The sequence below is a fragment of the Vulpes lagopus genome, chromosome 21 (assembly GCF_018345385.1).
Source record: "Vulpes lagopus strain Blue_001 chromosome 21, ASM1834538v1, whole genome shotgun sequence".
NCBI classification, from domain to species: domain Eukaryota; kingdom Metazoa; phylum Chordata; class Mammalia; order Carnivora; family Canidae; genus Vulpes; species Vulpes lagopus.
The window spans coordinates 5,989,034-6,061,122 of NC_054844.1; the positions used below are offsets into that span (position 1 = coordinate 5,989,034).

Sequence of the window (72,089 nt, forward strand, 5' to 3'; positions counted from 1 at the left end):
GGCGGCGGCGGCGGCGGCGGCGGCGGGAGCGGCGACCTCGGCAGACGGAGCCCGCGGGGCGCGGAGGGCGGAGGCCGAGCCCCGCCAGGGGTGTCCGCCGCGCCCGAGGGAGGCGCGTCTGGCGCGCGGCTCGCGCCTGCGGCCGGGGCCGCTGGGGGCGGCTCGAGCGGCTGGAGAAGCGCCGCCCGGTCCGGAGGGCGGACCCCGCGGCCCCGAGCCCGGCCCAGGCGCCGCGGGGGGCGAAGCCGCGCGTCTCTTCGGGCGGCCCGGTTCTCGCGCGCCAGGGGGCCGTGCCAGGTGCCCGGGGGGCGGCGGCGCCCAGCCGCGGGCCCGGGGGTCCCCCGCCCGCCCCGCGGCTCCCGACCGCCGCTCGCGGGAGCGCGGCCCCGCCCTGCCCGGACGGCGCGGCGGAGAGCCGGGGACAGCCGCGCTCCCGAGCGCCCGAGGCCGCGGCGTGGGCGCCGTCCCGGCGGCGGGGGGCGCGCGGCGGAGGGGACATGAGGTCGGAGAGATCCCTGGCGCTGGCGGCGCCGGGGGAGGGCCGGGGCCCCGAGGGCGAGCCGCAGGGCGCGGGGCCCTTCCCGGAGGCCGCGGCGGGCGGGGGCTGCTGTAGTAGCGAGCGGCTGGTGATCAACATCTCGGGGCTGCGCTTCGAGACGCAGCTGCGCACCCTGGCGCTGTTCCCCGACACGCTGCTGGGGGACCCGGGTCGCAGAGTGCGCTTCTTCGACCCCCTGAGGAACGAGTACTTCTTCGACCGCAACCGGCCCAGCTTCGACGCCATCCTCTACTACTACCAGTCCGGGGGCCGCCTGCGCAGGCCGGTCAACGTGCCCCTGGACATCTTCCTGGAGGAGATCCGCTTCTACCAGCTGGGGGACGAGGCCCTGGCGGCCTTCCGGGAGGACGAGGGCTGCCTGCCTGAAGGGGGCGAGGACGAGAAGCCGCTGCCCTCCCAGCCCTTCCAGCGCCAGGTGTGGCTGCTCTTCGAGTACCCCGAGAGCTCAGGCCCCGCCAGGGGCATCGCCATCGTCTCCGTGTTGGTCATCCTCATCTCCATCGTCATCTTTTGCCTGGAGACCTTGCCCCAGTTCCGTGCAGATGGTCGAGGTGGGAGCAATGGTGTGAGCAGGGACTCCCCAGTTTCCAGGGGTAGTCAGGAGGAAGACGAGGATGAAGAGGATTCCTATACCTTTCATCCTGGCATCCCCCCGGGGGGCATGGTGGCAGGGAGCTCATCCTCACTAAGCACTCTTGGGGGCTCTTTCTTTACTGACCCCTTCTTTCTGGTGGAGACCCTGTGCATAGTTTGGTTCACCTTCGAGCTCCTGGTTCGCTTCTCTGCCTGCCCCAGCAAGCCAGCCTTCTTCCGCAACATCATGAACATCATTGACCTGGTGGCCATCTTCCCCTACTTCATCACCCTGGGCACCGAGCTGGTGCAGCAGCAGGAGCAGCAGTCAGCCAGTGGAGGGGGTGGCCAGAATGGGCAGCAGGCCATGTCCCTGGCCATCCTCAGAGTGATCCGCCTGGTCCGGGTGTTCCGCATCTTCAAGCTCTCCCGCCACTCCAAGGGGCTGCAGATCCTGGGCAAGACCTTGCAGGCCTCCATGAGGGAGCTGGGCCTGCTCATCTTCTTCCTCTTCATCGGAGTCATCCTCTTCTCCAGTGCCGTCTACTTCGCAGAGGCTGATGATGATGATTCACTCTTTCCCAGCATCCCGGACGCCTTCTGGTGGGCAGTAGTTACAATGACCACGGTAGGTTATGGAGACATGTACCCCATGACAGTGGGGGGCAAGATCGTGGGCTCGCTGTGTGCCATCGCCGGGGTCCTCACCATCGCCCTGCCTGTGCCCGTCATTGTCTCCAACTTCAACTACTTCTACCACCGGGAGACAGAGCAGGAGGAGCAAGGCCAGTATACCCATGTCACTTGTGGGCAGCCTGCGCCAGACCTGAAGGCAGCTGACAGTGGACTTGGCAAGCCTGAATTCTCCGAGACCGCTCGGGAACGGAGACCCAGCTACCTTCCCCCTCCACATCGGGCATATGCAGAGAAAAGGATGCTCACTGAGGTTTGACCGATGCAGGCAGGGAGTTGAATGAGAAGGGTGACATTGAGCAAACAGTCTCGGGCTTCCTTCTCACTCTCCACTCCCCTCATCTGAGCTCCAGCCAACTTCGTGACCCCCTCCCCTGCACCTGGTCCAGATACCTGGACTGTCAACCTTGTTGCTTGATCTGTGCAGCAGCATTCAAGGTTTATCCATCTAAATGACATTTCTGAGATTTTAACGGTGCCACCCATTCATGCCCATCTTCCATCACGTGGATGAGATTTTTGTCAGACCTTCCCTCTTGACTCTGAAGCTTTCATGTCTAGGGCCAGAGAGATCAACAGGATGGAAACCAGGCATACCTGAGTCCTATTTCTCTCCTTTGTCCTTTGCTTTGGGGCATGCACCTGGCCGCTTCTGGCTACGTGGTAGCTAGCAGAAGCTGGAGGACAGAAAACAGTACTCACCTTTCTGTCTTATTCCCCTGGCTTGTAACACCTGCTGGTCGTCCTGTAGAGGACCCCTGGTAAAGCCTTTAGCTGCACAGCCTTCAGATAAGTTACTCATCTCGAATCGTGGAAGGCATTAGAGAGACTACAATGAAACTTGGCCATTTGGAGAATATTTAGAGTCAGTCCCTCACCAAAGGGGCCAATGGATTTCTCCAGATGTGTCCTGGCACAGTGGACATCAGCCTTCGGTCTACATTCAGTCATTCCCTCCCGACTGTCTAGCTTCCAGGAAGGTTCCTCCTCCGAGCCAAATACTCTTTTTGTGCAAGTGCCTTCCTGTGTGGAGCAGCTGGAAAGAGGGAACCACAGAGCCAGGAGCAGTGGCTGGATAGAGCCAAGCAACTGGCTTGACTGCATATCTAAGGAGAGGTATCACGTAAGCACACATTGTCACCTGGGACGTGTGCAAAGAGGAACCTTGTTGCAGACGGGGAATCTCTCTCCTATACTTTGCCCCATCCCTCTCGAGCCCCCTCCACCCTTCTCCCTGGGAATTTGACTTAGGATTGCAGTTGAAGGTTTTCCAAAGCAAATTCCAGCTGAAGCCAGCAGACAGGTAAAAGCATACATTGGATGCTAGCGTGGGTTCTTCCCATTTTAGGAGCAATGAAATAGGTTTAGAGTGAGGAAGAAACATCATTCCTTTGTTGACAGCCTCACTGGTAGGGTTTGTTTTTTGTTTTTTGTTTTTTTGTTTTTGTTTTTGTTTTTTTGCTGAGTCAAGCAAACCTTCACCTGCTCTGCCCCTGGGAGCTGCAGCCGACCTGCTGTCACTGGTAAGGTAATGTGGCGGTATCACCACAGGATAGATCATCTTCTTCTGGCGTGAAACTGTTGCCTTCATCCCACCTGCCCATTCCCCCTCATTTCTCTCCTGGTAACACTGTCATATTTGTTTGTTGCCTTGAAAAAACTGTGATGTACTGTTCTGAGCTCTTCTGGGTGCAGTTCAGAAACCGAAAGGACTGTTAACATGTTCTTAATTTTATATCTATGCTTTAAGACTCCTCGATGAGAATTAAAAAAAATTTTTTTCTCAAAGAGCAACTTATGAGGGATGGCCTTTTGAGGGTTTTCTTGAGAGACACTGTGGCTCCTGTGGGTGCCAGATGTAAATCTGGATTTTGCCACAGCCTGACAGGGTAACCTGGGTGCCACAGTTCCTCTCTATGCCTCAGTTTCTCCACCCATTCAATGGGAACATTAATGTCCTCCCCTCCCTACCTCATGGGGAATGTCAATGAACTCATCTGGGAAGCTGGTGATGATGCTATGCAAATGTGTAAGGGACTTGAATTTTTAGTTCATTAGCCTATTTTCCTATCTCCCAGAGGCAAAACCTCCTTCCTCACAGAGTTCCTGCTTTGAATCCAAAGCCTAAGAGTAGACTACACTGGGTTATTAGCTCCTTACATCCCTGCTTAGCCTCTTGAGCCGGGCCTCAGTCTCTCTTCTTACCCTTCAACAAGGAGGATGCTCTTTAGACAGGTTCAGTGGGATCCTCTCAGGGCCAGAGGCTGCCGTGATTGGGAGCTTGGCTTCTCCAAACCTGAAATACAGATAAGAGGAGTTCATGATTTGGAAATCTGCTCCGAGGCCATAAAGTTCTGGTTTTCCAAAATTCCTTTAGTTACTTCTGGCTATTTCGGAGAAGGGAGAAGGGCCCACTACAGAGGCAATGGGGATGCTTCCAGTGAGGGTAAATGTTGGGACATGTATGCATGTATCTCTATATGTGTGTATGTGATCATCGCCATCACCATCCCTAATAAAACATTTCCTTTTCAAGTCAGAGCATGCCCAAAAGTAAAGGGTTTGTGGAGAGCTGGGCTCTCCAGGGACTCTGGTTGCCATAGCAACCTTCCAGACTGTTCTCTCTATCTTCTGATTTGGGCAGCAAGGGAGAACAGGAGACTACATACTCCCAGCTTCTGAAATGGGACCACCTCCTACATAGTGGTTTAGGGGCTCTTAATGACCGGCGAGATGTGTGACCTTTGGAAAATGAGGGGGGAAGCAGCTCCCCCAAACTTTCTCCCTGGACCTTTCTTCCTGGTTTCCCCACCTAGTCATTGAAGCTGCCTCATCTCATTCCTGATTCTTCAGAAATTTGAATGCTAAGCAACTGCCAGTTAAACCAATGTCAATATTATCTTTTTTTCAAAATGGCAAGGGAAGACTCGGAGGGGACACGCTCCTCAAGAGGCAGCCAGGCTGGGCCTCGCCAAGAGTCCTGACAGTGATAGTCTGTGATACTATGGAGCTGTCATCTCTTCAGAGAGAGGCTCCTCCCTGCTCTCAGGGAGACTGAGAGAAATGACACTTCCTCCTCCTGGGGAATTATCTAGCTCTGTTCCTAGCAATCTCATCGGTGGCTCTTCTCAAGACATCGAAGAAACACAGAGAGGCTGTGACCTGACCTGGTTTCTGCAAAGGATTTTGCCAAGCCATCCCTCTCTGACTTTGAGCTTCTTTGTGTGGATTTTGTGCCCCGAGCATCGAAAGAAGACGCACCCTGTGCTGCCGAGATAGCCGGGGTGACGATTTTGCAGCTGCCAGCAAAGGCAGGGGTCAGGCCTCTGTTACACCTGATTCTCCGGCATGAGCTCCCAAATGCCTCCCTGGATCTGTCAGACTCGGCTGAGACGTGGGGTAGTCCTCCTGCCTAATCATCCCCAAGGAGAGAGAGGGACAGCTGGCCACCTTTGCATTGGAGGTAGGTTCTGCTTTTGGGGGGAACTTTGCTCCTGGCTCAGCGCTCTGGGCCAGATTTGAACTCCGGGAGGGGAGCCCATACATCCCAGAGACATGGGGTTTTGATGTCCTGGTCTCAGCAGCCACCTCCTCTCCTTTTGTTTTGTGTGTGTGTGTATATGTGTGTGTATATGTGTGTGTGTGTGTGTGTGTGTGAGAGAGAGAGAGAGAGAGAGAGAGAGAGACTCCTTCCTCGGTTTCTGCTCTCTCATTGCTGCCTCCTCCACCCTTTCTAGTCACCTCCTTTTCTCTGCACTACCCCCCCCTTCTCCTAGGTATTCTCATTTTCACCACATTTTTTCCCCCTTGCATTTCTGGCTTTTGCCCTTCTGTTGTTTCCATCTCTTCCTCCTTCTCTATGTGTCTTTCTATCTTTCTTCCTCTCTCCACCTTTTTAGTGGCGGGGAGCAGCTGTAGCATTTTTGTTGAGATCACACCTTGAGCTCTAGGATAGTGGTGATCTCAAGTGTTTGCTGAGAAGGCTGTTCTCCAGCTGGGGGACTGACCTCCCTTCTCTGCCAGTTCAGTGTCCTGTCCTTTCTTGCCAAGCTCGCCCCTGTGGGCACAAGTTCTGAACTTACAGAGCAAGATGAGATTGGGCTGGGTTTAGAAAAACGTTTCTGCAGAAATTTCTTGAATCTTCAAAAATAAAAGAGAGAAAGAAAGAGAAGAGAGAGACAGAGAGAAAGGAAGAGAGAGGAGGAGAGAACCTCCAAGTCTCCCAACCTTAAGAAGCTTACAGAATGGTTCAAAACAAAACAAAAGAATGTAGAAACAGCCAAACACAAGAGCAAGGACTTAGGAGGAAGTGAAATTAAGTGTGGAATTAGCCTGGAAAAAGCCTTAGCTCAGGAGTGGCCCTCAAACTATCCTTAGTTCACTTGAAGGCCCTCCTAGCACCTAGCTATCTCTCTTGCTCACTGAAGGCAGGACAGAGGAAGGGCATACATCCCAGGGGCGTGAGGTGCAGGAAATGCTCCTTGACAAGATAGATTGAAATTCTCTACCCAGTTTCTAAGGGGAGCTGAGCACTCTCCTTGCTGGAGGTGGTAGGCTGTAGATAGTCCCATCTGCATCAGGACATGGGCGGGGGGTGAGGTGGGGGGTTTCCAAGGTAATGGACATTTTTTAAAACAGGATTTTGGTGATAGCTATATAACTCTATAAAATAACCCCCCAAAAGTCATTGGATTGTGGGGGTTGGGGAGAAGTGGCATGGGACTGATAACCTGGGAGTTTCACATCTTGCCTGGGAGAATGGTTTGGTTTTATACATGGTTTGGTTTTAGAAGGTTAGCGTCTCTAAAGATGGACCAATCTAAGTATCCAGGACGGAATGACAGTTTTTTCCTTCTGCCACTTGGGGACACTTGAGAGCTTTTATGCATTGCTCCTTGCTATTCATGTACAGTGCCAAGAACTGCCCCCCCCTTTTAAAAATTTTGACAATCAAAGCATTGTGGGATTTTTCTTTTTGCTCAAGCAAAAGAAAGGTCAAAGCCATTTTTGGTAAGTGCAGAGCATGATTAGCATGTATTAGACTGGGGTAAATATGTTGGACATTATTCATTAGGTAGGACTAAGTCAATGAACTGGCCCGAGGCGTTCATATTTTGCTGGCAAAACAAAAGCAAGCCTCAAAACTTCAAAGATATCCCCAAACAAACCAAGAATCTTCTTCTAGCCTCTCTGCACCTGTAAGCTCAGAATTCCTTTAGAAATTGTACAGATGTCAAGGTTTTCTTCTGCTGGCTTCTTTCCACCCCTTCTCCCTGTAGTAACCATTAAGTCTTTATAGCTTCCCTGGGGTCCTGAAGTCTTCGGTGCTTTGGGCACCCTTCTCCATGTTTGTCCAGCAGACATTACACTTCTACCGCTTTCACTTGCCTTTTGCTCACTGGGTCCCATCCTTCCCTCCCCTTCAGATTTCTCCTCACATGACGCTTTCCAGTCCTGCTGCTTATCATTCCTTTTCTCCACTGGCTGAGCCCTGGCTTTTGGCAGTATTTCTGTCACCCGGCATCTCCACACAAATGCCAGGATAGATTCCCAGAGAATATTGTCCTCCCGGGACAATCTGGCTGGAACTGCCCTGCCAGCTCTGATAGGTTTTGACTGGGTGTTATTGCCCTGGGAGACAAAGTATGGTCTGATTCTAGCTTGTCAAGGTCATTTAGGGAAGGAAAAGAAATCCTTTCATTCTCTAAACTGTAGGATTTCCTGTCTCCATTCTGCTTTATACCGGGGCTGCCTCAGGTTGTACAGAGTAGCTTCAAGCAGAACAAGGCCTAGAGCTTGGGGCTTTAGTGGGAGAGAGAACTTGCCAGACACAGGCTACTGGGAGTAAAAGACAGATGGGCCCTTAGTTCTCCTGTTACTGTGTCTCCCAGTGAAACACCTTCCTGTTCTGGACCTGAAGTCCCTGTGAGATCGGAGATTGTCATGTCATGTCCCTTTGCTCTTGACTACTTAGAGAAGGAGTTCAGCCTGCCTCTCTGTCCCTTCTTCATTCTCATCCTGTTGATACCCTAAAGAGAGGATGAAAATCTATTAGCAACCACTACTAAAAGACACACAGGGCGCTGACTCCCTCATTCCCAGAACAACAGAGCAAAATGGGCTGCAAGTATCATTAATACTGGTCTCATCTTGGCTATCACTTAACCTACTTAAGGCCTAGCCTGGGTGGGGTTTACAACAATTAAAAAAAATAAATAAAATAAAAAACATCTCTGACCTCATTGTCGTTACTATGAAGAGGCTTTTCCCTTAGTCTGCCATGGGCCTCAGCAGACACTCTTTGCCTGCCCCTGGAAAACATCCTGGATCCGTAAGCAGTCTCCGCTGCAGACTGCAGGGAGCACAGACAGACCTCCGCTCTTTGGTGAGCACAAAAACCAACATTTCAAAAGGAAATCGCAGCCACGCAGTCTGCTGGCGCTGCTATTTTTGACATGCTTGCTGTTCTCTCAGGGCTTGACAACCTCTGTCTCCAGGAGACAGACAAACCAGCTCTTGGCAGCAAAGACACTTTGCTTTGAAAAAAGAACATAGGAAGATAGGCCTGAGCCTGGGAGGGGCCAGGAAGAGAAGAAGCCATTCTTTCCCTCTCTTCCAAGAGGCTCAGCACCTGGCGGGCGGGGTCCACAGCTCTAAGGCTGGGGCATCATCTTTGCCTGGTGAATCCTTCCTCTGTTTTGGTCCTCCCCAATGGGAGTGGTCCTCCCCAATGGGAGTGGTCTTGGGTCCCCCAAGAATGAGGATGGCACCATTCATTTCAAAACCATTATAAATGCCTCCAATGGTTTCAAACATCATGTCATATAACAAAAAAAGGTTAGGAGAATGGACTATGGAGTTAAGTTTTCTGGGTTCAAATCCTACCTCTGCCCCTTGCCTGCTAGATGACCTGGAGCAAGTTCTGAAACTGCTCTGTGCCTCAGTTTCCCTTTCTGTAAAGGGAGGATGATAATAATGCCAATCTCGTGGAGCTGTTTTGAGGACTACATGAGCTAATATATGTACAGTGGTTATGTAATATGTAATAATATGTAGGTGGTATAATATGTAACAATATATAAGCACTATACAAAGACTGGCTGTTAAAAAAACACAAAGATTGGCTGTTATTACTATTGTTTTACAAAAGCCAAATGAAGTAGGCGGGCTAGGCATTGTTTTCCTTTGGCAGATGAGATGGTTGAGGCTCAGAGGGCATGTTCAAGGGCACACAACTAATGTGTGATCCATCATTCTCAGGGAAGACATATTCACAGAACTCAGTGAGCGTCTGATTAATACTACACAAGAAGAGAGAATGAATTTGTGTCTCCTAAATGTGTATACAGGCTTTTATTTACATGCCAGTTTGTCTCTTTGAAGGAAAACCAGCAGGTGTCCCCAGCCCCTATATATATATATACATATATATATATATATATATGTATATATTTCTCGTTCAGTTATGTATGTCACATAGCCATAATCTCACATAGCTATGTATATATACAGAATATACACACAGATTTATATATATAAATATATACTGTATATACACATATATATGCAGGTTTCCCCAGTTATAAAAAGTAGGACATTCCTGTGAAACCTTTCATAAGCCAAATGAAGTAGAGCAAGAAAGAAATTACCATTTCATAAAGGCGAAAATCCTCTTCGGATTTCTTTGAGTTAGTGAGATCAGGTACTAACACAGGTCTTCAGTAAAAGCAAAGTGGTATTTAAAAAACAGTGGAGGGGGGCACTTGGATGGCTCAGTCTGTGGAGCACCCAACTCTTGATATTGGCTCAGGTCATGATCTTGGAATTGTGGAATCGAGCCACAAGGGGCCATGCCCTCAGTGAACTTTCAGATAGCAAGGGAAACCTGTACACCTTTCTGTACACCGGTCTTTACTACCATCACTGTTATCTTCCCTCCACATTTTAACATTCCCAGGGGATGGCACTCTACTAGGGCCTTCCTCACATACTTCCTCCAATCTTCCTCCTTAGGACAGATGCAGGGTCCCACAGATAGCCCTAAGGATAGAACACATAAGTCAGACCCCAGCACAGTTTTCTTATACTGTTCCAGTGTTCTTCAAAATCCCACCTCCCCTGGTCCTTGTCCTCAGCATCCCCCACTGATCCCCGGCCATCTTCATGACCCACTCCCCCCACTTTGCAGGTGGTGACACCCTGTAACATTCCTAGGGTGTGTTCAGCTTTCCTTTCCTCCTTTCAAGGGGAGGAGATAGGAGTCCCTGGAGGTGGAAGAAGCTAGCCCCTCCTACTCTTGTGGTTTCCCATTTGCTTCCACTGCAGCTCTCCTGAAGGTCCCAAATCAGGCAGGAATGTTCTAGTCACCCTACACTCATTCCCATAGCCACTCCAGCTTGCCCAGAGGACCTGGCCCAGGGCAGGCCAACGGGACGGCCTCCCCATTCTGATTTCTTGGCTTGCTTGCCTTTGGAGGTAGAGAACTTGCATCTGAATTACCATTATTAGCTGCACCTCATTTAGCCTCTCCAGTTTTGTCATCTGCAAAATAAGGGAGCTAATTCCACTTGCCTCACACAGTTGTTGGGAGGCTCAAATGAGGGGCACGTTAAAGAGGGTAGCAGGAAATAAACTCCCAGCAGAGCAGGGCTGAGGTAGCCTCAGTGATATTGAACAACCACTGTGGAGTGGGGCTGGAACCACCTGTACTCTCAAAAAAAGGCAGGATCCCTGCTGACTTCAGTTCTGTTCTCTGAAACAAACATTTAAATGAAATATGATATAAAAAATAGACTCATGGTAGCTAGCTATTTTATCCAGAATGCTCTTTGCCTGAAGGATTCACAGCAGAATCTGTTTAAATAGTGGCACTTAAGATGTGATTTAACATATAGAAATGTAATCTGAATGCATCTTGTAAGAATAGAATGGATATACTGGTAATATTTTTTCAACCAAGGTAGAAAATCCTTCCCAGGAGCAGCAGATCATTGGGAAGGACATTACTGAGGGTCACAGGGGCTGGGAGGGGCCCTGAATGCTCTTCTTTATGAAGGAGGACACTGATGCAGACAAGTGGAAAGCTCAGCCCATGGTCACAGGTAATTCAGAGCGAATTCTAACTCTACCACTGATATATATATATTTTTTTAATGGAAAACAGAAACCCAAGGATTAAACTTAACCAATTTTATTCATTTCCTATCCAGCCAAACTCATTAGCACAGCTGTCCGTAGGAAGTGGAATCAAGTACTTTGTAATTTCATTTCCCTCTTCCCTGACTTTCCAAGGTACAGAGGGTAGCAGGCATCACTAGAGAAATTCTTCATCAGATAACCAGCTGCTGGATTGGCAAGGAATGACTAAAACTTGTGACTCTAGTGAGTACCAAAGGTATTTTCACACTGGGCAAAGATAGGCTCATGTACAGGCTCTGGCCTGGGCAGCCAAGGCCTGAGCTTTTCATCTTACCAAGTAAGAGGTTCTATAACCTTTTAGGGCTATACTTCTGTTAAATTTAGTGACTGGGCTGCAGGAAACTGTCACGAATTGGAAGTCAGAAAAGCAGGAGGTTATTTGAGACTTCTGTATTTTAAAAAGGAAAGAAGGGATGCAGAAAGAAAGAAGGGATGCATCTTACCCAAGAGTGCCAATTTCTGACGCCCTGGGAAGCAGAAATCAGCTTCTAGATTCTTCTCTGTACTCTGTTGTCCTGGGAGAGAAAGAGAAGTCACTGTTGGTTACAGATTCCTTTTATAAATCACAGGACTCATGTCAGAAGAACAAAGTTTCCAGAAGCCATGGTGGCTGAGCCATAAATCAGACAGGCACTCTCCAGCTGCTTTAAGGCAATTTGACGTTGCTGAAAAGAGAGAGAAAGCTGGCATGATGGGGAAAAGAGTTCGTGTCTCCCGTAGGACTGCTCTCTGTGCTTCAGGGGAGGGGTCACATTTACCCAGGAGCAGCACACATGTGTGTCCGTGGGGAGCCCACGTTCTCACTTACCCACGCCCAGCCACACTCCATGCCTGGTCATTATCCTCTGTTCCCCTGGAGGTGTGTTTGGTTCTTGTTTTATTTGCTTATTTTTTTTTCTGTACCTGCAATCCTCTGGCAGATGGTTTAATATCCCTGCAGAATTCCAAATAGCAATCTCAGAGTGCCTAAGCCAAGACTTTGCAGGCTTTCCTGATAATAGGTCCTGAATCAGGTACCTGTGGGTCAAATAGGATGCGGTGTTAAGAAATACTGGATATGAACATTTCATTTCAATAAAACTGCTAAAAGATACAAGAAATATTGGGAGATTTCCCATATAGACCTTGACTTTTTTGCTTTTGAAAAATGAGAGATCTGGCCTTGATCCTGCATTTCAACTTTCCATTGAGACTGGAGCCATCACAGCACTGTTTTCCTTCTAGGTGGGAAACATTTCCAATGTGTGCATTTCTGCCAAAGGCACTAAGCCCAGCCCACTTCATCTGGTGACCCCATGGACACATTGCATGTGGCCCCTCTCAAAGCCTTCCTTGTATGATCTCATTGAACTGAGTTGCAGTGGATGGTTAGATGAGATGGGGGTAGGTGTGGTTGTTAGGAAGAGGGTGAAAGCAGAAGCAAGGCTGGCAGCCTGTGGAGGAGGCAGTCACAACTCCAGGCGAGAGACAGAATTGGGTGGCTGCTTGGAGAGAAGGGACCTTGTAGGAATCAAGAACATGCTAAGTTATATTCTCTGTCCAATTAAGTAGGCAAGGAAATGTGTGATGCAATTGAGGGTTTCCATCTAAAAATTATTAAAATGCAAAAAAAGGCAACCTCAGTGTTTGGGTATTTCTGATTTGAGGCCAGCTGCCTACTTCTATGATGTCAGATGATGAGACATCACTCTGTTCGTGCTGGCTGGGACTGAGGGTTTTGAGTTGGGGCTCTTCAGTGGGATTTCATGGCTTTCCCGGGTAATGGTTGGCCATCAGCCATGGGCTCTGCATCCTTGCAACACTGTGAAGCCCGTGGTCATTCCCACGTGCTTTCTTCCCTCCCTTCCTAGATTCTTCTTTGTAGGCTCTCCTGTTTATGGAATTACTGGCTGTAGAGTTGGAACTGTGTCCAATATAATTGAGTTGGGAGAGAGATAAGGGCTTTAGATAAGGGCTTTTCCTTTTTAAGGAAAGCAAGGGCTTTCCTTGCTTTACCTGTTATCTCATCAAAATATTTTGGGGCCAGAATTTGGGCTAGAGGCAGCTCTAAATCCTTAGGGTCTTAAGAGAGGAGCAGATTTCATATTGGTCATTCCTTACTGAGGACAGCTTTCACTTCCGAAAACCCAAATTTAGAAGGAGTCTATGATTCTTCCCCTGCCCATCACCCCTGACCCTCATACTTGACCTTTCTAGGAGCAAATCAGGTAGAGTTAAAGGGAATCTGTCATGAGTCTTCCATTTTAATGCCTGTCTGCCTCACTTTTTCCCATAAATGTAGTTCTGAAAAGTTGTTTTTGATGTGTGTGTGTGTGTGTGTGTGTGTGTGTGTGTGTGTATAAAAGTAATATAATCACTTTCCTATCAGAGGTGATTTTAATAGGTAGGGGCCCTTTCTCATTTAAATGAAATCACAGAATATAATAACTAAGCTTAAAGGAAAATGTATGGTCTATAAAAAGATGAACTTAAATTAGTTTATGGCATACTTCATACAGCATAATTCCTTTGTCCAGTGGAAGGGAAAGGAACTATGGACAGGGTTGTGGGATTATGGGTCAGATTTGAGAAAGAGGCTTTTTATTCACTGGAGGAATTAGGGGGTATTTTTCAAAATGTATGTTCAGAAGTGGGAACTCTAACAAACTCGATTGCAATTGCCTCTTTTTCTTGCTGCATTCTGACTGTCTAGATGATGAATTTCCAAGTGTGCAGCATGGTATCTTCCACACTTATAGCCGAGTCAGGTGAGGCAGGATATGAGAAATGAGGTCGCGATCCTAAGGCCCTCCTGTCTCTCTGTTAACTGTATGGGAAGGGGTGATGTCAGCCAACCTCGGAGTCAGTGCCCGGCGCTGCTAGCCTGTCTGTGTAACTGTGTGGCCTTGAACACGGGGAACATCTCTGAGCCGTGGCTCTCTCCTCTGTAAAATCAGGCCATCGATAGAACACCCTCATGGTGGCCAGTGGGGTTAAAGGAGATAATGCTAAATAGGTAGCAATGCAGATCCCAGCACAGAGTAAGCATTCAATTAAAAAAAAAAAAGTTGTTTTTTCCATGGTCTCTTTCTTTTCGGCCCACTCTAGAAGGACACTTAGGCATAGGCAGGGCCTCTCAAAAGTGCCCAGCCTCTAGAAACAATTAGAACCATTCAAAGCTCATGTAAATCAAGGCCTTTAGGAAATATATGTGCAGTAGTTTCTCTCCCTTTGTAGATCTGGATTCCTGACCTAACACTGGTCTTGGTTCAGTTATGTAATTATCTGATACTTGGTTGTAACATAGGTGACTCATAGAAAGGGGCTTAATACCCTCTAAGATGAAAAAATGCCTCCCTGCTAAAACAAGGCAGCAGAAGGGAATATCCAGCAGTTTCCATAATCCATTTAGAAAAAACATAAGCACACACACAAAAAAAATCCTGGGAATCAGTGAGAATTTCCAACACACTTAGGAATTACCTGGGACATCAAACGACTGAGTGTGCACAGCCAGCCGTTTACTTGCCTGACTCCTGGGCTTGCCTTGAGTGAGAGAAGGAGCTATGAGGACACTGCATGAGGACCCACACAGTAAGTCTCCTTGAGTGCCGAACAGACTCAGAAACATGCCTTCGCAATGCATTTGGGGTCAACATTCTTCACAGTGTCGAATTATAACACAAGCCAGTGGAAAATAGGACTCAATTTACATGAGTGTATTTCTTTATATACATTTCAGAAATGTATTTAATTTGCAAGGGAGTCGGCCGAACTCAATGATGGGTAAGTAAGGAGAGAATAAGACAAAATGACATACAAAAATTGGCAGGCCACTGGCCTCCAAAAGACAAAGAATCCATTACTCTGCCCTGCATCGGGAAAAGTCCCTCATTATCCCAGGCCTGTTCTGAAATATCCTCATAACCAGGGGATGGGAGGGAGAGAAATTCCAAAACTCAGACTCCACGCTATTCGTGTTGGAGCTTCATAACTCTTGTTGTAGGGATGTTTTTCTCCTACCTCAGTTATACATTTCCTCCTATTTTGTACCAACTGAGATGGATATTCATCTGACCATATTACCTAGAATAACTCCTTATGCCAGAGCTCCTCAAATATGATCTGCAGGGTCCTAGTCCAACACAACATTTCCATGGAGATGTTCCCAGCCACTACGTTTCTGCTTCTGAGATATATACAATGCATGGGAACATAAGATTAAAGGTCTAGAGAAGTCATGCAGCAAATAATGTATTACACTTCTTAAACCCATGTGGTCCAAATTATTGGGGGGGCACGTCTAGTCACATCCCACAAAAACTATAACCCAAGGAATAAATTTTGAGAAACTCAAAGTCATCTGAAACTTCTTATGGTGAATTTGAGTCCACGGAATCTTAGCCCTCAATGGTTTTCTCCAATAGACCATTTTGCGGCCTCTTATCAACCTTCTGAGAGTTCTCCACACTTCTGTTGAGTTGTGCAGAGCCATTCAGAATCACTGTTCTGATAGGGCTCTGAATAATGTGAAATAAGATAGCCTCTGCCTCCCTGACATTCCAACCCTTCTGAAATAGAAGTCTTTGAGAAAAATAACTGTAAAACTGGGTCTTATTGGTTCAATCTAGAGTATCTATTCCTTTTGCTGCAAATGTCCACACTTGAGATGCACTTCTCCAGACTGATAGCCTCTTGATGGCATTGCCTTGTGGCATAACAGCCCGAGTTCTACACATCTCATTAACAAAGTCAAAGACAATCATATGTGTCTCTATTTAGTTTTCTAACTAAACTAGATCTTTTTTTTTTTTTTAAAGTAGGCTCCATACCCAGCATGGAGCCCAACATGGGGCTTGAACTCATGACCCTGAGATCAAGACCTGAGTCGAGATCTAGAGTCAGATGCCTAACTCAACTAGACCTTTTAATGAAAATATTCAAGTCCCTTTACTAAATATCATATTTTAAAATCTTATTCACAATCTGAACAAGACTTAAAGAAAACTAGCAGTGAGCTATAAGTAACCAGGCTTGTTAGTCTTATTTTCCATGCTCCTAAATATTGTTTTCAAGATATCCTCCCATGGTGCTTCAGATGATGGTACCTCCCAGTTGGATCTGGTTCCTCCCATGCTGGGACTTAAGTCCTCTGGGCAGCTCTTTCTGCTTCTACTCTGCTCACCCAGGAAAGGCCTGATGCTCATTGTCTACTCCTCCACCCCTTCCAGTCCAGGACTACATTCTCTCTTGCATCATTTACTTTCTGTGTTTACAGGTAAAAAGAGAGAGGATGTAGTTGCTCTTGACCTCTTATTGCCTTTGTACCTGTTGTTCCTTTTCTGGACATCTTGGTCTGTGAGGAGTTCCTGATAGCCAGTCCTTTCATCTTCAAATCAACTAAAAGTTTGGACAAGTGAACTGTGGAAAAGGTGGGCATCATACCTAATTCTGGGTCTGTCACTGACCTGCTGTGTGACCCTGAGCAAGTCGCCCAACTGGCACTCAGCAGATGGTAGCTATTGATATTATTCTTTGTCCCAGGGTCTCCATCTGTAACGTGAGATGGTTGGATTAGGCGATTTTTGAGTTTTTGCTTGAAAATTCTGTGGATGCTTAGCTTATTCATTGAATGTACAGCTGGTTCCCTCGATAACTTGGCAAACATTATTGCTTGGCTTTTGCCACCCAAATGATCTTTTGTAAAGAGAGCCAGAGTTACTAAATTTCAACTTTATATAGAATCATTGAATTTCAGGGCTTACCCACTCCAGTTTCTTTATTTTACAGACAAAGATCAGAGCTTACCACTTACAAATATATTGAGCAGGTTATAGCAAAATTTTGAAAGGGATATAATCATTTTTATGTAAAACCAAGGGGGATAAATCTCTTCCCTCAGCTTTTCTCTTGCTTTTCCTCCTTCCCTCCTTCCTTTCTTCCTGCCTTCCTATTTTTCTTAGATGAGGTCTTAGTTATTAAGTGCTTCCAGATCTTCTTTATTTCACAGTTGCAAAATAAACATTTCTCAGTTTTGGCTGTGTCAAGTACCTTGGCATTATGATTGGAAAAATGTTGGGCATGGAAAGGCACTTCTATATTAAGGAGGAGCAGGGGAATGCAGACCAGCAAGGGTGCTAACTAGTATTCTCTGAGTCTCTGGCTCCCCATTTGCAGAGGGAGCATGTAGACAGAGGAAAGAAAAGGTGGTACAATTCATTGGTATCCTCGGATCAAGTAGAAGCTGACTTTTTCCACTTCTGGGGAGGTGATAGTGACCTCAAGGGCAGATGTTGGATTGTATGCCAGCCCCAGTGTGCTATGCAATGACTCTGGTTAGAAAGGTCTTGGTTGGATAGAAAGTATCCAGCTCTGCCCTTCAAGCTCAGCCTTGAGAGGTAGAGCTACAAGTCCAGACCAGGGATCCCCCTGTGCTGGATCCCAGTCCTACATGGTTGTGCCGGATCCTAGTCCTGCATGGCTCCACTGGTCTTGGTGCTTTTTGGTGTCTGATCATTAGCCTTATTCCATTTGGCTTCCCTCCCTATTGCTAGTGTGCCTGATGAAGCAGCAGAACCCTGGACAGGGAAGGAAAGCTTATGTGGGCTCCTAATGCACTATTTGACCTTGAACAAATTGCTTGAAACACTTTATTATCTGACTTTTCTGCTCATTATGGAAAATTGTACAACTCAGAAAAATGTAAGGAAGAAAATAAAAGACCCCATCATCCCATAGCCAGAGACATTCAGTGTTGGCCTGTTTTGGGTTTTTCTTCTAGACTAGTTATGTCTCTGTCTCTGTATCTGTATCTGTATTTGTATCTGTATAGAGATCATATTGTATTTCATTTATAAAAACTTCATATATCTTTAATATCCTCATGCAATTATTACATAATCATTATTAGATACATCATTATTTGCTAACCTACCCCCTACTGTTGGACATTCAGGTTTCTGTTCTTCTAAATGATGCTACAGTGACTATTTTTAGTAAAGATATCTGTCCACATTTAAGAATATTTTCTTAGGCTTTATTCTTGCAAAAGTCAAGAAGGATGAACAAATGGAACAACTTATGTTCTAGACTCCAACTTCCTCACCTATCATAAAGCACAGCAGAAACCACAATAATGGCAGCAAACACTTCCCCAGCATACCCTGTCCTGGGCCTGTTTCTAGGAGTTTTACATGTCCCAATCCCAAGTCATTTAATCTCCCCAGTGGCCCTGTAGGTATCTCCCTGTCATAGAAGTAGCTTGTCCAAAGTGGCACAGTCTGTCAGGGTGGAGGTAGGATTCGACCCAGGTGGTCTGGCTCACAGTCCTTGCTCTGAACTGCTGTGATCATAGGGCCCACTAAACCCAGTGACCCCTAGGCTACCTTTCCTCCCAATGTTAGCTGCATTATCCTATCCTACACTAGCCATGTGCCCAGGTAACATGGCTGCCTGGTAGGAGTTCACCGGCTCCTTGAATCCTCTTCATCTTCCCATTTGAGTGCCTGATGAGGTTGGGGTCTCACATGTGAGTGGGTGTGAATGGGCACATATGTGTGTGTGCTTATAGAATCTTTGGAATGGGATGGAACACGCAGAGAGAGTGTGAAACAAGAAAGCCCAAGCAATCTATTGGCAAAACAATAAGATACGGGCCATCTCTGCTATTAGCTATAGATAACATCATGGTTTCCCTTTTATCTTAAGGTTCTCAGGCTCCTTGGCTGGGGAATTTGTCATTTGATAATTGGACTGTCACCTCCGCGCAGCAGGGCTGGGATTGGATGTGCTGTCTGGCATAACCCCATCCCAAAAGCACATGTCTGCACTTATTATCTGAAGGGCACCTCCCCTTCCCAAGCAACTACGCCCACATTGTCAAGAGCATTGCTGGGTATGATCATCCATCCTGTGGGGAAAGAGGTCATTGACAGACTCATCACTGCGACAACATGTCCATGCTGCTCTTACTGCTTGCTCAATAGTGAGATTGTGGGGCTCCTTGGGCTTCTGACTTAGTAAATCTGGGAGAAGCTGTGACATGTGCTCCAAACAGTTACCTTCAGGAGGTTTGTGAAATCTTAGGCAGTGGGTCTCAGCCTTCATAGGGCTTCAGAACCATGGAGACACTTTTTAAAAAAATACCACTTCCTTCTCCCTCTGCTGTCTTGTTCCCTCTCCATCTCCAACTTGAATAATTTATCTGGGATGGAGTCCTGGTGCAGCATTTTAAAAAAAGCTTCTCAAGAGACTTTCATGTGCAGCTGGAGTTGGGAACCACTAGTCTAAGAAATTCTGGCAAGAATAATTTTATGCCTTTACATTTAAGTGCACTTCACATTTTACAAACCTTTTCCACCATTGAACATCACAACAATCCACTAAGGACAGGAGAACAGGCATTTTTATGATTGATCCTGGTCCAGAGACGTTGACTAAGTTGCCCAAGGTTGCACAGCTTCTCCCTCATTCAGCAGCATCTGCCCAGCCCAGGCCAGTCCTGCCAGGCCCTCTGGGAGGGGGCAGCCTCCCCTTCCCTTAAGATCTTCTAGGATCAAGTCATCTTAGCTTCCATCAGCTGCCTTGTAGTATGGATGCTGGGGAGGCTCTTTCTGTTCATTCTCACCCACATCCTTTCTTTGCAGCCGCTCTTCCTTCCTAGAGAGCCTCCTTGTGAAATGTGTAGTTATGATTTCCTCCCCTCCCTGCTGAACAGTTAGATAATGGCTCTGAGAGACAGAAGCCTGGAGACCTGGACGGTGCCAGTCACCCACAGCACCCTGACCTCAGCCTCCATTCTGGCCCTTCACTGCTGGCCCTCTGCAGAAAGCACAGTGCATGGCAGGAGCAGGGAAGCCCCATCCACCAGCAGCTGCCTGGGGATACATTCCCTTCTCCCCAGCTGTCACCTCCCATCCTGAATTCTCACACTCACACCCCAAATTTCTCTCCTTTACACCTACCCACCCTTCCATTGGCCCCCCCACCTGCACCCCCACAGCCTTAAAGCCCACCTGAGTCCTTCCTGTGAGGCTGTTCTGAGGACTGGCGGCCCTTGCAGTGGTGAGTCCCCACTCTGGACATCTGGCTGATTGGAGCTCAGCAAGGTGGAGCAGGGAGAGAGGAACATAACCAGGTAACCGCACACGCTCCTCCAGGGTCCTCCACCCAGCAACCCACTATTGGCTCAAACTCTCCTGACACAAACCAAGGACTCTGGCTTCCCTTTACTCTTCTTGTTCAAACCTTTTCCCTCGCACAGGCTGTGTCCTGGAGCGGCTCCCAGTGACTGCAGGCTCTCGGTGTCAGGCTCCTGCAGCCTCAATCCCTGGGAGCGCTGCTGGGCGCGGGGGCGGGGAGGAGGTGGGGCTTTGCCTTCGCAGCAGTGCGGGCAGCAGAGCTGCGTGTAAATCTGCCCTGGGCCAGATTCCCTTCCCTTCCCTATTCAGCAGCCTTGTGACTGAGAGGCAGCTGCCACCCCGCAGATTCCTGCAGCAGTCTTGTCTTTCCCTCTGTTAGGGCCTGCCCACTGCGGTTGTTAGCTGATTTGAGGGGTTGGTGTGGAAGGTCAGTCAACATCCTCAATGACATTTGATCCCCCAGGACTGACTTTCAGAAAAGGCACATTCTCAGCTAGCAGGGATGACCCTCTCCTCTCCTCTCCTCTCCTCTCCTCTCCTCTCCTCTCCTCTCCTCTCCTCTCCTCTCCTCTCCTCTCCTCTCCTCCTCTCTTCTTCTCCTCACCTCTCCTTTCCTCTCTCTCTCTCTCTCTCTCTTTTTTTTTTTTTTAAGATTTTTATTTATTTATTCATGAGAGACACAGAAAGAGAGGCAGAGACATAGGCAGAGGGAGAAGCAGGCTCCCTGCAGGAAGCCGGATGGGGGACTCAATCCCCACGGCCCCAGGGTCCCGACCTGAACTGAAAGCAGATGCTCAACTGCTGAGCTACCCAGGTGTCCCTGGCCCCTTCTCTTATGTACAACAACCGTATGTGGCTTTTCTGCCGCATCAGAGGATCTGGAAGGAGGGGAAAGGGGTGGATGGACAAGCTCTCCTTTCTCAAAGCAAGGGAAGCAGTGGTGAAGTTTCCCATGGTCAAGAGAGACTGGCTTGGTGTATCTTCACTGTTCTGGTTGGATGTTGTGGCATAGATGGTTGTTAAGCGCGTCCAAGGGTCGTTTACAGTTGCCCTTTAACTGCCCTGTCATCCACAAGACTGAGCCTCCAACAGCTAAATCAATACTTTTGAAGTCCTGATTTTGGTGGATTGGAGGAAGGTTGACTTTGAACCAGTCTGAACCTCTTTCCTAGAAACTCTCAGTTGGGTCCGATCAGTCTGGGCTAGCCTCTCTATGGAAGAGATGGAAAACCTCCTAGCCATAGGAGCTAGAGGGTCTCATCTATTATCCAGACTCACTTTTTCACTGTATAATGAAAAAAAAATTGAGGCCCTGAGAAATCAGGTGATTGGGCCAAGGCCACATGGCTGTTATGGCTACTTTATTACAGAACTGGTTTGAAGTCCAAAGTGTTAACTCACTTACTCTCTTGACTAAGTGATGCCTCTACAACTAACCCCCTGTGAAAGCTTGTGTTCCACTCAGACTTTGAAAAAATCTAGTAGCCAGGCCTGGCATGGGGACTTCGTGGGGAGCCCACAGACTTCAGCATCTACTGACCTAGGTCTGAATCCTGCCTTTCCCACTCAAAAGCTTTGGCTTTGACTGTGGGCACATTTCTCACTCTCTTGAGGCTGATATCTTAACTGTAAAATGGGAATCATTATACTTATTTCAGAGAAATATTGCAGATAAGATCTGCTTAGCACATAATCATTGCTTGATAAAAGAAAGAAGGCTTCTTGGCCAAAATACTATTATGTATTTTGTATTTGGCCTTAACTTACAAGCCTCTTTCCCTGTGCTCTAATTCTGTAGCTGGTTTGTTTTCAGAATTATTTAACACCGTCATGCTTGCAGTTGGGAGAACAGGGGGCTTTCCTTAGCCTTTTCTTCAGACCCCAAGGGGGATGGCCCTGACAGAGCCTGGGGCCCTGATCATTCCTCTCAGGCTTGGGGCAACTCAGATGTAGAGAGAGAGGTGGTAAACCTGGCGATTTGAAAGAAACAGGTACCTCACTGTTACTCTTTTTTAGGCTTGTGAAATCCGTTCAGCTGTGATCTAATCTTTATTAAAGGACTGCTCTATGACCCCCTCCCCCACCTCCCAGGCTGGCAGGGGGCTCACTGAGTCAGAGCATGTGAAGAGTATAGGAGCACAGCTCGTAGAAAGAGACTCCTCAGGCCTGGTCATTTCTGAGACCATGGGCATCGGCCTGTTGACCCCTGAGACAATGTGCCTTTTGAAACACTTTTGAGAATGGCTAGGGAGTACACTGGCTTATACCTCCTGACAGCTATGCCTTGTGACCTCACAGAAAGAACTTTTGCTGGGCTTGCAAGAGAAAGCTGCTCTTTTCTTGTTGTGTCCTTTATACCTTAAACCACCATTTCTGAGCTTGACTCCTGGTCATTCACCTCTTCCCAGAACAAATACCTATGGAATGTCCAACTCACCAGGGCCAGAGAAGAGCCTCTCTCCACCTCCCCATGAATTCTCATCTCTCTCAATCCTAAACCTCCTTCAAAGACTACCCAGTTCATATCCAGCTTCCTTCATGAAGTCTTCATATGGACTGGTCTGCTCATATTGCATTTAGTGGAGGTTACCTTGTATTGATATGTACATTTTCAGATTCTAGTCCTCTCTACAGATACATATAGTATGAGTTCTTTACCTCAAAGGGTTGGCAGCCTACTTAAAAAAACAGATGCCTTGGGGGTGCCTGGGTGGCTCAGTCAGTTACACATCCAACTTTTGATTTTGGCTCAGATTATGATCTCAGGGGCCTGGGATTGAGCCCTACATTGAGCTCCATGCTCAGTGGAGACTGCTTGAGGATTTTTTTCTCTCCCTCTCCTTCTGTCCCTCCCCCTGCTCACTTTATCTTTCTCTCTAAAATAAATAAATCTTTAAAAAAATGTGTCTTGGGTTGCCTGGGTGGCTCAGTTGTTTAAGCATCTGACCCATGATTTTGGCTCAGGTCATGATCTCAGGGTTGTGAGATTGGGCTCTGTGCTGGACATGGGACCTGCTTAAGATTCTCTCTCTCTCATACTGTTGGCTAAAACAATTCACTAGGCCAGTCCAGACCTAAGTAATGGGGAAATAGACTTTGCCTTCTGGTGGTGGAAGGAGCTTCAAAGTCATATTGCAAAGGGCAGAATGGAGAATTTGAACCATTTTAGCAATCAGACTGCCATTGCCATGTTAGGGCTCAGAGGATTCCATTCCCTGAGACTTGCTTGTCTCCCCTCTCTTTCTTACAGATGGCTGAAGCAACATTTCCAAGCACCATGCCCTCATACCACAGAGTCCAAAGGCAGGAAAGGACAAACCTTTCTAAGAATAAGGAAACCTCCAGGTGTCTCCCACCAACCTCTCTTAGGCCACACTTAGGACACATGCTCATCCTAATCAATTTTGTTAAAAATGGGTAAGATTATTGTTCAACATAGGGCTGGGGAGGGCCCCAACTTCTTTGAAGTGCTTGACTTCTAGAAATCTGAACAAAATTGGGGTTCTGAGAGCAAAGAATCAGGGGTGAGGGATGACAGCTGGGCCAGGAATCAGCAGGGAGTGGAGGAGGCAACTTACAGAGTATCTTGTGCCATATACGTCTTTCTTTTCTTTCTTTCTTTCTTTCTTTCTTTCTTTCTTTCTTTCTTTCTTTCTTTCTTCTTTCTTTTTTTTTCTTTCTTCTTTCTTTCTTTCTTTCTTTCTTTCTTTCTTTCTTTCTTTCGTATTTTGGATTTAGTTTCTTTTAACACACAGACCAAAACACACCCAGTTTTTGCTTTGTTTTATTTTGTTTTGCTTCTTGTTGGTTTTTTTCCTTTTTCTTTCTTCCTTTCTTTTCTGGGCAAAAATAATAAGATGGAGAAACTCACCCCCAAAACAAAGAACAGGAGGTAGTACTCACTGCCAGGGATTTCATCAACATGTATATAAGTAAGATGTCTGAACTAGAATTTAAAACAATGATTAGGGACACCTGGTTGAGTGCCTGCCTTCAGCCCAGGGCATGATCCTGGAGTCCCGAGATCTAGTCCCACATTGGGCTCCCTGCATGGAGCCTACTTCTCCTGCCTGTGTTTCTGCCTCTCTCTCTCTCTCTGTGCGTCTCTCATGAATAAGTAAATAAAATCTTTCAAAAAAAAATAAATAAAACAATGATTATGAAGATAGTAGTTGGGCTTGAAACAAAGCATAGAAGACACTAGAGAATCCTTTGTTATACAGATAAAAGAACTAAAATCCAGTTGGGCTGAAATAAAAATGCTATTACTGAGATGCAGTCCCAAGTGGAAGCCATAAAATGAAGATCAAGGAATCAGAAGAGTGAATTAGTGCTATAGAGGATAAAGTGATGGGAAACAAGGATGCTGAAAAGAAGAGTGAAAGAAAATAAATAGATCACGACAATAAACTTAAGGAACTCAGTGATTTCACAAAGTAAAATAATATTCATATTATAAGAGTCCCAGGAGATGAAGAGTGGGGAAAAAAAGATGGAAGGTTTATTTGAAGAAATTATAGCTGAGAACTACCCTAATCTGGGAGAGGAAACAGGCATTCAAGTTCGTAAGGCACAGTGAATTCCCCTCAAAATCAACAAAAATAGGTCAACACCTCAACATATTATAGTGAAACTTGCACATTATAAAGAGAAAATCCTGAGAGCAGCTCAGGACAAGAGGTCCTTAACTTACAAGGGTAGACACAAAACGGCTGGTAACAGACCTGTCCACAGCGACCTGGCAGGCTAGAAATGATTGGCATGATATATTCAACATGCTAAATGGGAAAAATATGCAACTAAGAATACTCTATCCAGCAAGGCTGTCATTCTAAAATACATTTATATTAAGCCTGCATGTGTTAGGATCTGGAGAATCAAAGGTGAGCAGAGCGTTAATGTTTTTAGGAGGGAGATTATAAGAGATGTCAGACACATGTAAGCAATCGACTGTAGTACAGTGTAATGAATGGTAGACACTGGGGGTCAGGCTTTCAGGGTATTCACGAGGGCCTAGATCCTGCCCTGGTGTTCTTCACTCATCATCACTGCTTTCTGACTAAGGGAGTGAAGTGCAAAGAGAAGTGCAGGAATCAAGATACAACTTTATTATTATCCATAGTAGTACCCAGTTACCTGCAACTCTGGAGTAGCAGGCCAAATTGAAACACTGTTGAGACCACAGACAAATGTGTGTGTGGGGTCTTTATTCCGATCTACCTTGGAACAAACTTTCTTGAGGGTCACTTGCAGGAAGGAGGGAAAGAGCAAGACTCCAAGGTGGATGTAAGCCTACTTTCTCAGCTGGTTTCATAGACTGAGGGTTACATGGGTGGAGAGGAAAGTAGCCTGCTTTGACCCAAGGAGTCAGGAACTGAAAGGTGGGTTGGTTATGCAGGCTGATTTAAGGCATAGCAACTCTGTTAACTAGTAAAATGCAGCCCAACAAATGTTTTGGGCTCTACCCTTGTGATTAGGAATATAGCCTTCCTTAGAGGCCATATGAGGGAAACTATAGAAGTGCTGCTGTGGAGTCATGCAGCAGGCACTCTGAGTAGGTAGGAAGGGCCATGAATTTTTCCTGGGGAAAGTGTCCCAGGGAAGTGGACACGTCAGCCAACCTTGCAGGAGGAGTCAGAGTTTTCAATATCAAAAGAAAATTCTTAATAGGAGGAATGGCTTGACGAGAGGCACAGACCCTGAGAAAGGGATGATGTGTCCAAGGAACTGGGGGTGTGGGTCACACGGGGGGATAAAAGAGCATGGGGGGGCTGGACTCAGAATGTGGTCTGAGTTGGACTCAGACTGTTAAGAGTCACAAAGCAAGTAGAAGTTGAATTCATTCTGAAGGCAGAGAAGGGGAGCAAGCAAGAGTTTTAAGTCAGAGGCATAGCAGGCTCTGATCCCGTTTTGGAGGGATCCCTTTGGCTGGAGTAGAAGCAGCAATGGTAAAGAGACTACTGGTGGGGACCTGAGTCCACTCGAGTCAGGACAGTCTGACACAGATGAAGTAAAAAGCAATCAGTAGGGTACTTGTGGCATAAAAGAAAATGTGATAAACTTTGCTCCAAAAGTGTTACTAATATTACACACTCAGTTGTTTGGGAATACATGGACACTTTTGCAGTGTTTCATAGCAGAGATGCAATAATTAAAATCTGATTTTGCAAATGGAAAAAAAAAGCAGTCCGACTTTTGGTCAGTTTTATTACTGCTTTTAAATCATCTGCCTGTAGGAGGGCAAACCTCTCTCAAGGCACAGCCTTGGTGTGCCATGGATGGAAGGTTCCTACAGGAATCTAGTCTAGAAGAGATTATAGTCACTTACCGAGCATGTGCCCAGAGCTCATGGTTGGATGGGCTAAGTGTGCAGTTCAGAGGTGGATTTGTTTTTTTTTTAATAATAAATTTATTTTTTATTGGTGTTCAATTTGCCAACATACAGAATAATACCCAGTGCTCATCCTGTCAAGTGCCCCCCTCAGTGCCCGTCACCCATTCACCCCCACGCCCTGCCCTCCTCCCCTTCCACCACCCCTAGTTCGTTTCCCAGAGTTAGGAGTCTTTATGTTCTGTCTCCCTTCCTGATATTTCCTACCCATTTCTTCTCCCTTCCCTTCTATTCCCTTTCACTATTATTCATGTTCCCCAAATGAATGAGAACATATAATGTTTGTCCTTCTCCGATTGACTCATTTCACTCAGCATAATACCCTCCAGTTCCATCCATGTTGAAGCAAATGGTGGGTATTTGTCATTTCTAATGTCTGAGTAATATTCCATTGTATACATAGACCACAGCTTCTTTATCCATTCATCTTTCGATGGACACCGAGGCTCCTTCCACAGTTTGGCTATTGTGGACATTGCTGCTAGAAACATCGGGGTGCAGGTGTCCCGGCGTTTCATTGCATCTGTGTCTTTGGGGTAAATCCCCAGCAGTGCAATTGCTGGGTCGTAGGGCAGGTCTATTTTTAACTCTTTGAGGAACCTTCACACAGTTTTCCAGAGTGGCTGCACCAGTTCACATTCCCACCAACAGTGTAAGAGGGTTCCCCTTTCTCCGCATCCTCTCCAACATTTGTGGTTTCCTGCCTTGTTGATTTTCCCCATTCTCACTGGTGTGAGGTGGTATCTCATTGTGGTTTTGATTTGTATTTCCCTGATGGCAAGTGATGCAGAGCATTTTCTCATGTGTGTGTTGGCCATGTCTATGTCTTCAGAGGTGGATTTGAAAAGAACCTTTGTATTTGGGGTTTTGCTGTGCCAGGCTTCAGAAAATTCCCCTCTGAGAGTTTCTTACTAGTAGAAAATGTGCACACGCACTGGGAAGGCAAGGAGCAGAAGTGGGATGGGAGTGGTTGTCATCATTCCACAGACCTCAGGGGGCAGAATGTCACAAATTACATCTCTTCTGGCCATACTGGTCTCCCCTTCACCCTCTCCAGGAGCCTGAGAAGCTCTCTCTGGCCTGTTTGGATGGGGTGGTAAGGAACAGTATTTCTTTTGTTCCTAGAACCTCCTCCATAAAATAAATAGAGCCACCAGCAAATAGCTAAGGGGAGATGTTTGACAAATAGGTGTGTCTCACCTTTTGGAGTCACTTGGACCATCATTATCATGTTCATTTGGGCTGTACTTGAAAAGCCATCAGAGGTCTGGGAAGTGCTGCTGCTGTCCTCACCTTCTGCCCTCCATGGATAGCACTATAGCACCTACAATACTCATTGGCAGCATCGCTGTGTGATCAGTGCAATGCTATTGTAGCTTCCCCTGGGCAGCAAAGGCAGGTGCAGAGGCTTCTAGAGAAGCCTGGAGGGGTGGAGACTGTCTGACAAAGAGTTTCGGTTTGTTTCTAATTAAACCTATTTGTCAAGAGCATCGCTAATTCTATAATCTTGAAGTCTGAAGCAAGGAGTCCATGTGTGGATTCAGGAATTCCTTACTTGAAGTCATAGCCATGTTCCTCATTGCGTTTTAGTGTCGATTTATCTAAGCCACGACATCTTTCTCTTGCTAAAAGAGCCAGAGAAACACCTGGATATAGTAGACACTTGCTATTTTTTTCATTTGTTTCTTTGGGGTCTGATTTGTTTGTGGTCTTATCTATTTGCTGTTGACCTGCTGCTTGACTTTGAGCAGAGCACCTCTCTGCTGTATCTCAGTTTCAGAGTTACTGTGAAAGTAACAAAAACAAGATGAATTGCACATAGAATGTCATATCACAGGTGAACGTGCAGGAGTCATTTAGTTTTTATGTATTATTATGTATTTGCAGGAAACTGAAATGATTCATTGGAAATCTGGTGATTATTCTTAGGTCTGCCTTTACATAGTTCATGTCCACCTTGTACAGTTTTAGGTAGTATCCATAAACAGTGGAAAATCTGCAGTTATTTGGTTAATTTAAACAATGGGTCTGACCTTGATTAACTTGACACTACTCAAGTGAGCCAAAAACTTACTTTCAGATCATAATCCTTGCTTGGAAATTAGAGAAAATAGTCATACTCAGGGGGCTTCCTGCACCCACTTTAAACCAAGGCTCTGTTCAGCCACTTTTTAGGTGCTTGGCTTCAAGTCAGAGCTATTCGTGGGAAGTGGGCTTTCTGGTGGTTATTTTACTTCAACCAGCAGTGAACCAATGGAAGAATTCTCTCTGTGGTGTAAAACCAGAATTGAGAATTTCAAGTCTGGACTGGAAGGTAGTGTGGTTCAGTAGAAGAATACAGACTTGATGTTTTGGTATACTGGTTCCATGTACCGGGCTGTGTGATTTGGGGAGAATTATTACAACTCACAGAAAGTCAGTTTCCTTATCTGTGAAATATAGAAAATAATGTCTATCTCAAAGGATGAGTAGGCTAATTCGTGAGATAGCATATTTAAAATGTCCTGAATACACTCAGTAATTGATTAATGTCAAAGGTAGCTATTACTATAATTAGGCTATACAGATTAGGTGGTGGTGGTTCTGCAATTAATTGGGTTCAGTTAGTTTTCTTTTGGTTACAAGAGACTAAAAATCTGGCTCAAATCATCTTATTCAAAAAAGAAAAATTCATTAACTCATATAACTTTAGCCAAAATTGGGCTAAGTTGGCAGAGCTACGATAAGAGCAGGGTGAAACATGGCAAGGTGTAGAGAGTGAATGACTCCTCTTCAGTAGGGCCACCACATTTAGCAAATAAAAATACCCATACCCAGAAGTTTGATAAACACCCCAACTGCTGAGTTTTTGTAATTTATTGAAAAATGCCGAATACAGGACATTTAGGGTGCCCTGAGAAAACCAATACAAGAAGCAGGACAAAAATCATTAAATATGGGACATATCCTATAATATACAGGATGCCTGGCAATGCTTCTCCTTGGGGTATTGACACCAATGAAATTTATTTTATTTTATTTTATTTTATTTTATTTTATTTATTTTTATTTTTTTTAGACGCCAATGAAATTTTACTCAGACTTGTAAACAGTGTTTACAACTAGTACCAGTAGATTCAATTCATTTTATCCTCATATCAATCAAATTAACCAGAGCTTTTGCTGGAAAATTCACAATAAGTCTAATGTGCTTACTACGTTACTTGAAACTGATAAAATTCTTTTAAAGAATTTGGCTTAAAAAATAATAAAACGGGCAGCCCGGGTGGCTCAGGGGTGTAGCGCCGCCTTCAGCCCAGGGTGTGGTCCTGGGGTCCCGGGATCGAGTCCCACGTCGGGCTCCCTGCATGGAGCCTGTTTCTCCCTCTGCCTGTGTCTCTGCCTCTCTCTCTCTCGCTCTCTGTGTCTCTCATGAATAAGTAAATAAAATCTTAAAAAATAATAATAATAAAACTGAGCTTTAGGTACCATGTGATCCAGGAGGTAAATTTTGTTTGTCTCTCTTGATGTAATTTTGCTGTCCATGTTGGCTTCTAATGGCAGTAAGATGGCTAGTAACCCTAGGCACATATTCTTCTGTGTTCTAGTCCAATAAAAAGAGTATTTCTCTTGACCTGACAAAATCCACAATCTGATTTTCATTGATCAGAATTCTATCTCATTCTCTTATCTGAACAAATTATTAGGCCAGGGGAATGGCGTGTTCTGATTGGACCTATCAGGATCACATACTCTAAGGTTGGAGTCAGTTTGACCTAAAGCATGTGGACTGAGCATGGGATCTGGAGGTAATTTTCCCGAAGGAAAACTGGTGCTCTGTAACAAGAAGAAGGGACAAAATAGATGGTAGGTAGAGAAAAAAATAACTCCCTCAATCCCAAACAAAATGAAGAACAATAGCAAATATCTACCATATCCAGGTGTTTCTGTGGTTCTTTTAGCCGGAGGAAGATGTCATAACTTAGATAAATCTACACTAAAACATGATAAGGATCACATCCCTGACTTTAGGTAAGTAATTACGGAATCCATACATGAATTCCTTGCTTCAAATTTCAAGATAATAGAATTATCAATGCTTTTGCATACTTCTTTCTTAAAAAGTTGCAAGTACTTTTTCTAAATTGTAATATAATTATTGTTTCATTCTGATTATTAAGATAATATATGCACAAAGGGATATAGAACAAAGTAAGTCACCAATAATCTCATAAGCCAAAGATAGCTCCTGTCAATATTTTGGTATAAATATTCCAGATGTTTTTCATGTATGTGTGGGTGAGAGATGGTGTCTTGCGACCAAAAGTTAAAAATAAAATCAAACTTAAAAGTACTTTATTACTCTTTTAAACTTAACAATATGTTCTGGACATCTTTTCATTCTAATAAATATAGATTTTAAAAGTTACAACTTTAAGATCGCATACATTTGAACAAAAATACAACTGTTCAACCTCTCTTGCCTTAATTTTTCATGATTATGAGCAAACACTGATGAAATATCCTTACCTGTATATTTATTATCTAGTGATTTCTTGTGACTAATTCCTACAAGTGGAATTGTTGTGCTAATACTTACGTTTAAAGGCTTTGACATGAATTACTAAAATGCCCTCCAGAAAGCCATGCCTGCACTGGGTAGCATTCCCAGATAAAATAATTAATTTATCCAATTAATTTTAATTCCAAATAAACAGTGAATAATTTTTTATATAAGAATATTCCAAATGAGTGAACGGTTTTTTTTTTTGTTTGTTTGTTTGTTTGTTTGCGCCACCGGAGCTGCCCTGTTTTCTTTTTAGTTTAAAAAAGAAGAACATTGGGATCCCTGGGTGGCGCAGCGGTTTGGCGCCTGCCTTTGGCCCAGGGCGCGATCCTGGAGACCCGGGATCGAATCCCACGTCAGGCTCCCGGTGCATGGAGCCTGCTTCTCCCTCTGCCTGTGTCTCTGCCTCTCTCTCTATCTCTCTGTGACTATCATAAATAAATAAAAATTTAAAAAAAAAAAAAAGAAGAACATTTAAAGAGGAAAATAAAGAATATCCCAAATACTGCAAAATCATCTGAGATTCGAATTTAACTGGGATCTTTTTTTTTTTTTTTTTTAACATTTGAGGGTTATTTTAATTAATTGAGCAGCATCACTGAGTCTACTGAAGTTCTAGGCAGTGTATGAAGCACTGGAAATACAAAGAGAAGCACAATAGATTTTCTTTCCTTAGAGGAAGAAAGGATCATGTATTTTTATTTGCTCAATCTGGCAACTCTAAGACTGGGTATAAATCTCAGTTCACAAATCTAGTAGTGGCTCTGCAGCCTCATTGTCAGGCTGGGAACCCCACGCCTCAGGTCTGGCCACCTTGTGTGCTCAACAACCATTCGCTCCAAAGTCTGGCAGTGTCCAGGGATACAACCATCTAGGAGCATGTGGATTCCTGCTCTTTTCTTATCGTTGACATCTAACCTTTTCTTCCCCCCACCAGATGTAAAGGAAGAGTCTCTGCTTCTCATATTGAATTAGCTGCTAGGGCTGCTGTAAGGAAATAGCACAAGCTGGGTGGCTCGAACAACAGAATTTCATATTCTTACAGTTCTGGAGGCTAGAAGTCCATGATCAGATGCCAGCAGGTTTGGTTTGTGGTGGGATCTCTCTCCTAGTTTGCTGACCACTACTTTTACACTGTGCTCTCATATGACCTTTCCTCTATTCTCTCTCTCTCTCTCTCTCTCTCTCTCTCTCTCTCTCTCACACACACACACACACACACACAGAGAGAGAGAGAGAGAGAGAGAGAGAGGGAGACAGGGTCTATTCCTTTTTCTAGGACACCCATCCTATGGGACCTGGGTCCAACCCCTATGGCCTCATTTAAGCTTGCATTAATTACTTCCTTAGGAAGCCCCATCCCCAAATATTGGGTATTAGGGCTTCAGCATATGGGTACTGGGAGGACACAAATATTCAATCCATAACAGACACCCTAAAGGTGTTCTCCTCTTATTATTGCTTTCAAAGCCTCTTGAGGAATTCAGGATCTTGAAAAACAAAGCAGGCAACCTTTGCTTACAAATAGAATAACAAAATTTGTCATTTGAATTCAAAAACTTAAAGAATAACTTCACTGAAAAATGTGCAACCTTAATAAATTGAATAACTATTTATTGAAGCAATGTATCTTCCAAATAATGTTTTTTTGGCACACAAAGACCATCTTGTGGAAACATAAAGTGTGCACTATCATCTATCTATCTATCTATCTATCTATCTATCTATCTATCTATCTATCATCTATCTTCATCTACTCGAAGTATATAATAACAGTAATGGTCATAGCTACCAGTATGATATGAAAATATTATCTTATATTCTCACAGTGTGATGCAGCTTCAATTCTTGTTTCATTTATTAGATGAACAAGAATAGCTGGGCTAAGATGATCTCTGTAGCATTCCAAAAGCAATATGTTTTTTTCTGTGTAGAAAGTATATGTATGATTTTCAGTTTCTCTTTTATAGTTTTCTGTAGGCCCTTCTTGTTGAAGCAAGTGAATGAGGGTATATTTTTAGGATCAGAAAATGTTATTTCCATCTTAAAAAATGTTAAGAGGTGGTTATAGAAATAAGAGAGAAACAGATAGAAGAAACCACCAGCTCTGTATGAGAATGTTTATGGCATCTGCTTTCACATTGAATACTCTAGTTGGGCTATTGACTTGATGGGTATTAAATAGTACCTTGTTTAATTGGCATTTCATTGGTGACTCTAAGGTACATACATGCTCTTATTATGGTTGTTTGAAGCATAAACCATAGCCCTAAACTTGTTCCGTGCCATTTCTCTACCTTTCTGGGAATGTACAGGGTTTTGGTGATTTGCCCCCAGAGGACCAAAAATTTTTATCAAGCTCAAGGTTACAAGGAATGCCAAATTCCACATCATTCACAGAGATGTCAGAATGCTTGAGGAATAACTGTTGAGCCTAACTCTGAAAACAGTGATGAAAGCAGCAAGTGTGGAGAAGAAATTGAGATAGTCATTGGTTCACACTGGGTCCAGGAAGAGGCAGGAACATCCAGATTCTGTCCCAACCTTCTCCTGCTGATGTGGTATGGCCAAGCTCTGGGGAGGGGAGGCCATTTGGAGGGTGATTCCTGCTAGCTATTTCCAGAGACTGATTTTAGGTGGAAAGGAAGGGGTCTTTTAAAAATAACTTCATGGGGGAATTCTTGAGTTTAGTATTGCTCAGTTATATTATATTGCAGACATAAGAAACTTGGGATTCACCATGACTATTTTAGCTTATGTCTAATGGGAAATTAATTTAAAGGAAGACAACATGGTAGTCTTATTCTATAGAAGGAACTTTAAAGAATTTTTGGCTTCTCATACAGTTCTGAATAGTCAAAAGAAAAAAGTAGGTTAATTTAAACTTGTTTTATTCAGCAAAGGGTTAAGTGAATGTTGGATTACCAGATTGGTCTCTACTTGCAAAGGAATTATAAACAAGTGGTGATCAACATTAGGTGTTCAAATTTAGACTCCCCCACCCCTTTTGCTGCCACCCACCAAGTGCCCTGTCCTATGCTGGATTTGGAATTTTGTGCACTAGTTGACTAATGGTCATTCTTATGGTGACCCTGTCAACTAGCCAATGTCCCCATCTTTCTGGTATAGTAAAGGCATTGGCACATAATTTGGTATTGGCACAAAACACAGGTGTTAAACTTCACTGGTTGAGACAAGATAAAAATCATTATGTTTGCCTAAAGTGCTGAATCTTTAGCTTTAATCAGATGTTTACTGGATTTCATCCAACTGAAACTGCATTGAATTGTGAAGGAAGAGAACACATTTAAAGATCATATGTGAAGTGATAGAAATGTATCATGAATGACCATATCTAAAAGTAAGGTGTAAGGAAGGGTTTTATAATATGTAATCTCTCCAGGGTAAAAACCCCATAAAACACATAATCTTTTGCACATATTATGTCAATGAACATTTCTAGAAATTATGTGTACAGGTGAGAACTGGAAGTTTAGAGAGGAGTGAGTAGCAGGCCTTCAAAAAAAGCATGCAGTCTCCCAAGTCCTAAAATTTTAGGATAGAGATAAGACTGACAGATAAATGTTATTCAAACCCAAGCAATACATAATGGTTGTTGTAGTAGTAAAAGACAGTGTTTCAACAGATTCAGTACATATGTATTGAATTTCTACTATGTACCAGGCAGTGGGGATATAACAACAACAAAAGAAGATTTCCTTCTTTAGTCAAGAGCCTGTAAGTATGTGTGCATGCACGTGTACATGTGTGCATGTGTGTGTTGATGGTGGAGATGCAGATACTAATTCAGTAAGCCCAAATGTAAAACTGCAACTGTGACAAGTACAGATATCCACATATAAGAGCCTAAAATAGGGCAGCCCCGGTGGTGCAGTGGGGTGTGATCCTGGAGACCTGGGATCAAGTCCCACATTGGGCTCCTTGTGTGGAGCCTGCTTCTCCCTCTACCTGTGTCTCTGCCTCTCTGTGTGTATGTGTCTCTCATGAATAAATAAATAAATAAAATCTTTTAAAAAAGAGCCTAAAATATGGGGATTTGACTTAATGACATTGTAGCTGATATTTGAATGATGAGCAGAAGGCAAACAGGCAAAAGTTCGAGAAACAGCATTCCAGGAAGAGGTGACAGCATGTGCAAAGATTCTGTGGTGGAAAAAAGATGATGAGCATGAGAGACTGGGGTGGCAAGAGAAAAGGCAAACAAGCAAGGCAGAGGGTTAAGAGATTTATCTTTAGTGGAAGAACAGTAGGACACCATGAGCATATTTAAAGCAAGTTGCAATGGAGTGATATGATCAGATGTGTATTTGAAAATATCTGTCTGGCCACAGTGGAATAGGGTGGATGGACTGAATGGATGTAGGGGACTATTACAAAACTTATGCAACATCCAGGTAGAAGATGGGACTAGGGCAGTAGTGATGGAGGTAGAAGGTGAATGAATCAGAGGGCCATGAAGGAGGTGAGAGCTTCAGGACATGGGGATGGATTAGAAGCATTGGTTAGAGAGAAAGAGATGGAGGAGAGGAAGAGGATGGCTTCTAGGATTAATAATACAAAGGGTAGGGAATCCCATAGTCATTTCCTTCTGATATCAAATTGAAATATAATTTAGGAATATGTGTAGGGGATGAAGACCGTGAGCATATTTAAAAATAATTTTAATTTTTTTTAAAGTAATACAGGTACACGGTTTATAAAGCCAAATAATGCTATAAGGCTTCTGAGGAAAACCAGCTAGCCCTGCTTCTCTCTTTACCACAAATCTGAGTCCTCAGATGCAACCACATTCAATAATTTTAACAGTTTGTTTCTGGTATTTACTTTTATTCTTCTCCATAAATGCTTAAATTGATATATCTTGAGTTCTTTTTTTCATTTAACAAATATTTGTAAAGCTCTTGCTATGTGCCAGTGTTCTCGGCATGGATACATTAGTGAACAAATCATGAATACCTGTAGTGAACAAAACACACTGCTCTCATGGGGCTTTCACTGCAATGGAGAGAATAAGCAAACGTTTAAATAAAATACCAGTCTAACCACCTCATTATTTAGAGGTGGTGCTCTATATAGAATGGTTATGAATAATATGGAGAAAAATAAGGTTCCATGATGATGTAGGGAATGCTAAGGAAGAAATGTAATGTTAAATAAGAGTGAAGGAAAGGATGACCTTACAAGAAAAGATGGCATCTGAGCAAAGACCTGAAGGATGGGAGGGAGAAGCACTGAGGATGTGTAGGAAAAGGACCTTCTAAGCAAAGGGAACAGCAAGTGCAAAAACCCTGAGCTAGAAGGACATATGGTATACCTGAAGAACAGAATAGCAAAGAGGCCCTTTTTGTTGGAGGAAAGTGAATGAGGGTAGAACAATAGGGGTAAGATTAGAGCTGTAACGTGGACAACATAGATTGTGTAGGGCCTTGTGGGCTACTTTCAGGACTTTGACTCTTACTCTGAGTGATTACCTCTTGTCTCATGACATCTTATGCCCACTTTCTCTGCCTCCAGCATAATTTTTTGTTTAAATCACTGTTTAGTGTTTACATCATTATCACTAAGTATTATTTTCTGCATTTCCAAGCAGTATATTATGATAATGTTCATTTAATCTCTTGTAAACATGTAAAAATGCAAAATAATTGCATTTTCTTTACCTGCTTAATTTTCTGTGCATGTATTTATGATTCTCTCCAAACTCTCCAACAGAGGTGGAAAACCTGTCTACTGATCATTTTCTATGTGACCAAATACATCAGGCTCTCTGTCAGTTCCTTTTTTCACCCTGTAATCTTCCATTCTCTCACTCCAATCTTGCCTGTTGTCTCTCTGCCCCAGCACAGCAGAGAGTGGGAATTCCTGGGAATTCATCTCCCTTCTCTCTTAACATTGGGTCTCTGTCTTCCTGGAGTCCATGCTTTCTTCTTTCTTGCCTTGTATCTTTCCTTTTCTTTTGTGGGGGCAGATCCTCTAGTAGGAGGTAGGCACCATTTTGAACATTTGTATGCCTAAAAATGACTTTATTCAAGTCTCAGGCTTGATTAATGATTGTATGGATAAAAGATTCCAGAATGGAATTGTTTTTTCTTCAGAATTTTGAAGGCATTGTTCCACTGTCTCTAAATTTCCAATCTTGCCATGAGAAGTCAATGCTTTTCTGATGTCTTTGCCTGTGACGTTTTTTTTTTCCTCTGGAAGTTAACATCTTTTCTTTATCCCCAGTGTTTTTTAGTGTCATGCTATGTACCTTGGTATGCATGTATTGGACCTCAAGAACTCAATAAAATAGAGGATACTTATTACTTTTGAATTTCAGATAATCTACAAGTAAATTTTGCAATATTTGAGGCATACTTTTACTGAAAGATTACTATTTCTCTGAAATTCATATTTAACTGAGTGTCCATCTTTTTTGTTTGTTTTGCTATATTTTACAACCCTAGAACTGGCTCTTCAATCTGGAGACTCGTGTCGTTCAGGCTAAGGAAATTTTCATGTATTATTTATTTTTCTCTAGATTAAAATATTAGTGTAGGCTTTAAAAGATAAGTTATTTCAATAATGCTTAGAATCAAAATTAACAGTCTCTGTCCCCATGTCTCCCCATCCCTATCATGTACTCTTCAGAAGAAAATCTCTTTCAATTCTTTAGCTCTTTATTCTAAATTTGCATATCTAGACTGTATTTCTCAATAATGCACTTACATTCTTCCCCCTCCTACACCAATTTTTTAAGTCTTGGAAAAACAAACTTCCTATTATGGATGATAAGGATTTTTCTTTCTTACACCATCTACATTACTCTTCACAATAGACACACACCTTCTCAATCTAAGTGCTTGACATTTATCAGTTTAGTATGTTCTTTTATTTTATTATGATTTTAAATATTATTTCTTGTTGAGCCAAGTAGTGAGCTATGGTATAACTACATTTCCCTTCTTGTACTTTTTATTTTTCTCCATAGCTACTAAATATCTTCTTTTCTATTACTTACTTTTCTATATACTCAATACTATTTGATGCCCAAAAGGAGAATGGGACTTATTAAACTTCCCACCAGCAATACAGATATCCTCCTATCCTGATTGAATAATTATAGCATTTTAGGTTGAAAATCACCTCCATTGTCTTCTAGCTTCTAGTGTTGCTTTTGGTAGAATCTGATACTGTCCCAGTTCCTAAATTTCATCAAGCTGTGCCTTGATGTAGGCATATTTTTATTCATTTTCATGGGTGTTCAGTGGGCATTCATGGTCTGAAAATGCCCATTTTTCAGTTCTTGAATATTTTCTTGAATTATTTCCTTGATTATTTTCTTCTACTCTGGTTTTGACTGTTCTCTTTTTTCAGAACTCCTATTAACTGACTTTCGATCTCCTGCCTGGTTCTTACATTTCTTTATTCTAAGGGAAAATCACTCATGTGTGTCCTCTACTCTTATATTACACTCACAGCACGACTGGCCACAAAATGTATGTTTGCGGGGGATGGTTAAAAAGGAGCTATTTTCAAATTCTGTGGACACTGGCTGGGTTCTGCAATTCAAATCAATTCTGACACTACCTGGAGACATTATCAGATCCCACATGTTAAAGGATCAGTCCCACGAGACTGTTCTCTTTTCCACTTTAGACGTCAATAGAAAGTCCAGGTTGTTACCTGTCCTTCTAAAGACTTGCTATAAATTGAGGAGTCCTATAATCCCCTCTTTTGGTTCAATTAACTTGTTAGAGCAGCTCAAGAACTCAGGAAAACTGTTTACTTGCTAGATTGCCACCTTATTATAAAAGGATGTAACTCAAGACAGTCAGATGGAAGAGATGCATAGAGCAAGATTGGGGAAAGGGCATGGAGCTTCCCTGTCCTCTCAGGGGCGCCATTTTCCAGCACTTTTACATGTTCATCAACCTGCATGTTCTCAGAACCATGTCCTTTTGGGGTTTTGTGAAGCCTTCATTACATAGGCAGTGAGGGAATATATCATTTGCCATTGCTGATCTGTTTAACCTCCAGCCTTCCATTCTCCCAGGTCTCTGGGTGGTGTAGAGGGAGGAGGGAGATGAGATGGAAAGTCCCAACCCTCTAATTTGGGTTGGTTTCCCTGGCAACCAGCCCCCCATTCTTAGGGGCTTTCCAAAAGTTGCTATATTCACTTAAACTCAGATGTGGTTCAAAGAGGCCTGTAAAAGACACCCATTTCACCTTTTTGGTTCTGAAGCTATTTCAGAAACTAAGGACAAGAGCCAAATATTGTAACAATAGATGCCCCTATTGCTCTAATCATTTAGGAAATTACATGGGATTTGGCAACAGTGAACCAGGAACCATGGACAAAGACCAAAATATATATTTCTTATAAATCACAGTATCACACTTACTTTACTTTCTGTCTTTATACTTTTTTTTTTCTACTTTCTGGGAGAATTCCTCAGCTTTATTTTCTAGACCTATTTAAGTTTTATTTCGGCTGTGTTAAAAAGGAAATCAGGTCAGAGGTGGAGTCACTTCCCTCTGGGCAACCTCTCCAAGAGTGGAATGTTAAACCAATCAATCTAGAATATTCTGGTCAGCATCAAGAAAATATGACAGTGACAATCTGTCATCTGGGCCCTCTCTATCTCCCAAAGGAAGATAAGCTAGTCTGCATGATAGGACTCCCTGCTCTTCCCCTCAGGAGAAGGGATCTTGACTGAAACAATCCTCTCTTCCTTCCTTCCTTCCTTCTTTCCTTCCTTCATTCCTCCCTCCTCTTCCTCCCTCTTCTTTCTTTCTTTCTTTCTTTCTTTCTTTCTTTCTTTCTTTCTTTCTTCCTTCCTTCCTTCCTTCCTTTCTTTCTTTCTTTCTTTCTTTCTTTCTTTCTTTCTTTCTTCTTTCTTTCTTTCTCTCTCTCTCTTTCTTTCTTTCTTTCTTCTTTCTCCCTTTCTTTTCTTTTTTTTTCTTTTCTTTCTCTAATAACATTCTTGCCCTACCTTTTCCTATAAAGACCTTCCATTTCCATTTCTTAACTACTCAGAGCTCCCCTTTACTTATAAGATGGGACGGTGCCTGATTCATGAATTACTTAACAAAGCCAATTAGATCTTTATATTTACTGAGTTGAATATTTTTTAACAACTATTATACTTTCAATTTCCTAGAATTATTTTCTTCTTCTTTGATGCCTCCTTCCTTATTGCAACCTATTCTTGTTTTGAGGATAAAATATTTAAGTGAGGGTTTCTGATTTTTTTTTTCTTTGCTTCTGGCATTTTCTGTTTTCTCTGAATTTGTCATTTGTCTTTTTGGTCTGCTCAAGTCTTTCCTCAGATACTTGTAAACTTGAGAGTAACTTTATTTTCAAGAGTAAGGTGTGAAAGGGCTATGCTATGGAGGCTTGTTGAGTGGTGAGCTCATGGCAAGGCAATGTAGTGGAGACTAAGCCATCTTGTTGGGGACTTCTAGGAATTGATGTCTAGAGGCATTTTCTCTTGGATTCCCTAAGTTTCTCCAGGAAGTTCTCCAGTTGTCCGTTGGAGCAAGGCAGGGAAGGTGGCAGACTTTTCACACTGAGCATGTAGACACTCATGCCACATATAACCCTTTCTACTTTCAGTACATGCCTTCTGCCTTACTTAAGACCAGCTGACCTTGAATCCAGGCCTTTCTGGTTTAGTTTCTTCTCAAGCTTTTTTTTGATGGGGTTTTAGGTGGGTAAGTAGCTTTGTGGGGCTGAGGAGGAGACCTAGATAGGTATGCCTAACTGCAGCCACTTTTTAGACTTCCCCCTTGATTATGTTTCTAAGATATTGGGTGCTGCCAAGTCCCAAGCCTTCATTGACTCCCTGGGAGCAAATCTCCACATCTCATTGATAGGCACTATCATCTATAGGCACTCAATTTCAAATCCTGCCCTTCTCCTCAGTTTCTCCAATGGTTGTTCCTCCAATGGGTTCTCGTCAGCTACAAATTAGCTTTTACTTATATTTGATCCACTATCCTGACTTATTTGTCTTTATAACTTTATCTCCCTGCCACCTTTAAAAATTTCCCTCACAAGTATTTTAGTAGGGTTTCAGGAGGGAGCAACAACAACAACAAAAATTCCCATATTTTTAATCTGCCATTTTTAACGTTGGTCAGATGATTTTTCAATGATTTTTTTGGGGGAAAGGGGAGGCTGATGTGTAAAGTATAGTGAATTCCCTGAGAATACATGAAGAGCTGTAGAAGCTATAAGGGCAGCCTTGGGGTAAAGGCCACTGTGTATAGTTTATATTCATATCATAAGAAGTGAGCCTAATACAGACCCTTGGCCTCTGGAAATTGTATCCAGACACCTGACACAACCCCAAATTTGAATGCAAAGTGCTTATACAGGCTTTTCCCCAATCATCAGTCTGTGAGAACAAGAAGTCTTCTGTTCTTAGGGTACCCTGGCTGGCTCAGTGGAGCGTGCAACGTTTGATCTCCGGGTTGTGAGTTCAAGCCCTATGTTAGGTGTAGACACTACTTAAAAGTAAATAAATAATTTTAAAGAAGTTTTCTGTTCTCTTCTGAAATAACAAAAAAAAAAAACCATTTTTATCATTTGCTAAAGTATTATCTTTCACTTGATGACCATTAGAATTTCACAAAGAAACAAAGGTTTTCAACCCCTTGGCAGAGGTTACCACACAAATGTCCCCACTGGAAAGTATGTTGCTGCTGGTCTTGTGGGTCCAATGTCACATGGCCCGCAACACTTAGCCATGAGGTGAGTTGCTGCCCTCAGAACACCAGGCTTGCAGGATACTTTTGCATCACATTTGTGCTTTACTAAATTACAGTAACTCCATATTATGAAACTTGGGGCTTGTTCCCCAATAGCTGAAATTATAAATACTAAATCTTTTCATTCTACAGGAAGTTACTACACAGGACCAATATCTACTGGCATTTTGGTAATGTATCTTTTCCAAAGCAGTTTCACTAGGTCCCTGTGGTTGCTCTAAGAAGCTTGGAACTGATTGATCTGACCATGTCTGTCCATGGTCATCCTCATTTTACAAATGCAGAGACAGAAGTTGCAAGAAGTTGTTGGTTTGTTTGTGTTTAGCCAAACTCTGGTGTGCTCTTGAAGTGTTTTGTGATCACAAACACATGCACCTCACATCAGGAGAAGCAAAGGGTCTAGTTTTTTTTGCCCAGGGCATGATAGAGGCAGGCCTTGAACATAAGACTGTGGGCTGTGGATCTCACACTTTCCAATAGAAAACAATGTACATGTGTGGTATGGGGCAGACCTCAAAGACCTCAGGATATCAGGGAAGAGAGTGATCAATCATGTTGGGATGGCCAGAGAGGCCCATGAAGGTGGTAGGACCACAATGGGCCCAGGCAAGGAGAAACAAGAGCATCCCATGGCCTGGGCAAGGGAGGATCTAGACAGAGGCCAGAATTCTTTCATGGAGGGAGAGATATGCCCAGTGTATACAAAGAGCCCAAGATAAGCCCCTGGGACCAAGGTTGATGGTATAGGGCATTAAGAAAAAGGGATCCCAGTTGAATAGATTGTATGAGGCTTCGCTTTATAGGGCCTAGGGGCTGAGCACATTGCTTGGACTTGATTCCATTGAAGTTAGAGAATTAGTGACACAGCATTTAAAAACAACTTTTGCAGGAGTAGCTTTAGGTTCAGAGTGCTCAGCAGTGGCTGATGGGTTGCAGGGACCCTTGGGGGGTTTATGGGGTAGGAGGTGTGGTTTGAGTGAACCAGAGAGCCCATAAATAGGGGCCAGGTGAGGGACCACCATTGGCATGCCAGAGGAACTGAAAAAAGGCTGGAGATTGTTCCCAAGTTTCTTGGTGCTGTTGCTCATGCAGCTTACCCTCATATCCCTAACTATACTTCCTTTTGTTCTGATTTTCCCTGGCAGGGAAAAGGCTGGCACAGCAAGGAGACCTACACATACATTTCTGGTAGTGGCTGGACAGAGAGGGCCTGGACCCCAACTTCTCAGGAAGACAAGACCCCCTCCTTGGATCATGCGGCCTGACATCTCTTCAGTAGCCTCCCACAAACAGTCACCAGAATAGAAAAAGCTGAAACCACACCCACCAACATTAAAGATGGGGCCCAGGATGTTGGGGTGAAGCTGTGGGGTGAAGGTGAAAGGTGGTGATGTGGGCAAAAGAGACCAGGTATGGGGAGGTCAGGGTCAAAGGATGCCAGAAAGTGCATGGCTGTGCTACAGACCCACCCAGGAAAAGGGTGGCCATGAAGACTAACAAATAAATATATGGCAAAGTCTCAGAGGCCGTGTGTTTTGCTGCATGAAGACATCAACAGCTAAGTTAAGCAGACAAGTCAGGCACTTGTGACAAAAGCAGGTGGGTATCCAGAGTGTCAGAGCACTTGGGTACCTTTCCAGGTGCCACCCACAGACGATCAGAAAAGGTGCTTGAATACCCTCTGCATTGACCTCACCATGGACAGGCAACATTCTCCAAGAAGGCAACCCATTCTCTAGGAGTTTTTTGCCTCTTCTGTACACATGCCAGTGGGCAAATGTCAGGGTCAGAGCTATATTTCCCATGGCTTTCCCAAGCCTCAGATGATGCCATTGCAGGGTCTCCTAGGAGCAGGAAGGACTTCTTTCTGGTATGTGACCCACATTGCTCTTGTCACAGACAACTTTTCACTCCTGGGCTTTTTCAGAGGATGGAGAGAGAGACTACTTCTGGAAGGTCCTTCCTTCCTGCCTGCCCATCTCTCTCTCCAGCTTCCTTCTAGGTGCTCTGGAGGGGGAAATTGTACCTGCTTGTTATTCTTCCAAGTGATGAGGCTGATTCCCCCCCCCCAGGCTTTACTCTCCTAATGAAGTACGTCTAGGGGTTACAATTTGCTATAATGCCTGGACCCTCCTAGATATGTGCTAAATGTGGGCCTTCATTACCACACTGGAAGTCTCTATGTAGGGGACCATAATCTTAGCCATGTGCCCACTTAATGTCTAGCACAGTACCTGACACACAATTATCACTCATAATATGTCTGGTGAATGAGTAAGGACGTGTGAATGAATGAGATGTTGACTCTTGTTAAGACATAAAGTTAAACTGCTTATTTAAGAGTCATCAAGAACTCACACATTATTTATTACAAGTGAGGGAATTGTCAAGCCACTCTGCAACACACACATGTATGCAAAACATGCACACACACACACACACACACACATGCACACATCCTTTTCCCTCCTAGGCATCTCTTCTTAGTAGAGAAACCCTATAACTGACATTTCTTGTGAAGGTCTATTTACCAACCTGTGTCTACCCTTTGTTCCTTCATTTAGCAAGTGTTCCTTGGGTGTCTGTCAGGCTAATGAATAAAATCAATCAACAAAAATCCATGTCCTTATGAAGGGTACGTTCTGGTGCAGGGGCACAGGCAATGGATACAATAAATAACTAAAGCATATTGTTTGCTAGATGAGTATAAAGGTAATAGACAGAAATCAAGAAAGGGAGCTATGGAATACAGTGGTGGGTGGGGTTGGAGATCAGTTTAACATAGGGAAGACAAGGAAAGCCTGACCTAGAAGGTAATGTTAGTAAAGAGTCTATGGCTACAGAGCAGTAAAGAGAGGTTGTCCAGAGGTTCCCTTTCAACTCATACCACTCCTAGGAAAGTTGGGGACACAACTGATATTGGCCCCAGCTGGGAAATGGCAGGCAAGGTGTTGTCACGTCTCGGTGGAAATCAAACCTAAAAAGGAAGCAGGAGACCAAAAAACCCTGAGGCAGAGACAATGGGGAAGGAAAAGGTGGGGTGGGTGGAATGGACCAGCAGAACCCCAAATCAGTATGAGAAAAGAAGAAAAATCATCAGGAAGCTGAGAAGACATCTATCGTGGCCCCTAAGGTGGGGCCATGGGGTCCTTGTCTAGAGCAGATGGATGAAGGAGGATGGCCATCCCTCATGCCATAAGCAGGAGGCCTAATCTCACAGGCTGCTCTCAGGCTGTCCTACTCTCTGCCATCTGACTGTCTGTGGAACACACCATTCTAGGGTGATTATTGTCTTTGTTTTAGGTGAGGTATCAGGTCACTCTTGGGTGCCTTAGGCAACTATCAGAAAGATTTTACTTCTTAGGCTCAGAAGGGCTGGCTAAAGATGAGGGAGCTCTGTAGGCCACAGATGGAATGGGGTTGAGAAGAATCTCTGTTTATCTGTTCAAGTGCATGACAGCCACAACATGGTATAGTGGAAAGGCTTTTGGGCTGAGACTCTGGTGCCCCGGGACAAGTCCTGGTCCTGCCACTAAACTCACTGTGTGATGTACATCAAAACCTTTCACCTTTTTATCCTTGAGTCCTCTATTTCATCTGAAAAACAGAGAACTGGACCAAATGATCTCCAGTATCTCTTCCCACTTAGTAATTCCGAGATCTTGAGCGCCATCATGTGCATGATTCTGATTCCATTTACAACGAGTGAGGGTTTTCCCACATCATATGCAATTCTTTGACACCAACAGGGTGTCCTACAGTCCAACTCATTCTGACACTGTCTACCTGGAAGTGGCCTCAGGCCCCTCAAGCTGAGTGTTCCAGTCCCATGGGACTGCTGCCTCCACCCCACTTCAGACTCCAAGTTGTCACCTGTGCTTCTGGCTGACCAGTTCCCACAAACCCTCCTTGGTTTCCAGGAATTTGCTAGAGCATCTCAGGGAAGTCAGAGAAATATTTTACCTATTAGCTTATTGGTTTATTATAAGAGGACAAAACTCAGGAACAGCCAGATGAAGAGCTATATTGGGCAAGGTGTGGGGTGAGGGGCACGAAACTTTCATGCTTGCTCCAGGTGCACTACTCTGCCCAATCTCATGTGTTCACCAACCCAGAAGCTCACTGTACCCCTATCCTTTGGGGGTTTTATGGGAGGCTTTATTCCACAGGCATGATTCATTAAATCATTGGCTATCGGCAGTTGATTTAACCTCTGGCCCCTCCCGCCTCCCCAGAGGTCAGAGAGAAGGAACCAAAGGTTCCAACCTCCTAATCACTTGGTTGGTTCTTCTCGCTACTAGCCCCTACCCTTGGGAGCAGTCCAGAAGTTGCCTCGTTAGCATTAACAGAAGACATCTTGATATCTCTCACCATTTAGGAAATTCCAAGTTTTTGGAGTTCTGTGAAGAAACAGGATGAAGATCACATATGTATTTCTTATTGGAAATCACATGATAATGTGGATAACTGAGGGCAAATTAATTTCCAGGTACACAATGGAAAATGAAAGCCCTCTCCCCCTGCTTAGGGAGATTTGTGTGGATTCAAATCTTATTAAGCATCTATGTTCAATGACAGTCAGTTATCATAGCCAGGTGACTCTGGCACTTAGTAAAATTATTCTGGTGTCTGTGCAAGAATGGCAGATTTATGGATTACCTATGGCATAGGGTCGTTGTGAGGACAAAATGAATTAATATTTAAGCAGTGTCTAGAACTGTGCCTGGCCTGCAGAAAGCATGTCTAAGTGCTCACCATCATTATTATTATCATCCCTATTATGGGATGGGTCATATAGACATTATTCTCCTGCTAGGGATGAGTGGAACTTCTCAGTCTCATTTTCATAGAGCTTTATACTCAAGCCAGCAGACCTGATGGAACTCTTGGCCAGGAATCGGGCTCTGTAGGCCATGTGGGAGGATCCTTCATCTCTCAGCTCAGTCTTAGAACACAAAGCCAGCCTGGTGGTCATGGCAGAGTCAGTGAGATTAGGATCATGTGTGTCAGGTCGTTGTGAAAGCACAATGCAGTGATGCCTGTGAGAGTGCTTGGTGACCATCAGACTTCCTCCAAACATAACAGGTTATGAGCAATACTGTGTCTTCCTCCTGGTTGAACGATAGCCTGTGAGTTCAACTTAGTCATAGAGCATCTCAGAGATGAGAGATCAGCTGGTTGACCTGCACTCCACCACCCCCAGCACGCCCCGGAGAAGTGAAAGTGGTTTGTCCATGATGTGAAAATGGCTGGAAGAGACTTCCTGCATGGGTGGTCAGAGCTCCTGGCCTTCAGGCTTCTGGCATGTTGCCGACCCTGAGGCCTTTAAGCCAGAGATTAAGCATGCTTGTCCCTGAAGCCACAGCCTCCCATGATGACGGTGATAAAAAACAAAACAAAATAACTTCCTCCAAAAACTGCATGTACTACTGGGGATGACATATGGGAGAATCTGGGTCTTGCTCATCAGCTTGGGATCTCTGAAAGGTGCCTTCTTCCCCAGTTAGGATTCAGAGCCACTGTCCATTTCTGACAACTCCACTAGAGGGAGCTACCACCACCTGTATTTCTCCTATAGGCCTAAAGGGGGGTGGGGTGGGGGAAGACCCTCAGAGCTGCCCTTGGGTGCCCATGGCACTTCTTGATTGGAAGAGGTCATGAGGCATCACTTAGGTCATTTCACGGGGTCCTTGCATGACCAACCAAACCTGTTCTGTGAATCCATGCAAGGCTGAGAGTCTGCATTGCCTTCTTCAGCGGCTGCCCTGCTCTCCCCACAGCAATCCCCAATGGCTAGAAGTCCAGTGAATGGGTGATGACCTCCACTCCCCTTGCGTGTCCTTGCTTGAGCACGAGGAGGTGCTGTGTGCAATGGTAAACATGGCTCCTCAGAGATCCCAGGCTCATGTGGTGGGAACCAGGGCTTCAAAGACCTCCTGATCCTATGGCCTGTGAAGTAAAGTGGGCATCTTCAGGAGTCTCGTATGGGGGTCCCAAACTCCTGGAAGAGGCCACAGAACAATGAGGAGCAGCAGGAAACTGCTCTGGAAAGCCTACACAGAGGCCTGGCATCCTGGGGACTTCTGCCCAATTTGCTTTCTGTGGAGGGAAATTATCCATAGGATCTGGGCAATAACATGGCAAAGGAACCAAGTATTTTTGAAAAAAAAAAGATTTTCCACTTCAAATACCAAAATCGCAGAGATTTTCCAGAATCTCACCAGGCCAGGGATCAGGCTGGGGGCTGGGTTATTTTGAACTCCTACCAGGATAGATGACCTGTGTACAAACTTTCTCTTCCAGAGGGAGTCTTCAGCTCTGGGCCTCAATTCCCTCCTCTGTCAAGCAAGGGGTTGATTTCAATGATCTTCAAGATCCCCCCTGCAACAGCCAAATGCTCAGTTTGTCCTCATGTATTGTGGCTCATTTGTCACCAACTCTCTGTTCTCTATAGTATGAACTATGTTAAAAGTTGTTTCCCTCCTTCACATAAGCATCTTTTATTTTTATTTATTTATTTAATTTTTTAAGAAAGAGAGCATGCACACCCAAGAGCACACAGGTCGGAGGGGTGCAGGGAGGGTTAAAGGGAGAGGGAGAAAGACAATCTTAAGCAGGCTCCATGCCCAGCATGGAGCCGGACACGGGATTAATCTTACCATCCTGAGATCACAACCTGAGCAGAAATCAAGAGGCAGTCATTTAACTGACTGAGCCATTCAGGCACCCCTATATAAGCAACTTTTAAAAAATATCAGTAATAATAAAATTAGGTTGACCTCTTAGAATCAGTCAACTCATCAGAAATGATTCTGAGCTCCTCTATGTTTGACAGGGTCACAACAGTAGGCTGGAGAAGTCTAAAAGGAGGACTAAAGTTTACATTCCCTGTGTCAACAATCATTGCCTGTTGTCTGGTTTCTGTTTTGGTTCTCCTGGCTTTTGACAGGCTAGTGGTAGCTCTTCGGGAACTCTGAGAGGTTGCCCCACATCCTAGCGATAGGGTCCTCATTTCTAAGCACTGCTTAGTCTCTCAAAGTTGCCTCAATGGCTCAAACTTGGTTCCAAGTTGGATTTTGATGAAAAAGGAAGTGGACAACAGCAGGAGTGTATGGGGGTTTCCTTAGAGGCAAATCTGGGAGGAGGCATTCCGTATGCTGATCAATACATTATACCAATCAATATGGTGTTGGAATAAGGAAAAACCATTTTCAGGGTTTTATGTTTTTGTTTTTGTTTTGCCCAGTGCCTTGATAATCAAGAAAGGCTTCTGGACATTACTATGAGCAAAATACCAGGGCAGGTTTGGGCTAGGCCAATCAATCCTCATTCTTCACTGTGGATCTGAATCACCTGGAAAACTTGCTAAAATGCAGATTTCTGGGCTCCAACCCCTGGCCTTGCAGATTCAGGTCTGAGAAGGGTCCCAGGCATGTATTTCTATAAAGCTCCCACTGATGCCAAAGCTGCAGGTCAGGACACCGCACTTTGAGTAGCATCGACCAGGAATGCAGTGAGGACTCCTGTTGTCGTCTACACCCAGTGCAGAGAGCACTGTGCAAACAATCAGCTGGGGATTGCTGAATTTATAGGGAGCAGTCCATGACGTAGATGGGTGAGTAGCTACATCTCCAAGGAAACAAGGCCAGTCCCTTCTCCACCCCCCACCCCCACCCCTTAGTCAATGAGCAGCCTCCTGCTAATTACCACGTTTGAGGGAAGCATCGTCCTGCGGGGAGCTTCGGCCAGCAGGGGGCGCCAGACGGCTGCTTCACAGGCCCGAGGGTCGGAGAAGAGGAAAAATACTGAAGAAAGGGAGCAAAACCGGATCCGCAGCACCGCACTGCAATCCTGAAGTGCAACACCAGGGAGAACTCTGGCTTGGCCGGGAGCGGGGTTTGTTTGCTTTTCAAGTCGTTTGGTTCCCCCCACGCCGTTGTCTCAGCGCATTCACGGTGACCCGTCAGGCAAGAGGGGCGCGCGCATGACACGATGCTATCCCTGCTTTGCAGATGGAGATGAGACAGAATGAATGGGGCTTGTGCAAGGTGGCAGTAGGGGAGCGCCAGGCTCCCTGGACCAATGCGACTGCCCAGGTGTGCCGTGGACGGGGTTCAAGCCTGCGGTGGGCTGGCCAGCCGCGAGGTCTCTGTCCACCCCAACCGAGGACCATGATGCTGATCAGACTTTGCTCCTTGGGGTGGGGAAGGCGAAGGAATTCTTTGGGGGGGGGGGTGGGGAAAGACCAAGTAAAGCAGTCCTCAAAGCTCACATACAAAATGACGGAGAGGGTATCCCCCTGTCCTGCGCCTGCAGAGAAGTGTGTCCCGGAGCTGACTGTGCTCTGAGCGCACCGCAGGCAGGCAGGCCGCGAGGCAGACCGGCGTCCACTGCCCAGGAACCCACCACCATGTAAGTCCACAGTATCCCTGCCTCTTCCTCACTCAGGGACCCCCCTTCCCCCACTAGGTGGACACAGGGGAGAGCTGAATCCCCCACAGATCATTTGGAAGGAATTTGCTTTTCTGCCACCAAAAGCCCCTTTCTTTCCTTTCTTGTCATAAAAGTGGCTGCCTAGTGATTTCAGAGAAAGGTACAGTCTAGGTAACATCCAAACAGCTAAGATCACTGGTTCACTGGATATGTAATTTGAACCCTAATTCATTTGGGGGGACACATTTCTGTGCGTGTGTAAGTGTATGCTTTTGTGTGCACATAGGAGTACAACCTCTATGGCAAAGTGTGGAGACAAACATAGGCAGGAAAAATTTAGTTTGTGGACTTGGTGCATTATTTCCTGGATCCACCCATATGTCTAAGGAATCCTTCCCTTGCCCCAATTAGCTTATGAATATCCTCCTGTCCCTGTGACCAACACATGCAAATCCCACGTTCAGATAGAGCCCCTCCTTACAACTAAATGGAGGGACCAGAAGCCTTTATTTTTAGACTGTTGTCTGATTTTTCTCCATCTCACTGTGATGGCTTTTGACATGAGCAAATGAGCAGAGTCCTTCTTTTATAGGTCTAAATGAAAAGGGACGTGTGTGTGTGTGTGTGTGTGTGCAGCTCCCACCTTGACCACACTTTTTAAAGCGTTTTTAGTAAGCAAAACCATGTCTCCATGCTGTCCTGTTCCACACAGCTCTCTTTCCTGCCAGCCACTGAAAGGGGTCTCAAACAAGAGCCCATGGGGTTCACTGCCCCCCGCCCCCCACCACACTGATGTTCTGGATATGAATTCTGACTTTCCTAGTGGCAGTTTCCAAAAAGGCTTTGTCCCTTGTTGAGTGCAAAAGCCATAGCTCTTCAAGACAGAGCATCTGCCCTCAACCCTTAGCTATTCTGCAGCTGTTTGGATAGCAGGAATTGCCAACATCAGATCCTGGCCTGATGTATTGCGCTCCTTGAACTCGCGTCTTTGGGACGCTGCAGGGCCTGCCCCCAGGTCCTCTCTGCTGCTCTGCACAGCTCTCATTGCCAACTCAGGCTCTGCAGCTTCCTTCTGCTGTCTTGAATGCTGCCTGGTTGCTGGAACCAGGAAGGGGTCCAAGGACCAAGAGTCAGGGGTGGCAGAGCAAGCAGCGTGTGCTATAGATGGCCATGGTGATCCTTTCTCTGTCCTTGTGGGACCCCCATCCTCCCTCCCTCTCTTCTTCCCTCCCTCTCTCCGCCCCAGCCTTCCCCACTGCTGTAACTGACCTGGAACATCAGAGGCAGGAAAGTCACTGCTCCAATTGAATTTTGCTGCAGTTTCTTTTTTTCCTCCCCTAGATATGCTGAGAGCTATTTTTAGCCAGGGATTTTTTTTCTTTTTTCTTTTCCTTTTCTCCCTTCCTTTCTTTCTCCCTTCCTCCCTCCCTCCCTCCCTCCTTCCCTCCCTCCCTCCCTCTCTCCCTCCCTCCCTTTCTTTCTCTCTTTCTTTCTTTCTTTCTTTCTTTCTTTCTTTCTTTCTTTCTTTCTTTCTTTCTTTCTTCTTTCTTCTTTCTTTCTTTCTTTTCTTTCTCTTTTTTTTTCAGGAGATCCACAGTCTATTTTTAAAGCGCTTACAGAGGCCAAGTCGTCGTGTTTCTCATAGAGACTTTGGCGTTAGGTGGGAGAGGCCACAGCAAATGGAGGTCAGGGGTCTTCCTGAAGAAAAGAGGGTGGTCAGGAAAGGCCTAGGGAAGGTTGGCAAAAGCTGGACCCAGGCAAGGGGAGAAGAGGCTACTTTTTTTGTGCTGGGGAGTTCATGGAGACCCAATATGCTCCTCCGTCCAATAGCTCAGGGCTTCGGGCCAGAGCAGCTTCTACTCTCATCCTGGCAATTGCAATGACATTGCCTTCAAATGTGGTGGCAGTTGGTTTAATTTACCACATTCTTCTCTTCTTTTGCCACATTTCTACACTCAGATCTCTCCCCACCTCCCCTCCAGTGGCACTACTTTATAGAGAGCTGCATTGTGGGAGGTTTTGGACGATGGAATAGGCATGAAGTCAGCCTTGGGAGAGGAGGGGGTGCCTGGGTGTGCCACAGACAGTGGCCAGGCGTGGATCAGCTCTGCATGTGGCAGGGAGGCAGGTGGGCAGGGCTATGGGGGTCACAGGCTCCACAGGAGGAAGAGAGGAAGGAGGAAACCAAACACTCAGAGGTCAGAGTTGCTTCTGGGAAAGCTTGGGAGTTGGTTGGGAGTGATTTGGGCAGAGATGCTAATGGCGCGGCATGCTTTGTGTCCCTGAGTCCTTCTGAGGCTCCCTTAGACCCTGCCTTTCCCTCTTTCATTCCTGGCACTTAGCCATTTGCTTCAGGGCCCCCAGTAGATAGGAGAAGGGACTAGAGTTCTGAGTGCTCCTGAACAGACCCCACGCTCCCCATCCTCATATGTTCCCACCACGACCTGACTCAGCCCATCCCACTGGCCTCTTTGCTTGTTATGTCAGGCTCCATATGAGCCTGGGGTTCTGGGATGCCCCTATCTCTGGACTCTCATTTCCATGGCACTAAGTGTGCCCTTCCCTGCCACCCTACTTAAAATTGGCATCTCCCTTCCCAGCACTCTCTAGTGCCCCTCCCCTTGCTTAATTTTGGGTTTTTCACCATTTGACACACCCTATATCTTATTATCTCTGGTTTATTATCTGTTACCTAATAGGTTCCATAAGGATAGGGATATCATTTCTTTTTCTTTGGTGGAGGGGATATCACTTCTTTTGTTCACTACAAATCCTTCAGTGCTTAGACCAGTGTTTGCATATTTTAAGCACTGAATATATATTTATTGAGTGAATTAATAAAAAGAACAAAATGTGCCACAGGAAAATCATCCACGGGATGCTTTATCTCTGACCCTCCCAGTATGCTCTCCAGGCCAGTAGTGCTCAGGGAGGGGAAGAGGGAAAAATAGTGGCCACCAGCCCCAACACACACACACACACACACACACACACACACACACACACACACCAGTTTCAACCACAGAATAACAAGCAATTCAGAACCGTAGAAGGAAGAGACTAAGACATCATTAGATCTAAGCCTCTCCTTTGTGCAGAAGAGTTAACTAAAGCTCAGACAGGTGCAGTAACCTGCCCAGAGTCACACAGCCAACTAGTGGCAGGGAGTGGAAACTGGGTTTCCTGTTGCCAGACTAGAATTCCAGCAGTTCCAGGGGCCACTGACCATTGTTTGCCTAGAAATGTGGGATAAATATTGCATTCCTTCCCAGGCCATGGAGGTAAGTGCCTTCCTGACTCATGGGGAAGAACTTCCCTCAAACTTGGGGCAAACCAATCAGCAAACCAGAGTCCACAGGCTCTCAGCCAGCTGGTGGGCTCAGGCCAGCTATGGAAAAATCTGCCTGTGAAGTCATCTGCTCTCAGCAGGACCCAAACTATGAGCTGCAAAGAAACCGCATCAGCAGAGAGACAGATACTCTGCCTCCAGAAGGTGATCAAGGACTGTGTTAGCCTCATCCCTGGTGAAGTCAAAGTCCTTACCAAGGGGAGTTTGTGGGGCATTGGGTAGGGGGCTGCAAACTCCATGCTTTCCACAGCTAGAGTGGCCCATGTGGAAGTCACCAAGCCATCAGCAGGAGTAGCTGTGTGAGGAGGAGTCAGTGAAGCCCTTCTGATTCTGGAACAACAGTTTGTCAACCAGCTCACTCATTGATAACACTGATGCCCACTTGGTCCAGGATCCCGTTGCCCTGGGGAAACAGAGGTATCTCCAAGCTCAGGGACTCTGTGTCTTGTGGGGAGGCAGGAAATATTTCTTCCTGTCCATCTCCTCAACCCAGGACCCATGATAACATATGTGAATTTGCAAGTACAAATTGAAACGATGACAACCATGTAACTAGAAAATGAGGAAACTAAGTCATAAAGTGTTGGTATTAATCTATAATAAAATGAGTTTGTGTGTGTAGTGTGTGCACTAGATATTTGAATGTATGAGTTACACCAAAACAGACTTATGGCAACTGAATTCATTGCACTATCATATTTACAACATGCTAAGTACTCTTCACACACCTCTATGCTGCATGTCTTCACTATATGCCTCTGAGACCAGCAGGTCAAGGATTTATTGTCTGCATCTATGTTTAAGGAAACAGAGAGTCAGAAAAATTAAATCCCACATCCAAAATCTCTCCCATAGGGAAGTGGCAGAGCAGGAGCTTGAAACCACCACTACCAGATGACAAATGCCAGGTGGGATTAATCAGGGCTGGCTTCAGGGAGGTGGTTCTGAGCCCAGTTTAGGGGGAGGGAACTGCCTTTCTGGCCATGGAACGTGCCAGCCTGGCCAGGACCTGTCTCAGAGGCTGGTAAAAACTGTGTTACCCCAAGGAATGGCTAGTCTGGGAGGGCTGCTCCATTGGCCCTCCCTTCAGGCCCACTCTCCAGGACCACCTGTCGGCTAATCCCCACCAGCGCATATGTGTTAGGGGGAATTGTCAGACAGCAGTCCTGCTGGAGGTGTGTAGTCAGTTAAAAAAATCCTGAGGAACAGGAAGGCTCCATAGTCAACACTGGTGTCTTAGGCTTGGAGTCCCAGAGCTTGAGGGAGAACAACCCATCTTCCTGACCACTGTCCCCTCACTCATGCTGCCCCACTGTCTGTGCAGGGACCTGAATGGTGGCCTCCAAAGAGATATGTCCACATCCTAACCCTTGGAACCTGTGAGTGTGACTTGTTTGCAGATGTAATTAAGCATATGATCTCATGATGAAATCATCCTGGCTTATCTGCATGGGCCCTAAATATGATGGTAAATATTCATACTAGAGACACACAAAGGACAGATGAGATGAGGAGAAAGCCACATGAAGCTGGGGGCAGAGTTTGGAGGCATCAGAAGCTGGAAGAGGCAAAGAAAGACTCACCCCTAGAACCATGGTAGGGATCACGGCCTTGCCAACCCTTTGAGTTCAGCCTACAAGCCTCCAGAAATGAGAGAGGGTAAGTTTCTGTAGTTTAGTTCAGCACAGGGGCTTGGTTCTCTGGTTATTTCTCCTGGTTAGGGTCTCCTCTCCATTTCAATCCCTGAGTTTATCCCTGCGGTGACATTTGTCATTCGGATCAAGTGCCCCCTCATTTGTCTACCCCTTGATCACAGTCTGAGGTCAGGGACCCTTATAATTTATGACCTTGTCCCGCATATCTTCATGGGGTTCAGTCCCAAGCAGATGCCTGGGGCAGAGGACACCTGCATGCATCAGTGTGTGTGTGCATGTTAGGCCAGAGGTTGGGGAGGGGGGGTTGGGGCGGTTCACTGTTGGAGGGAGACTCATTGGAGGGAGTGGGAATGAGTCAGACCCTACAAAACAAAAAGGAAGAGTATTCCACATATTGGGAGCAGTGGGGACTAATATACTGCAATGAAGCTGAGTTATTCCATGGGGGTCAGAGGCTAGGAGACCTCTTTGAGACCATCAGGCCCTCCCTGAACACCAGATCTTAATGTGAACCGTGGTCCCTTAAATACTTGGTGCAGTCCTGAAGTATGGGTATGGGTATTAGTATTGCCCTCACTCAGAGAAAATAGAGACAGAGAGACCTTGAATACATTCCCCCATGGCCCACAGTTAATTCGAGGGGGAGGGGCTGGAATGCCAACCCTGATAATCTGGGTCTGGGACGATTATGCCATTCTATTTCCCTCTGGATGAAGATGATGTTGGTGGTAGAGATGTAGCAACACTTACAGAGCACTTTCGGTGTGCCAGATGCCACTCAAAGCACTCTGCAGGTATTAACCAGTTCAATCCTCACAACTGCTCTAGAGGTAGGTTCTGTTGTAAAGCAGGACACAGAGGCACAGATTGCATAGGTGAATGCCTCAGGCAAACTGCCCTCTGTTAGTAAGTTGTGGTGGGGGTATAGGAATAAGCACAGTCCTATTTTCCCAGGGCTGGGGACCAATCTCAATACACACCACGTCTTTGTTGGAATGAAAAGCTTGTATTTCCTGGGCCCTGCCTCTATGGGTTCTAGTAGGAAACTCAGGTGCACCAAGATTCCTCCCACGTGGTGCTAAGCATTCCCAAAGTGTCTCATGTGCTCTAGAATTCGTCCTGGCAGCAGATACTTGGTTCCCAGTGGTTTCCTTTCCTGCTACGGGTGCCCATGACCATGGGGCCCCCTCCTGACTATTACTTTATTCTTCTCCAGCTTCTGTTGCAACTTCTATCCCTTGCCTTAAAAAGTTCCCAAAGTGACCCACATAGGAAAGCAGACTTAACCATCCCAGGCTACTCTGTTCTGCTCTACCTCAGGGATTTTAGTGAACCAGCTTCCATTCTTTTCTTGCTTCTCAGCCCCATTTTCGTTCCTCACTCCCCCATCCTCCAGCAGCCAGGATCCAGGTGCAGATCCCAGGCCTGGGCCAGCTAAGGAACACCAAAGGACCGTCCTCTTCCCTCCCTTCCCTGCTGATGGGAAGTGTCCATCTAGATGGAAAGTGTCCAGTCTCTGGGGGTCCCTTCATTCCCAGCACACATGGGTTTCTCAGGACAATTGCCTGCTCTGTTAGATTCTCCTCAATAGCCCTTCAGATATGTGCACATGGGTCTGAATAAATGATGAACAAGTTTCTGTTCTCTAGCTGATGTTTTGAGATGAGTCAGATGGGGGAGGCGATCAGCAAGCGAGGGAGTTTGAACACTATGTGCCAGGCCACAAGGGTCATTAAAGGCTATCGTACGATTGCATTAGAACACAGATAGCATCTTTTTAAAAAAGATTTTATTTATTTATTCATGAGGGACACAGAGAGAGAAGCAGAGCAGGCTCCCTGTGTGGGACCTCCCAGGACTTCAGGATCACGACCTGAGCTAAAGGCAGACACTCAACCACTCAGGTGCCCCTATATAGCATTTTCTAACAGTTATAAGACATTTATTCTTACTGGGTCATCCACGCCCCTTTAAGTCTCCAGTGACAAACCACCAGGTCTCCAAGGCACTTCTGCTGCCCTGGCAAGTTCTGGAGCAAAACTACCCTAGCACCCAGCTTTTAGTTGAAAGTCCCACTGCTTCCAGGAGGAGGTGCTGTCATCAAAGTACTCTGGCTGGGCTAATAGGAGCTATGCAGAGTGGAGAGCCCGAGGCCAAATTTCCTTTGTAAGAAACTGCCCCTGTCTCTATATGTTTTAAATATGGTTTTCTTATTTGTCTTCGAGGTTGTTTATCTGACCATAGTGTTGGGTTTTATAAGGAACTGGAAAAGTCAGGACTATTAACTCAGTCCTAAGAGTTTTCAATGTCTATCCTTGTCAGCATGGCAGGGACAGGGTGGAGGGCACCAGCTTGTTTCCTGAGATTCTCCTGGTCCAAAGAGTCCAACTAAGAGCAGAAAAACATTGAGGAATGCATGGGCAGATACTTCCTTATAGTCCAAGATGCTGTCTGTGGGGTTAATAATAGTGATGAAGATGATCTGATGATGGTGATGATGAGGGTGATTAGGATGCTAATGATGATACTAGCTAATGTTTCTTGAAAAGGAACTCTGTACCTAGCACTGTGCTAAGCCCTTGATATGCAACAGCTCATTTAATCCTCACAGCAACCCTATGAGATAGGTACTGCTCTTGTCCTTTTACAGATAAGGAAGCTAAGGCTCAGAGAGGTTAAGGAACTTGCTTGAGGGCACACAGCAGGTGAATGATAGAACTGAGCTTCCTTTGCAAGGAAGGCTGCCTCCAGAGCCCCATCCCTGAAGTGATGACATCTATCATGTCTGTTTAGTCCCTGGTTGCCCTTTGTGCATTCCAGATCCTTAACTCATGTGATAGGCTCCACTCTCTCTCCAAAAGTGAAGGTGTTCTTACTCAATAAAGGGGCATAGTGGGTGGACAATAACATGGGGAAGGCAGCCAGAGTTTGTGACTGGGGGTTGGGGCTGTAGGCTGGAAAAGAGGAGAAGAAACTAGAGAGGTACATTGGGTGAGATAATAAGGGTTTTGACTATCAATAGGAAGTTCAAAGATTTTTGAATAGAGAAATGGCAAGATCAAATTTGTATTTTAGAAGCCACTTGCAGTGATTAGGGTCTGTGTAGGACCATCTTATCCATATTCCTACAAACCATACCACTAGGAAGGCCCTTGCTTGCACCCACTTTGAGCCTGTGTGTGCCTAGCAGATAGGAAGCAAGGGCCTTTCCTCCATTTTGCAGAGAAGGAAGCTGAGACTTGTAAGTTCTGTACCATTTTGGCTTCCCTCAGCTCTGAGAAGTGAAGGAACATGCCATGCATCCAGTGGGTGTTGATAGGTGTTTAACAACTGACCCTTTGAAGGGAAAACAACCTTATTTGGAGCATTTGCAAGTTCCCTTAGTATAAATAGCCAACTTCAAGCTACCTACCAGTATATTATTAACTGAGTTGCAGAGTTCCTGAAAATGTAACAATTGGTTCTAGTAAGCTAACAAGAGCTGTCTCCAACATACCTCTCATGCATTCTTAGTGCCCTCCCCTGGCCAGTATTCATGCAGACTCTGAGGGAGCTCCACGCCAGTGCTGATAAGAGAGGCAAAGTAACTTGTCCAGGCCAACTTGGAGACTCAGAAATGCAGTGAGGGATAGAAACTGGCATCTTAGCTCCTAGGCCGGGTGTTTATGTGGACTCTGTTTAGGAAGACAAAATTTGATCTCTGCCTGGATCCCTTTCAGAAGAGATTTTACTTTTGGTGGTGGCAAAGTCTTCCTATCTTCCAGGATATGTGTCACAACCTGTTACTGGAACTGGAAAAATAATGTCACAGAGTATTTTTAACAGTGAGTACAAATCCCCTACAGTAATGGATGATCTACAATCTACGGACTTAAGTTCTCAAATCTATAGATCATTTTCCAGTTTCCGGAGTGCCTCTATGGCCTTGTCATTCATCTGATCATTTGTTTGTCTGATAGAAACTGAGGACTAAGGCATGGAGATTATGGAAAACAGATGAGAAGCATTGCCAGTTAGGTACTGATAAGACGGAGGTTAGAGGCGGGTGCAGGCAGAAAATCATGAGTCCTGGCATATGAGATGAAAGTCAACAAGTAATCCACCACTAGGGTTTTGAGACCCAACTGGGAGGCTCTCAGAGCCAGTAGATAGGAGGGAGGTACTCAGCACCAGTGAGCAGAGAACATGGCTCACAGAAACCTGACTTTGAAGCGTGAGACTGATCCAGCCTCAGGTTCTTACTCACTTCTTGTTGGGACAAGAAATAACGCCGGGTAGGATATTTCCCTAAGGTACACCAGGGAAGAGGAAAGAAATTAATACTTGTAGAAAGACCCTGGAATATATTAAGATCTGTCTGTATGAGCATATATTTTCCTTAAGACCTGGCAGCAAGGAGAGACTTTGTGTGATAAGTGGTACTATTTCATTATTTGTTTGAGAAAACAAATGCTCAGAGAGGTTAAGTCACTTGCCCATGTTCACACAGCTGGTAAATGGCACAGCTGGGAGAGGGATAAGAGGGTAGCAGCTGAATACAGATTCAGAAAAATTGGCAGGCAGTTGGGACATGATAGAAATAGACTCAGTGGAGTGTCTTCCTGCTTTTGTGGGGAAGTATGGCAGCTGATGGCTGGAGTGGCTGGGCAGAGGGCTGGAAGAAGGAGAGTGATATTTCTGTTTTTCTCATGCCACTCTGAGCAAGGTGTTCACTGCCCTGTTCATGTGTCCTCCCTGGAGGAAGTGCCCTGAGTGTTTATACAAGGGCACATTTCTGGCACGCCAAGGGAGACAAACTCTAAATGGAGACCATATCCCCAGCTTGGCAGATGCCTGAGAATAAGGCGCGCTTGCTGACATGTTGATGGAGAACAGGGACTTCTTGTTTACCCAGCTCACCATCTGGACGAGCAAGGCAATGTCCAAGGAAATAGATGTAACTGAAAGCTCAGAGGCTGCCTCTCTGGCTTCCTTCATGTGTGCTCCAGAGTGCTTTGGCTGCTTCTTGGCCAGGTACGCAGTGTGGATGGTGGGCCAGGGCAAGGCAGGAGCTTGGAACTGCCAGCAGATTCAGGACAGCACAGAGATGAGGCTGCAGGAGCTGGGGAAAGGGGTGACTGCAAATGTTTGGAGCAGAGAAGTTGAGAACTGTTCTCCCTGAGGGAATAAAAGAGTGAAAAGGCTTTTTCTATTGAAAGAGGGACTGGGATCATATAAATGGGAGAACTTCCTAAGGTTGAGAAAAGGGGCATGTTTTAAGCAGGCCATCTGGTGAAATCTTTTTGGTATGGATGACAGGAAAAGTTGGGGTGGAACTGGGGCTGGGTCAGGGGATAAGTAGCTCCCAGCCTATATCCTACAGTTTGGGAGGCACCAGTCCATCCCATTCAATACAGCTGAGGAGACTGGGAAGATTTGAGTCCCTGAATCCTTTGAGGGGTTGTAGGTATAAAAATAGTTCAACAATTCCCTTGACCCATTCTTGCCCATGAAGGGACACAATCATCTGGAAAATTCAGAACTGTGAGCAAACCCCACATTGTGTTCATTGGACATAGGGATGCCTTCCTTATTACTTTGGTAGAGGCTAGTTTGAAAAATTCCTTGCATTGGTCAGGATATACCTGTACCAAACAACCACCAAAAAACCTCAGTGGCTTGGACACCTGGGTGGCTCAGTTGGTTAAGCATCTGACTCTTGAGTTCCACACAGGTCATGATCTCAGGGTTGTGCGATCAAGCCCCACATCAGGCTCCTTGCTGGGTGTGGAGCCTGCTTAAGATTCTCTCTCTCTTCCTCCCCCTTTGCCCCATCCCCCACTCCTGCTCTCTCTTTCTCTCTCTCTCAAAAAAATTAAAAAACCAAAACCCCTCAATGGTTTAACATAATAAAGTACATATCTCACTCATGTCACAGTTCCAGTGAGTTGGTGAAAGAAGAGGGCATGTGGGAGGCTCTGCTCCATGTCATCCAGGGTCCCAAGCCCTGCCATTCCCTAGACCTCATGGTTTTCCACTGCTTATGGCTGCAAGGCAAGGGATGGAGGGAAAGAGGGAATAGGATTACCCAGGAGATTTTTAGAGGCCAGTACTAGAAGCGGCATAAATCACTCTTGTCAATATTCCATTGCCCAGAATGAGACACATGGCCCCATCTGCCTGCAAATGAGACTGAGAAAAGAAGTGCCCAGGGGGAGAAAGGAAACTAGATTTGGATTTGGTGAACTCACAGCAGTGTCTCTGGCACACATTTCCTGAGATTTCTGGGAGGGGATCCTGTGTGTGAGGGGAGTTGGTTGCAATGAGTGGTCTCTATGATTTTTCTTACAGATACTGGCTGAAATAAGCACCTTATGAGTAGCTCAGAACGTGCTCTAAAAGGTGGCAATGCACTGGGGGGTTCTCAGGCCCTGAAGCTGGGCTCTCAGCCCTGTATTGCAGAACCACCTGTTGCTCGTGGCAGCTCCATCCTTGGCTGCCAGAAATGGTTGTAAATCTGGGACTGCTTAGGAACTGAACCTTTATAGGGTGGCTCCAACATGGTTCCCTTCTATTTTGCTTGTCTTAGTGATGCAGGCACCAAAACTGGATACTTTCAGGACCTGAACTGCAAGGATATATGAGTTTCGTTGGCTTCCTAGGACATTTGAGTTGGTTGGTATTTTGCAAGGTGTCAGATCTAAAACTGGGGAGTTAAAAAAAAAGAAATAAAATAAAACTGAGTTTAAAGCAGTAGATCTCAACAGACTCTGGTTCCCAATACTGCAATTTATCCAGGACATTCTGGCTTGTGTAACTTGGATTTTTAAAACTTCTACCAAACTCTACAGAATTTATAGATGTGAAGGGAAAATGCCTCCAGCTACTTCTTCAATTTATGGTCAGAGTGACTACCCATCTTATTTTGCCCAGAACAACTTTGGTTTACACCTACTGTCCATGCATAATTATTAACAGTGCTTGCTTTTGTTCTCAAAAATCCCAGTAAGTCATATGGTCACCTGGCTTAGAGGAGGCTCAGTCCTGATGCTGATTGATACCAGCCAGCCTGTGCACATGGCCTGACTGATGTCTAATGATGGTACAGAAGTTGGGCTTAGTTACTAATACCCTCATCATTGTCTTTGTTCAGTTTATTACCCTGTGGCTTCCAGGTTCTATAAGATCCTGATCTCCCTTCTGTCAGGCCTCAGAATTGTAGGCTTGTGTTGAGTGTTATTCAATAAGCAATCAACAAAATTAAAAAATCAACATGCCTAGGAAGTTAATAAAGCATGAATTATAAGTTCCAGTTTGCAGATGTGCAAACTGGACCATGAAGGTTAGTGACATTTCCAAGTCATATGAAAACCAAACTGTAGTTCTGATCCAAGCATCCTGATTCTAGGCCACTCTACTTTCTTCTCTGCCAGATATAAGGTCTCAGATGCCCTGCACCTAATGAGTGGCCCAAGCAAAATTCTACAGGAGGGCCCCAAATCAAACTAACAACCAAAAAGAATCTACACCACTATTAATTTCAATATATCACTATTGCTTTCTGAATGTTCTCTCTATATGATTCATTGTTGTCACCAAAAATCGTTGTGCATGGAATAATGTATCTATGCCCTCGAAGCCACATATGTTCCCAGCTCTGAAGGTAATCAGTCAGCAAAAGGCCCACAGAGCACCTTTCTGAAGGTGAGAAATGGCCTCTGTGCTGCAGGAAGGAAGCATAAGATGTGAATTCTTAATTAGTTGGACATCAACATCAAATAGAGCCTGGGATTAGTGCCATTTGCTGCGGGGAAAGGACAAGCAATAGTAATCTGGTAGTGATTCAGGTTGACTCCACACCTACATGTTAATCACACTGAATTCTTCCAATCAGGCACCAGGCACCTGTCTCAGTTATGGCATCCTGTCTGGTTTGGATGAGCTGTCCCTAAACTTGATTTGGAATTGCAGATGTGAGCTTGGATCTCAGGCTGTGATTTCAGCAGTGAAGGCCTTCTTACAAAGTTCCTAGGGAACAGACACAAAAGAGAAACTACAGAAGCAAAAGATAGTCTAGATCCTGGGGCCTAGCAATCAATATTCCTCTGGTTCTCTTGCCTGATCTGTGGGGTGTTAGAGATGTGGATATAAGCTGAGTTCATGGAAACATAGACTCCTTAGAATGGCAGGGGAATGTAGAGATCATTCAGCAACTTCCAAGCAGGATATATATTGATATATTTTATAATTGATGGTATGCAAGGAGATTGCGGGGGCTACATGGACTTCAAAAAAATGTGTATTTACTACTTGTGTATTTAATTAAACGTGTCTTAGAAAGAAATATAATAACCGTCATATCAAACCCATTAGCCCACAAATAGTATTGATTAATACAAGGTGGGTAGTAAGCAAAACAAAGTCAGTGTAAAGCAAAATGTCAGTAATAAAGTTGGCACACAAATGTGTCAAAAAATGTCAAAGTGATAGCGAATGTAGTTTGGAAAATCTGATCTGGCGTACTCTTGTTTTACAGATGATGAAACTGAGGCTCAAATAGAAGAAATTACAGATGCAAAACCAGAACTATGGTGTCCACAACCCCCTCCACGGACACCACCTGCCTAGGAATGCTTTCCAGGGCCACTTCCTCTTGAGTTCCACACTGGAGTCTGGTGCCTGCTCAGCATCCCTGGTCCCTAATTGGCAGAGCTCCTAACAGAGAACTGAGCCACTATTTTCTCTTCCCACTGAAGGGCAGGTACTCCTCATCCTCATTCCTCTAGACACACACTTCCCATACTGTAAAGTAGGTGTTTTTTTTTTTTTTTTCCTTTTGTGGATCCGAGACAGAAAGAGTTTCCTTGGAGGCTTGGGACCCTTAGTGTTGCCTGGATGTTTTGGAAAAAACAAAGCAAATTAATTCTTCTAGCTCACTTAATGAAGCGCAGTGTGTGGAGGCAGAAATAACTAATAGGTTTTAAGTGTAAATCTCCAGCTTCAGCAGAGCTTGGGGGCAGGGCAGGCCCCTTGTTTCCTGAGATCTTTTGCCTTAATCTTGATCATGAGGAATTAAGGCCTGGGTAACAGCCTTTGAAGCATCCACTGGAAGAAGGCACTTGATCAGTCACACAGTGGTTCACATTGTTCCCCTGGGGCTTAGACCTTCTCTTTCTGTTCTGAGGAGCTGCATCCCCACCCACATGGAGCTATAAATATCTGGAGGCAGAAGAACTGTATGCACCCCAGCTTTAGAACCAGGCCACACACTGGTAGTACTTGTACTCCCTAGGCTGGCAGGAGTCTGCAGAATTCATGCTGTCCACTCTCCAGATGCAAACTAGGAGGCTCTAACTTGCTTTCATGAGCATCTAAACTTCTCTTAAAGACTTCTTGTTTCCATCTGGTTATCTGGATATATGAATCATGTGGATAGACTAGCATTCCAGAACTCAAAACTATGAAAGACCTTGGTGAAGGAGAATGACCAGGAAAAGAACAGCCTAATGTGATGGAAAGAATACTAAAACTTAATGACAGACCAAGGTTGCAAATAAAGGGATGGAAAAATACATACTAAGCAAATAACAGCTAAGAGTAAGCCAAGGTGGCCATATTAATGGCAGCCAAAAAGACCTCAGAGAAAGGTATTTTTGGAGATAAAGAGTCATTCTTTAATTACTAAAGGAATAATTCATGAGGAATATATAATAACTCTGAGCTGAATTATACCTAACAATTCAAATTCAAACTATATAATGCAACCATTGACAGAATTATAAGGAAGGACTGGCAAATACATTTATAGTGGGAGATCTTAACATGCCTTTCTAAAAACTAATAGATCAAGCAGGTAAAAAAAAGAATGACATACAGAAAGTTTGAGCAACATGATTGGCAACCTTTGCTCAATGTACATAACTAAAATTCACAATCTTTTCAAACATGAAATAATGGCAGCTTTACTACTATTTTCATTTTTTATTTAAATGGACCGACTTTTTCTTCTTTTTAGTAAGAGAGAGAGAGAGCAGAGAGAGCATGAGTAGGGGGTGGAGGGGAAAGGGTAGAGAAAAGGGAGAGAAAGAATCTTAAGCAGGTTCCTTACCCAGCTTGGAGTCCGATGTGAAGCTTGATCTCACAATCCTGATGTCAAGACCTGAGCTGAAATCAAGAGTCAGATGCTTAACTGACTGAGCCACCCTGGTGCCCCTGACTTTGTCTTTTAAGTTACTGCTTCCTTATAGTAAGAAATAACATCCATACCCAAACCAAACTACTGTCAAATTCAAGGTGGTAGTTATTACATTTTAAAAGACACATTTAAAAAAAATAAAAGACACATTTAATAAAGTACAAAAGTGGTAAATATTTTTAAAAAGCCCATGTATCCCCACAATCTCCTTGTGCACTACTAGTGATGTATAGCAGACATAAAGAATGCTAAACTCTATCAAGTAAGAGTTTAACTCAAGTTATGAAAGAGCAACAGGATAATCTCATGGAAATAGAAAAAAGAAAATAACAGAGAGCAATAAAATGAATGAAATCTGAAAAAATAATAGAAGCAACTAAAAAAAGCTGACTCTTTTTAACCTTTTAAAAGATTTTATTTATTTATTAATGAGGGGGGGAGAGAGAGAGAGGCAGAGACACAGGCAGGGGGAGAAACAGGCTCCATGCAGGGAGCCTGATGTGGGACTCGATCCCAGGTCTCCAGGATCATTACCTGGGCTGAAGGCGGCGCTAAACTGCTAGGCCACCGGGGCTGCATTGACTCTGAAAAAAGTAACAAAACTAACAATCCTTAGGCAATATTGATCAAATAAGAGAATACACAGAAACAAAATAATAAAAATTAAAATGGACAAAGAATCACATTTAGAGTATAGATTTTAAAATTATGATCTAACTATAATGAACTTTGTACCGATATATTTGAACACCTGGAAAAAACATAGCTTATAAAAGCTGAATGGATAGAAAGATATGTAAGAAGAATAGGTCTCAAGCCGTTAAGGAAATTGCATTAGTACTTTGAAAGCTACCTATAATACAGACCAATGTAAAAGGATGGTTTTACATTGAGCTCCACCGAATCCTCGAGGAAGAAACAATCCTTATTTCACATAAACTGCATTAGGGAATAAAGAGGAAAACCTGTGTGAGTCTGATATGAAATTCAGGTAAGTTGGAAGACAGGCAAATTTTGGGTGAATCTCACAAGACAGAAGAAGCCTAAATAATGTATTCACAAACGAAATTCATCAATGCATTAAAAAACACATTGTGATTTTAGTCAAATTTGTCAACTTAATCTCAGAAATTAAGAATAATTTAAAAAATTGTTTTTTTTATTGGAGTTCAATTTGCCAACATATAGCATAACACCCAGTGCTCATCCTGTTAAGTGCCCCCCTCAGTGCCCATCACCCAGTCACCCCAACCCCCCGCCCACCTCCCTATCTACTACCCCTTGTTCGTTTCCCAGAGTTAGGTGTCTCTCATTTTTTGTCACCCTCACTGATATTTTCACTCATTTTCTCTCCTTTCCCTTTATTCCTTTTCATTAATTTTTATATTCCCCAAATGAATGAGACCATATAATGTTTGTCCTTCTCCGATTGACTTATTTCACTCAGCATAATACCCGCCAGGTCCATCCACATCAAAGCAAATGGTGGGTATTTGTCATTTCCAATGGCTGAGGAATATTCCATTGTATACATAGACCACAGCTTCTTTATCCATTCATCTTTCGATGGACACCAAGGCTCCTTCCACAGTTTGGCTATTGTGATTCCACACAAATCTTAAGACAATTTGTTCCAACTCTCTGAAGAAAGTCCATGATATTTTGATAGGGATTTGCACTAAACGTGTAAATTGCCCTGGGTAACATTGACATTTTCACAATATTAATTCTTTTTTTTTAATAAATTAATTTTTATTGGTGTTCAATTTACCAACATACAGAAAAACACCCAGTGCTCATCCCGTCAAGTGTCCCCCTCAGTTCCCGTCACCCATTCACCCCCACCCCCCGCCCTTCTCCCCTCCTACCACCCCTAGTTCGTTTCCCAGAGTTAGGAGTCATTATGTTCTGTCTCCCTTCCTGATATTTCCCAACATTTCTTCTCCCTTCCTTTATATTCCCTTTCACTATTATTTATATTCCCCAAATGAATGAGAACATACACTGTTTGTCCTTCTCCGATTGACTTACTTCACTCAGCATAATACCCTCCAGTTCCATCCACGTTGAAGCAAATGGTGGGTATTTGTCATTTCTAATGGCTGAGGAATATTCCATTGTATACATAAACCACATCTACTTTATCCATTCATCTTTCGATGGACACCGAGGCTCCTTCCACAGTTTGGCTATTGTGGACATTGCTGCTAGAAACATCGGGGTGCAGGTGTCCTGGCATTTCATTGCATCTGAATCTTTGGGGTAAATCCCCAACAGTGCAATTGCTGGGTCGTAGGGCAGGTCTATTTTTAACTCTTTGAGGAACCTCCACACAGTTTTCCAGAGTGGCTGCACCAGTTCACATTCCCACCAACAGTGCAAGAGGGTTCCCTTTTCTCCGCATCCTCTCCAACATTTGTGGTTTCCTGCCTTGTTAATTTTCCCCATTCTCACTGGTGTGAGGTGGTATCTCATTGTGGTTTGGATTTGTATTTCCCTGATGGCAAGTGATGCAGAGCATTTTCTCATGTGCATGTTGGCCATGTCCATGTCTTCCTCTGTGAGATTTCTGTTCATGTCTTTTGCCCATTTCATGATTGGATTGTTTGTTTCTTTGGTGGTGTTGAGTTTAATAAGTTCTTTATAGATCTGGGAAACTAGCCCTTTATCTGGTACGTCATTTGCAAATATCTTCTCCCATTCTGTAGGTTGCCTTTTAGTTTTGTTGACTGTATCCTTTGCTGTGCAAAAGCTTCTTATCTTGATGAAGTCCCAATAGTTCATTTTTGCTTTTGTTTCTTTTGCCTTCTTGGATGTATCTTGCAAGAAGTTACTGTGGCCAATTTCAAAAAGGGTGTTGCCTGTGTTCTCCTCTAGGATTTTGATGGAATCTTGTCTCACATTTAGATCTCTCATCCATTTTGAGTTTATCTTTGTGTGTGGTGAAAGAGAGTGGTCCAGTTTCATTCTTCTGCATGTGGATGTCCAATTTTCCCAGCACCATTTATTGAAGAGACTGTCTTTCTTCCAATGGATAGTCTTTCCTCCTTTATCGAATATTAGTTGACCATAAAGTTCAGGGTCCACTTCTGGGTTCTCTATTCTGTTCCATTGATCTATGTGTCTGTTTTTGTGCCAGTACCACACTGTCTTGATGACCACAGCTTTGTAGTACAACCTGAAATCTGGCATTGTGATGCCCCCAGATCTGATTTTCTTTTTTAAAATTCCCCTGGCTATTCAGGGTCTTTTCTGATTCCACACAAATCTTAAAATAATTTGTTCTAACTCTCTGAAGAAAGTCCATGGTATTTTGATAGGGATTGCATTAAACGTGCAAATTGCCCTGGGTAACATTGGCATTTTCACAATATTAATTCTGCCAATCCATGAGCATGGAATATTTTTCCATCTCTTTGTGTCTTTCTCAATTTCTTTCAGAAGTGTTCTGTAGTTTTTAGGGTATAGATTCTTTACCTCTTTGGTTAGGTTTATTCCTAGGTATCTCATGGTTTTGGGTGCAATTGTAAATGGGATTGACTCCTTAATTTCTCTTTCTTCAGTCTCATTGTTAGTGTATAGAAATGCCACTGATTTCTGGGCATTGATTTTATATCTGCCACACTGCCGAATTGCTGTATGAGTTCTAGCAATTTTGGGGTGGAGTCTTTAGGGTTTTTTATGTACAGTATCATGTCATCTGCAAAGAGGGAGAGTGACTTCTTCTTTGCCAATTTGAATGCTGTTTATTTTTTATTTTTTTGTTGTCTGATTGCTGAGGCTAGGACTTCTAATACTATGCTGAATAGCAGTGGTGAGAGTGGGCATCCCTATTGTGTTCCCGATCTTAGGGGAAAGGTTCCCAGTGTTTGCCCATTGAGAATGATATTTGCTGTGGGCTTTTCATAGATGGCTTGTAAGATGCTGAGGAATGTTCCCTCTATCCCTACACTCTGGAGAGTTTTGATCAGGAATGGATGCTGTTTTTTGTCAAATGCTTTCTCTGCATCTATTGAGAGAATCATATGGTTCTTGTTTTTTCTCTTGTTGATATGATCTATCACATTGATTGCTTTACGAGTGTTGAACCAGCCTTGCATCCTGAGGATAAATCCCACTTGGTCATGGTGAATAATCTTCTTAATCCACTGTTGGGTCCTATTGGCTAATTTAAAAAATTTGTTAATATAACTGACCACATTACACAAAAATGAAGAATAACCTTCTATCATCTCAGAGACACAGAAATAGTATTTCAAAAGTTTAATACTCATTCTTGAGTTTAAAAAGCTTAGCAACATAATAATTGAATGGAATTTCTTTAACCTGGTAGAGAATGCTCACCAAAAACCCACAGCAAAATCTTATTTAATGCTCCAATCTAAGAAGCATTACCTTAAAAGTCATAGCCAAGATAGGATGCCTGTATTAACACTTGTCTTCAAAATGGTACTTGTAAGGAATAGAAATAAAAAGAATAAGAAAAGGACAGGAAGAAAAATTCTGTCATTATCACAGATGAAATTATTGTCAAATAGAATATAAAGATAACCTACAGAATAACTATTAAAGATAATGAGTTCATTGAGATTATGGGATAAGATCAGTATGCATAAGTCACCAGCATTTATATACCACCAACAATAAATGATGAATATTTTTCCTGATATGGAATAGTATAGAGCAATTGAAAAAATATGAAAAAGATTAGCCTGTATCAACATTGATGAATCTCAGTAAACAAAACATGTTGAATTGAAAAAAAGCAAGTTTCAAATTGACATGTACCATATGACATCATAAATATAGCAAAAACATAAAACACACTTTGCAACAAAGCCACTTTTCATGTTAGTAGTACCTCTGGGGACACAGAGACATGAAGGGGAAAATTTAGCAGAACTCAATAATGTTCTTTCAAGAGGAGTCCAAAATCAATGTGGCAAAATGTTAGTATCTGTTTAATTTCAGTCTCTTATATTATTTATTTACCTTTTTGCACATTTTACCATTTTATTATAAGCTTTTAAAAAGATCAGAACTCCTAGGGACAAGACTTAAGGCATGGTGGCATGTGGGTGTTGAGGATAGGCTGGCTGACAAGTCTTCCCTGGTGGGTACCTACCACTGACATGCCTTAGGCAGCTCATTTCTTGGATGTTTCCTGGAAGGGGGCAGGGCCTTATTGAAAACATCACTTGGTGTTCCTGGCAGTTTTTGCCATATGGTCTGAGCAGGATGAACTTCCCTGAATTGGAGCCGTATTGCTTCCTAATACTACCCTCCACATTCCCAACAAACTGCTACTGCACTGGTGCTCATGTTTAAGAGATAAAGCTGCTACAACCTGTATTCTATATCTAGTGCATATGGTGAATCTGTTTAAGACTTGGGTAGGTGCTGTAAAACACAGTCTAAGGGGACCAATTTTGGACTGAGGCCACTGAGGACAAAGAGCACAGAACTCAGTAAGGGAAAATTCAGGTAAAAAGCGAAGAAAAGAATTTTGTGTACAGTTCCATTTTCATGTTACCAGTTTTGGACCGAAAAGGACAATACACAGTACCTAGACTGGTAGGTGGAGAGGAAAGAATGATTCGGAAGGATGTCTTTTGGATTCCCTTTCTTGTATATCTCCCTTGAAACATCCTTCCCACAATAAAATACAATCACAAGAAGATAAATGAGCTGGTGCCTTGTGGTGGTGCAGCGAACCTCTTAGAAGAGAAGACCAATATAAAGAAAATGCACAGTGTTGCAGTCTGGGTGATCTGACGAGGCAGCACACTCTATGCTCTGGATTCTTGATGAGGTTTGTTCATTTGGGAGAATGATTTTTTCTTTTTTATTACAAGGTGATTGTCTTCTTTTTCTGCTTTGTTGGAATATTATACTCTAACTGATGATTGTTTGCTACAACCTTAAGAGAGGAAGGAATGTCCAAAGGTTTTTTGATCCAGCAGCATGCCCTTTGACAGGACTATGCACAGCACTGTGGACTGAGCTAGACCTGTTTTCTTTGTAAAAGCCACATCGAGGGGATCCCTGGGTGGCACAGCGGTTTGGCGCCTGCCTTTGGCCCAGGGCGCGATCCTGGAGACCCGGGATCAAATCCCACATCAGGCTCCCGGTGCATGGCAGCCTGCTTCTCCCTCCGCCTGTGTCTCTGCCTCTCTCTCTCTCTGTGACTATCATAAATAAATAAAAAATTAAAAAAAAATTAAAAAAAAAAGCCACATCGAAAGGAACAGTACTAATGGAACACCCATTCCAGTTCTGAAATATACCTTCTTCTCCGAAGCATGCACCTTTCTGTCTAACTTATTTCCTTCACATTGCAGTCCTACTGGTTCCAAAGTGGGATTGAATGGAGTGGAAACTGCATGAAGACTCAGTCTTTCAATAACACTCATGGCTGGCATCATGTAGAATCACTTTGAAGCTTTGACTGTTTTGAAATAATTTGATGGTGGAAATGGAGAAGAGTGCCAATTCTAAATAGATCATATCTGGAGGATGGTGTGTGTCTGGATCTGTGTACAGCACTCTGAAATGTGCAGAGGGATAAACCACACTTAATGTGGGTACTGATGGAAACTACAAACAAAGTGGGTTGCTGAATT

The 72,089-nt window shown here is 44.3% G+C and overlaps 1 protein-coding gene across 3 annotated transcripts; it reads left to right on the plus strand.

Moving 5' to 3' along the window:
- Window positions 1-431: 431 nt before the first annotated feature.
- KCNA6 (potassium voltage-gated channel subfamily A member 6) lies at window positions 432-43,377 on the plus strand. 3 transcript variants are annotated; one of them, XM_041736789.1, is made up of 3 exons: window positions 432-5,288; window positions 20,004-20,138; window positions 43,001-43,377. In XM_041736789.1, the coding sequence occupies exon 1, from the start codon at window positions 498-500 to the stop codon at window positions 2,082-2,084; it is 1,587 nt and encodes a 528-aa protein (XP_041592723.1). In that variant the 5' UTR covers window positions 432-497; the 3' UTR covers window positions 2,085-5,288; window positions 20,004-20,138; window positions 43,001-43,377. The 3 variants fall into 3 exon arrangements, with proteins under 3 accessions (XP_041592723.1, XP_041592725.1, XP_041592722.1); XM_041736791.1 differs by lacking the exon at window positions 20,004-20,138 and adding an exon at window positions 23,393-23,559; XM_041736788.1 differs by lacking the exon at window positions 20,004-20,138.
- The last annotated feature ends 28,712 nt before the right edge of the window (window positions 43,378-72,089 follow it).

What these genes read in the sequence shown, in the direction of transcription:
- KCNA6 (XM_041736789.1), top strand. Translation starts at nt 498, where the DNA reads ATGAGGTCGGAGAGATCCCTGGCGCTGGCGGCGCCGGGGGAGGGCCGG.